General features: G+C 37.7%; 1 protein-coding gene across 1 annotated transcript; it reads right to left on the reverse strand.

Annotated features, from left to right (window-relative positions):
- Positions 1 to 565: 565 nt before the first annotated feature.
- Positions 566 to 31680, reverse strand: LOC583737 (GTP cyclohydrolase 1). The gene is made up of 6 exons (XM_783632.5): positions 31068 to 31680; positions 18318 to 18427; positions 14714 to 14769; positions 14239 to 14270; positions 13038 to 13122; positions 566 to 5466 (listed from the first exon to the last, which is right to left on the reverse strand). Exons 1-6 carry the CDS (start codon positions 31477 to 31479, stop codon positions 5340 to 5342), a joined length of 822 nt encoding a protein of 273 aa, XP_788725.3. The 5' UTR covers positions 31480 to 31680; the 3' UTR covers positions 566 to 5339.
- Positions 31681 to 72089: the final 40409 nt, after the last annotated feature.

Genomic DNA, 72089 nt, shown 5'->3' on the forward strand with positions numbered 1-72089 from the left:
AAGAAGAAGAAGAAGAAGAAGAGAAGAAGAAGAAGAAGAAGAAGAAGAAGAAGAAGAAGAAGAAGAAGAAGAAGAAGAAGAAGAAGAAGAAGAAGAAGAAGAAGAAGAAGAAGAAGAAGAGAAGAAGAAGAAGAAGAAGAAGAAGAAGAAGAAGAAGAAGAAGAAGAAGAAGAAGAAGAAGAAGAAGAAGAAGAAGAAGAAAGAAGAAGAAGAAGAAGAGAAGAAGAAGAAGAAGAAGAAGAAGAAGAAGAAGAACTGTGATGGTTCTGTATAAATAATAAAAAACAACCCAAGACTAAACCATTTTACATGGGGTTGTTCCTGAAATTGATGTTATCTTATATGACACTATTAAAAAGGATGATTTGGAAAGCATATAAATGCTTGGTAAAAGAGTTTGTGCATAATGTAAAATACATACAACTATAATGGTTCTGTATAAACAATAAAAACAACCCAAGACTAAACCATTGGCAGGGGGTGGTATTCTAAAAATGATGCTATCGTATTTGTTAGTAAAAGAGGTTCATCGTCATGACAAATGAAAAGCGGGACAAGTTCTTGGTTATGTCCACACAGAGCTGGCTGCATTCGTGTTAAGTAAAGAGGCATCTGTGCGCGTACCAATGATGAGTGTTCTTTCCGTGCAACTTCACTTTGTGATGACAGTGAACATAATTTTTTCTTAACAAAAGAAGATAGCATTGTTTTCAGAATATGGCCTATAAACAACAATGTATCACAAGCGGACGGTTTGAAACTAAATATATCAGCCAAACTTAAACCATATCTAGCACATTTTGCTGCATCTATACTCACGATAATGAAGTAATAATACAAATTAAAATAGTGAAAACCGTGAAGCACACATATAAAGTAAACAACCAAGGAACAACATAAGGTAGAAAACACATTTCAAATGGATTCAAATGAAGAACAGAATGAATACATATACAGTTAACAATTGAATTTTGTATACCCCTTGTAAATTTGATGGTTTTGTGTTTTTTGTAACTCGAGAATGAAAGTTGGACTGGTTGAATTAGGGTCTCCAATGAATGCAAATAGATGTCACATTCTCAAGAAACATATCTTGTGACAAATAAATTTTGTTCATACTTTCACAACAATTGGTAAGGGTTATAATAATTTAGTTGTTAACTGTATATGTAAATTAACATAAATTAACAGCATGATAATATATATATATGGTTTTAAATAACTTCTCCATGAACTGAAATACAGTTTCGGGTATAACATGCTATTACTCTCTAAACATTTTGAGAGATAAGTTATACAATACTTTTGTGACATTTTCATTTGAATAGAAAGCCAAATAAAGATTATACATTTTCTCTCTCAAATTTCTATGGGTCTCTTATACATTTTTTATGAGATTATATTAGTCAGGAATGATTTGAACTATGTAAGATACAATAACAACTCATCTGTTGTAAAAAAGTGCACTATTGAAATGGTTGCCTGACAAAGCAACACACTAAATACATTGTAAGAAATGAAAGAATCATTGGAACATATATGCATCATGATCTGCAAGTAGAATTGTTAATTCAAAATCATAATGTTAACTTTTCTATCATAATTTTAGCTTATGAAAAATTATACTCTAAAAGTAAACAAATGTACATGTTTGAATATATGTTTTGAAATTAAAAAAAAAAAAAAAGACAAAACAGCCTACAGTTATTGCATGTATAATGCTGACACAAAGCACACAATTCATGTTATGAAAACAAAAGGAATGTTACTACTGAATCCAATAGACCAGGAATTCTAGGGAATGTCACCAAGAATGAACATAAATAACTTGTTCAAATGATTATGCAATGCATGCTCCGGCAGGAGCTACTCTGCGGAAGTAAGATTCCTTGAATCTAACACTTACCCTAAACCTATAATCAGTTTGTCTACTTATCATTTGGTGCAATGACCATTTAGTCTAATAATCATTTAATCATCAAATGATGATTAGACCTTAAAACTGCACAAGTCATGTTGACCTTTTCAACTGTAAAGAGTCAGAATATTTGGTTAAAATATTTTTTGATAGAGTGTCTCAGTATTCGATTTGGAAATTAATCATTATTAATCAAAACATAAAATCATAATGATTCAATACACCTTAAAATCTCATAAGCAAGCTGTACCATGATCCATCACTATAATTATTCCTGAACTGAATTGAACAGTTGACGGAAGCCACTTCCCTGAACACATGATTGTAAACAATATTTAAAAAAACTAATATAATTATCACCACTATGACAAAAGAAACTTTTACTTTGAACTTACAGGGAATAAAACATACTTGTACATGGAAGTTATTACTCTCTTACAAATACAAACATCTACCACATGAACCAATTGTTTCTGAAAAACATAAAGAAGCACCAATAGTTCATGTAAAGTATTTTTACAACTTCTCACCGAGGAATGATCTAATCTACTTCAAAATTTACAATATATAATCTACAAAACCACACACTATTTTAACTATTAATAATGACATATAAAAATGGAGCTTATTATATCTTACTGCTCTTCAACTGCTCATTGCCATTGCCTTCTTAATTCTGTTTTTTTTTCCCACTGGCCACATCAGATCTATGATCACATTTTGGAAGAAATTTAATATAGTCTAAACCCAGTGAAAAATATTAGAACTTATTCTCATTGAGGTCTCACAATACCTCTTTTTGTGAAGAAACTGCATTTTTTCTGCTGCCCCCAAGAAGGCCATGACATGGTTTCTCATTGAAACATGTACTATTAAAAGGAACCTGTACATGAATACCACCTGCCTTTAGAGACCACTTTTCTTGTCTCCCTTGGGTGGTCTTTAAAGACAGGTCTCACTGTATTACCTTCAAATTGTTTTAATCACATTCAGTAAAAATTGATACTTTTGCACTCAAACTATACTTTTCATAAAGTCTTTTCTGTGTGCTCTGACCAATCGTTTATTACCTCAAGCTACTTATTAAAATCTAACCGATCTAAGTTGAAAGACCTTGCAATATGTTGCAGAATGTTCAATTCTTAATTTTATAATTAGGACAAAAATGAGGTAATAGCAAACACCTAGAATCCAACACCAAAAGCTAATGATTTTACAGACAAAATCAGAAGGTATTTAAACGAGTCATTGACTCGGTTCTTAATACTTCATTCCCAACAACTGACAAAGTAACATATTTTGCAAGACTAATAACAAATACCCCAAAGTCTTTGATTTCATTCATTATCTTGTACATTATGAGCACTCTTCCTTGGATTAAAAATGCAAATTGTGTTGGTTATCTTTACCTAATTCCTGTGACAATATGGACCCAAACACTATACCTCTAAGCAATTGTCACTGGAGAAATCATTGGGATTAATTTCCCTGACACCTGGCAATGATATAACAATTTTGCAAAACACAAAAATAATCCCAAAAGCCTTTGATTACATTGATTGTCTATGATTTAAAATTGTTGATCTGTTTGAATATGGCACACTTCAAGTTGAATACAGTCTTAATCAAGTTCACTGAGAATTTCAATTCCCAACAACCTGAAGTATTACATTAGGTGAATACTATCTAAAGAATACAGCAAACTTCATTAAATAATTTCCTTTAGAATTTAAATAGCTTGTTAAAAACATTCTGAACATAATTACAGCAATAAATATTAAAATAGATATTGTACATTATTCAGTAGTTAAAAATATTTTAATAAATATATCTATTTGTACTTGAACTTACATAATACCACAGCTAATATCTATTCAAAGTCAATCATAAATTACATCTACTACATGATTTTCTTTGAAACTGCAACTATGAAATACTCCTTACCGGGTAATTTTTTGCGGTAACCAAAATAAAGCTTGCCATGAACTTGAGCATTATTGGTTTTGATCATAATACAAGTCATTGAGTGAAAGTCTGACAGCAGCATTAACATCTACATGTATCTTACCACCTACCCACCACTTTCAATGTCACTGAATTTTGAATCATGATTGGCTGAAAAAATATATAATTTCTCTATGATCATTTTTCATGGCTACATAACTTTATAAATTTCTTCTCACCACCAATATCAACATCCACAAGTGCACATAAAAGTCAAGGTTGAATTCTCTGGTGTTTGAATGTCAAAGGAATTTTTTCAACTGATTCATTTCTAAACTTGACATCACATGTAATATCCAGTACTTTATAAAAAGGATTTTGAGAGCTACATTAAGAGGTATTTATAGGCACTGAGCTACAAAAGCAGTTTGTAATTAACCATGCCTCTTTTCTGTGCTCTTTAATTAAAGCCCCACTGCACTAATATAGCTACTTGCGCCCTCTATATAGCAAACAATGCCTAATCGGTGACCATTGGTCCCCCATGGTCCCCTTTTTCTCATGTTAATTGAGCGCTGATTTGATGAGATAACCGGGAGGTCTAATCCCTCCTGGCCTAACTAGTGCAGATAGGCTTTACGAATGCAATTAGCACACCATTCTATTAAAGTGAAGCTGTACAAAGATTCATTAGAATACAAAATGGCAATGAATTTCATAAAGAAGTCATATAAGATATTTTTTAACAATGACATTTTTGTGCATGGAAGCCTGAGATTACCGACAAGGTCTTACAAACGGGCTGAAGCAGGGTAAATTCAGTGTTTGGCGCTGGTGTGATCATCACATCATTGTCTAGCACAAAAATGTTTGGAACCAGCAACCTTGACCAGTATGACATCACACTGGAGTGGCTGACGGGTTTACAAGGTAACTCAGAATTTGCCTGTACCAGGGCTTATTCTCCTAAAGGCTAGTTATCAAATTGTATCTTATTACAACCCTTTGGTTCTCATAAATACATCCAACACTCAGTGATTGCCTTTTTAAAAATATAATTGCTGAATGATGGACATCCAGGATCATTATCTGATGGGTTTAATTCAGAGTAATCCTGGTCTTCTACCAGATAGTTATTACATCTGTATCCTAATTTTACCATTTTATTCCAATATAACCCATATTTTTTAAACTACAATGTATGTCAAATGGTCATCTCTGTTTATCTTTTTGCTGACTGATATACATCCGGGATCATCATTTTGGGCTTAATGTGCTAGTTATAAAATTTTACCCTTTTATTCTGATAACACCTACATTTTTAAAGCTACAACCGATTGCCAATGATCATCTTTGTTTATCTTATTGCTGACTGCTGTACATCTAAATCACCATCCAATGCCGTAATACTTCCTCTCCTTCCTCATCCTTCCTTCCTTCTCTTCCTCCTCCACCACATCTCCCCATCTCTCCATCATCATCCTCGTATGAGCTGCAGGAACTCGTCTCTCGTCTTGGGATCTTCTCGGAAGTCGCCGAGCATGCAGGACGTGATCGTCTTGCTGTTCAGCTTCTGGACGCCCCTCATCACCATGCACATGTGGCTGTGTGTGCGGAAGAAAAAAAGACAAGACATGACAAGAATTAAAGGCATTGTTTAACAATGTTAAATATGAGATGCATGGCCCTACATGTTTAAGTGTCTGTGATATAGTGTAATATTGAAGCCCTAAAAACATTGCACTTCAAAATGATCATGAAGTGCCTCAAAAAAGTAAAAAATCTTTGAGTGACCAGTTTTACCATACTCATTTTCCCCAATGGACTGTAATGTTACGAAAACTGTTCGGAAAACAAATTTTTTAATTTCCATTCCCAATCATAAATATCTTGATAATCAGACAGGCGATCGGCTTGTAAAAGACATGGGGTTCCTGACTGACCTAAAGGTTTAATTGAAACAAAAGCCAATCCCTTTAAAGGGAGATTGTCATCAGTTTTCATGAGTAGTAGGTCATAATTTACAGACACCAGAATTGGTGAATATACCATGTACAAGTCTCACACACAGCATACTCGTAGTCCCATAAAAAAATATCACAAAATTTCAGCAAACTGGACCAAGGACATTATTATCTTGATGTTCAGCTTGTGGGCCCTGTTTCATAAAACTCAATACCATGTACCAAGGTAACCATGGTACTTTTGTCCAAATTACCATCCACCATGGTAACCATGGTTATCATGGTACCAAAACAATGAAATAAATTGGGTCATTAAGCAATGTATTTCATTGTTTTGGTACCATGATAACCATGGTTACCATGGTGGATGGTAATTTGGACAAAAGTACCATGGTTACCATGGTACATTTTTGTAAGGGGCAATAACAAGTTATAAGCTACTGTTATAAGCTACTGTTATAAGCTACTGTTATAAGCTATTGTTATAAGCTACTGTTATAAGCTACTGAATCCTGGCATCTGATTGGCTGAGAACAAATTTGTCATAGAAATTTAGCAGTTGTTATAGATAACAAGTTTAATGAAACGGGCCCCTGTTCATGGTAAAGGTACATCAACAAATCTTCTATTTGGAGCCAGAAGGGCACTAACTCTGTGTAAGATAATAAGTTAACGTTCTTCTCACTCCAAACAGTCAAACGGTTGTATGAGTACACAAGCATGCATGCAGGAAGTTATGATCTTGCTCTCAGCTCCTATACACAACCCTCAATCAGACATGTGCCTATAAAGAACAAAAATACCACCCCTTAGACACCCCTTTCCTAGTACATCAGTTTGACAACTGCCACTGCCTTCCAATTGTGAAAGGTTAAACAGGGGCTCACTTGAAGTGTGTATCAGACACTCGGATGAAAAGTAGGGTAGTTGAGTGATTTAATCACTTGACTTGAAATACAAAGATTGACTGTAACAGTACAGCAAGCAGGAGAATGAGTATGGTAAGGAGTGAACAGGGTAAAAATTAATTTGAGAATATGTTTGAGTATGAGTTTGATGATATACAAGTAATTCTATTTCATAATGCTACAAAATACTGCTAATAATAAAATTGAGATAATGAAACATTACAGAATGGGAGTAAGCTCTATATATGTTTATCATTTGACAGTATGAGTATGAAGTATGAGATCTGTTCATCAGGATTTAAATAATGGCTTACTCAAGCAAAGGTATACAAACTTACAGGATGTATAAACTCAAACTCATACACCACAATAAAATGAATGTGGATATGATATGAGCGAGTATTGGTTTGAGTGCGAGTATTACAAATGAGCATGAAATGGGAGGAAGGGGGAGGGGGGGGGCGAAAAGGTGACAAGGTGAGCATTGATACGAGTATGAACAGGAATGAGTTTGGGAATAGGCAGTAAGCATGTAGGTACAACTATGAAAATGAGTTTGAACACAGACTCAAGCACTCGTATTCACTAATCCATTTTCTAATGAATCGTGCATGTCATAACACAAATAATGGCTACATCAAAAACTCATAACATGTACTCAATACTCAAATGATTTTTTTTTTCTTCTTCTAAAAGACATAACATAGAATTTGAAAGCTGAAATTAAGAACTACAACTCAAACTAACGCTAAAAACTAAAACTCAAAAAAATCCCTGATGGTGCTCACCTGAGATGACTGAGAGAAGAAAAGTGATAAAACTTGAGACCAAACGATGCTCCCCGGGCATCACACTCAGGTGAGCACAATAAGGGAAATAAGTATTAGTGATTAAGAATATTAAACAATCCAATGAGCACACTATCGCAAAATGTTACATAATACCCGGATCGTTGACCCGGTGTGCGCGCAAATTTGGTATCAAAAGATGCGCAAGACTCTAGGGAAAAAAGTCATGAAGTGGCATCGTCAAATATTTAAGTATTACAGTTTAAAATCGCGAAAAATAGAGGGGGGCGGCTAAATCAGCCCCCAGTCTTTTTAGGGTTAATGCCCATTACATGTGCACGCATCTGGCTCAAGCTACCTTCGTATTTTTGTCTGCCATAACAGCAGAAATATAGATCTACTGCAATGTCTGGCATGCTCGTGGAAATTCCCAAATTTCTGTATTGACAATAGGGGCCAGTTTATCAAAACCAACTTTGTGGACATCCCATTCGAGAAATGGCCCTCTGCATGCTATTGTAGTAAGCTATTTCTAACCCTCTGTACCATGATTTTTATATGGTGAGATATTTCACTTTCTCTGAAACCGCACCATACTTTGCGACTCTTATTTATTGCACATTTCAATTTTTTTTTACTTCCTCTCGTGGTACTTCTGCTGGTCCATGTTTCTTCTCTTTAGCGTTAGATGCAAAATATGATATAAATCTGATATTGAGTGCTCCTAAAAAAAATGACGTATTCAATTTCAATTTCAAATTTATTCATGTTTCCAACAAAACATTACAAATCAATCAAACAGTGCATTGTGCATGTAGTTTTGCGAAGTCACAATAGCAAATTGCAATTATTGATAAAGCCACAGTGCATACAAAAGGCTGTGGTTTCATGCACGGCTGCCTTCACTACTTTGCTTTTGGATTAACCGGTTGCCTACTGGAACCGGATGACCCCTATGTAAGGTGCCAGGTAAAAATGTCAGAGGAAAAAATGTCAGAGGAAAAAATGTCAGAGGTAAAATTGTCAGAGGAAAAAAATGTCAGAGGTAAAAATGTCAGAGGTAAAAATGTCAGAGGTAAAAATGTCAGAGGTAAAAATGTCAGTCGTAAAAATGTCAGAGGAAAAAATGTCAGAGGAAAAAATGTCAGAGGTAGAAATGTCAGAGGTAAAAATGTCAGAGGTAAAATTGTCAGAGGAAAAAAATGTCAGAGGTAAAAATGTCAGAGGTAAAAATGTCAGAGGTAAAAATGTCAGAGGAAAAAATGTCAGAGGAAAAAATGTCAGAGGTAGAAATGTCAGAGGTAAAAATGTCAGAGGTAAAAATGTCAGAGGTAAAAATGTCAGAGGAAAAAATGTCAGAGGAAAAAATGTCAGAGGAAAAAAATGTCAGAGGTAAAAATGTCAGAGGTAAAAATGTCAGAGGTAAAAATGTCAGAGGTAAAAATGTCAGTCGTAAAAATGTCAGAGGAAAAAATGTCAGTCGTAAAAATGTCAGAGGTACAAGCAAAAAAATTAGCAAAGTGTTTCGTACATGTGTCCTGAGGATAATACAATGTGGAAAATAGATTTTGAAATTTATTTTGTTGTGATCAGGCTTGCATATAATGAATGTCTAACATTTTTTGATATTTTGATTTGGTTTATGTGTTAATGTTTGTGAAACGGACCGGTTTGGCCGGTGGCAGCCTGCAACATAGCCCGTGTAACGTTCCAGAGACGAACAAAGTCCAAACGAAGAAATGAAAATTCTCGACAAAAGTCAAGTGTTAAAGTGAGTAGTGCATTTAGTACAAAATAGTTACATAATCCCGAGGAATCACGAAAAGTTACATATAAGGGCTGGGCGCCCCGAACTCTGCTAAAGCTTTAGCACCTAATGGCGGCAAAGGAAGTGGAGTAAGAATAAGAAAATCAAGAAGTCGCTCCGAAAAGTAAAAAGTCGCTCCGAAAACTAAAAACCCGCTCCAAAAAGTAAAAGACTGTCTCGATTCAGAAGCTCATCCCCATTTTAAACTCTCCGACAATTATAAATAACGATGTCATTTAAACCGAACCTCTGCAAAGCGCGCACTTCTCTAAAATGCGATGGTGCGATTGGCATTTAAAGATAAAGTTGAGTTCTGGTCTTGCGAAGTTGCATTGTGAAAGAAACGGTGTGGAAGCAATCAGAAAAGGTTGATCATCTAGCATAAACATGTAAGTATTGGTGTGTAGTGCAAGGTTTTGGAGTCATCAAAATGATAAAATATTTGGCTCAGTCTTGGTAAAGTAACAAGCACTGTACACAGAAAGATATTGATATGGGACTACACAAACATATGGCATACAAATCGGGCCTCATTTTAAAGCTGTTACTTGTCATATCTGGGATATGAAGTCATTTGAAATAGATTTTCAAGGAATATCTTTTTTCTTTGATGTTCTTCCACACTTGCATAATAAGAATGATAACAAACGCTCACATTATTGTTCACTTTTCCCCAGAACTCAACCTTCTCTTTAATTGATGTAACGTGGGCGGCTTTCTGCTTTGTATCGGAGTAACAAAGCTGCTTATTGATTTTTCCCAGACTATTATATACCGCAATAGTAATCGACAATATTTTATTGCAACGTGCGCACTTCGGGAATGTGATGGTGCAGTTAGCACTGATAACATGGCTTTCTGCTTTGTTTCAGCATGGACCCTACTTTCAGAGTATCAAAATACCAAGCCCACAAGAAAGTGGAATTGTCGGAAATATGCATTTATTGGAAATTACATATAATAGTAGTCATTGCCACGCAGTTGAAATGTCCAACAATCTTCAAAAGTGAAGGAGAAGTGGGGGGGGGGGGGGGGAGGTTCATAGATATCTGATCCTATTTTGTGGGCTGTACTGACTTTTCTTTTTATTTAATGATTACACCATGGAGCAACAACTCAGCCTATAAAACATGGCCAAACTTCTCGATTTTAGAAATCTTTCCCCCCCGGAAGTTTGCTCAGTGTACCAGTACCATTTGCTTATACAAAAGCATAATATACCGGTAAATAAATATTGAACTAGGCAGAATAATGGGACATGCATGGTTGCTACTCCGAGTTTCATGCCTTGCAAGCGATCATCAGACAAATTACTGATAGCATTCATCAAAGTACATGATTCCTCTACAACCTTGGTACAAATAAGCTCAAAATAAGAGCTATACAATACATGTATATCCGTCCTCCATTTATTACCACAATTACTTTACTGGGGCCTACAGCCTTACAAGCTTGCTTTCATGTAGGTCCCATCATATTTCTCTTAGTTAAATCACAAATTCATATTGACCACTTATCTTTGTTATTATTTGTTATTAAAATAAAAACAATTTTGTACTTCATTTGAAATAAATGTATGTTTATGAGAAATATGAAAATAAATGAAATGAAATGAAAAATAAGACTACAATACCTGAATACAATGCAATAAGAATACTCATGAGTAATTCCAATTGTATTTTTATTAGTTAAGTCTTTAGTCTTTTAGAGGTATTTGTACCAAGGTTGTAGGATAATCATGTACTTTTAAGAATGCTATCAGTTGCCTGATGACTGCTTGCAAGGCGCGAAACTCGGAGTAGAAACCATGTCCCATTAGTCTGCCTGCTCTGCCTAGGCATTGACCACTGTTCGGAAGGATATATAAAGCAAAGCATATATAAGAGGAAGGGGAGAGCAGCCGGGTCACCGTGCCCCAGAAGAAGAATACCCTCCCCCCCCCCCCCCCTCTTCCTTCGGCAATAATCGGGCAAAAAGTCACAATTTTGGGCCGAAAGGTAAATAAATTTAAACTGGGAAAGTGGAAAATAAAGCAGCGGTGAAATAACGACTGCAGAATATCCCTCGCTGTTCTTTTTCGATAAGCCTAATTAAATATATAACCGGGTGTAATTATAACAAGCTTGTCACATGCTTTTGTTTTTATTGTATACCTCTAACATTTATACCTCTGACATTTTTACCTCTGACATTTTTACCTCTGACATTTTTTCCTCTGACATTTTTACCTCTGACATTTTTTCCTCTGACATTTTTACCTCTGACATTTTTACCTCTGACATTTTTACCTCTGACATTTTTACCTCTGACATTTTTACCTCTGACATTTTTTCCTCTGACATTTTTACCTCTGACATTTTTACCTCTGACATTTTACCTCTGACATTTTTACCTCTGACATTTTTTCCTCTGACATTTTTACACCGAGCCGTCTTTTTAGGGTTAATGCCCATTACATGTGCATGCATCTGGCTCAAGCTACCTTCATACTTTTGTCTGCCATTATAGCAAAAATATAGATCTACTGCAATGTCTTGCATGCTCGTGGAAATTCCCCAACTTCTGTATTGACAACAGGGGCCAGTTTCTTGAAACCGTCATATTATAAGTCTATTAAACTTTGTGGACATCCCATTCTTAAAATGGCCCTCTGCATATTATTGTATTAAGCTATTTCTAACCCTCTGTACCATCATTTTAATTTGGTGAGACATTTCACTTTCTCTGAAACCGTACCATACTTTGCGACTCTTATTTATTGCACATTTCAATTTTTTTTTTTACTTCCTCTCGTGGTACTTCTGCTGGTCCATGTTTCTTCTCTTTAGTGTTAGATGCAAAATATGATATAAATCTGATATTGAGTGCTCCTAAATGACATATTCAATTTCAATTTCAAATTTATTCATGTTTCCAACAAAACATTACAAATCAATCAAACAGTGCAATGTGCGTGTAGTTTTGCGAAGTCACCATAGCAAATTGCAGTTATTGATAAAGCCACAGTGCATACAAAAGGCTGTGGTTTCATGCACGGCTGCCTTCACTACTTTGCTTTTGGATTAACCGGTTGCCTACTGGAACTGGATGACCCCTATGTAAACCCTATGGCAATCAGAGAATTTGGTAGTCAGCAGGTTTATACTGCTTCATTGCCTTCTAACGCTGTGCTCCAGTGCTTATACAGTACAAGAGAACCTTGTTGTACAACATTCGCTCCTGCAACAATTACTTTGTGGTAATTTCATACACTAATTGGAGTTCTACTTTCAACCATGGACCTAACACTATACCTAACCCTAACACTAAACCTAATCCAAACCCAATAGGCCACTCCAGATATACTATCTGCGTGTGGGCAGATAAACGTCATTTGTACATACTGTAAAACCCACAATTGCTGGATACATGTTCATGATAGTTGTGTAATCATTACTCATTTATGCAGCAGAGCTGGTACCTTCCATGATATTCAGTTGGAAGTACTATTTTTAAAGAGTGTAAACACAAAGCAATTATGAAGCACCTCCACCACTTTGGTAATAATCATTCCAAAATGCACAAAGTGAGATGTCTCCATGTTTAAAGAATCTGTGGATATTTTTGGGTCATTTGTACAAAAGCTACCTCCAAAGCGGCTTATACTTTTGACAACTTATAGCCTGGAGCAATCATCATCTGCTGGGGCAAATGTCTGAGAGAACTTACACGGCTTCAATGACTACTCCAACGCCAGCCGGAGCTATAGCTTCTGTCACAGCGAGGGCTATTTGTTTGGTCAATCTTTCTTGAACTGCAGGTGAAATAAAGAGCAGTTGAAGAAAAAAAATGGGCAATGATTAAAACAGATTTGAAATAATCAAATAAATCAGATTTCCCAATGAACATTTATGTCAGCTTTCACAGTCACCTAAAGAATGCAAAAGTAAACTGTAATAAGCATAATCATGATAATCATTTATCAAGTCTGCGTTTTCCCTCTTAGGCAGGGATTCCTGACTTTTGCACCATGATGTCACTCCCTCCCTTCGATTCTTCTTGGCTCAAAGAATCCTTCTTGTTTAAAGATGAAGTTGTGTTCTGGTCATGCGATTGCATTGTGAAAGAAACGGTGTGGAATCAACCAGAAATGGTTGATCATCTAGCATATAAGAATTTGTGTGTATTGCAAGGTTCTGGAATCATCAAAATGATAAGAAATTTGGCCAAGTCTTGGTAAAGTTACAAACACTGTACACAGAAAGATGTATATGGGACTACACGAACACGTGGCGTAAAAATCCTACCCCAGAGTTTTACGATGTTACATGACATATTTAGAATATGAAGGCATTTGAAGAGTCATGCTTTTCAGGGAACATGTCTTATCTGATGTTCTTCCACACTTGCTTCATAAGAATGATACCGCTCACAAATTATTTTTCACCTTTTCCCAGAACTCAACCTTCTCTTTAATACACCGACCTTACTGCTTTCTTTTTTCACCATGTGTTAAACATTAATTGCTCTACAAATTATTGAGTCACCTTTCCCAGAACTCAACCATCTCTTCAAAACATACCTAATCAAGGGGGTGTTTCACAAAGATTGAAAGTCGAACTTAAGTCTTAGTTGGACTTAAAAATTATGATGAGCCACTTGTAGCCTTAAGAAAAAACAAATTTAAGAGCAAAAATGTTAAGTAGTTTAGACTTTTTATAAATTCCACATCTACAACATGGAATCTCCTTGAAAAAACGAACTATGAATGATTTGAATCAACATGTTATGCCTTTTAAAATAACTGTTACAAATATTTTCAAAGATGTTTGCAGCTTTCCATAATTGTTAAGTCCAACTTAAAGATAAGTTCAACTAAGGATCTTTGTGAAACACCCCCTGGTCCATGTACCAATTGTAATAGGTTTACCTTGTAATCTCCTGCTGTAAATTTCAACCAGTCTGAAAAAGGAAATCAAGAAGAAATAAGTTAATTAAAAATGGAAATAATACCAAATATTGTCCAATCAATAACAAGGCGAATGGAGTAGAATTCTAGAACATTCTCATAATCTACATTGTCAATAATAGTGTTTCATGTACATTTTGCTTAGCCATAAGGTTTTTTTTTAAAAAAGAAATAAATAAAATAAAACTACAAGGTCAAAACAAGGAATAAAAGCTTCCTATTTTGTTACTTTACCAGTTATTTGACCTTAACAAAAATGTTTAAAAGGGCATTAAAATAGGAATTTAGGTAAAAGTTATTGTGTGAAGGAAAATTGCTGGACAAAAGTAGTACAGAACAACACCCTTCTGCCCAGGGCCATAAAGGTGTAAAGTCTGTGTTGAAGTATAGGAGTTAACGCCCTTCTGGCTCCAAACAGATCAAGTTTCTTTCTTACCTTGCAACTTTGCTGAGACCTAGTACTCGCTTATTTGGAAGATAACCAACAGATACCTTTAGATAGAGATGGAGATGGAGAGAGAGAGAGAGGGAGAGAAAGAGAGAGAGGGGGGTGGAGAGAAAATGAGAGAGGGGGGGGGGAATGAGAGAGAGAGAGAGAGAGAGAGAGAGAGAGAGAGAGAGAGAGAGAGATAGAGAGAGAAAAAAAATCATATACCGGTATTATCATAAATGTATTTTCAACAATTGCATTTATATGAAAATGGATATCCAGATTATCATTGTTATTATTATTATTATTATCGCTCATGAGATGAACACCTTGGACTTGACAAAAATGATGTTTCTGTGGGAATATGTTGGGGCAACCACTTGGGTATACATCATTAAAACAAAAATTAAACAGAGTTTTGTTGAGCACCCAGGGCTGGCATATTGTCACTCCTGGTGCTCCATTATCATTCTTACATCTGCAATTACAGCCCTCAAGCACTTTAAGGAATTGAATCCTTCCAGGTACCAACTAACCTCATCTGGGTGGAGTGTGGCAAATGTAGATTAATGTCTTGTCAAAGGACATTAGTGCTGCAACAGGGATTCGAACCCTGTACTTTAAGGTTCACAGTGCAGAGACCTACATGTATCCGCTGGACCACAACACCTCTTACAGAAATAGAATGGAAATGGTGTATTCCCCCTGATGTATTTTTCCCCCTCTGTGCTGTGGGTCTGTTCAACACACACTCTACAATTTGCCCCCTCACCCCCCCCCCCACCCCCCTCCCCCTCCGAAAATTATTAAACCTTCAAAGTATAACTTGTATAATTTCTGGATACACTACTGGCTATGAAAGAATGAAACCTGCAATTAGAAAACTATGATACATCTACATGTAAGAGAAAGAAAAGAGGCAAAATCTCATCAGGTTTAGCCACTTTTGCCACTTCGTTGTTAACCAAAATACATGTAGGGTATCCACAGAAATTCTTCGGATTGAGATTTGTAGTTAGGCGGTGTCAGGGACAAAAAAAGAATTTTGTTTTAAAATGGTACTGCACTCAAGGGCCTTTTTCTTGTTTAAGATGTATCATGTATCACTTGTCTGCCATGCTGAATTGCACTTGTAAATCAATGTATTATTGAATTAACTTCAATACAATTATAAATTAACATTAAGTGTAATCATGGATATACATTTAAATGGTAATATCCATCAACCTGGATAAACACTTTATGAGGGCTATAAAAGTAATGAGCCATCACATTTGTGGTCATTGAATTTCAAGAGGAAAATCGACACATGATAAACTGCTTCCAATCAAACTAATGAATTAATAATTACAGTTTTTTGCCTGGTGAATACATGCCTAAACTACAAGAAAGAGAGACAGATGTGTTTTCTGTGACACACTCTATAAAAAGTAGCAAAATTTCATAATTTTACCAAACTTCTCACATTTTTGTATCTAGCTTTAGAAATAATACAAACCCAGTACATTCATGCAGATCTGAAGGGACTACATTTAAAAGAAAGCCATACCACATACAAAGTGTAGACCAATTTTATTCATTTAAAGCTATTAAACCAAGATGAAGAAAAAAGGATAATCTATTGTAACAATTCCATAAATGAAGCTTGTTTGTAAATATCATATTTTCATCATTTTGCAATAAAACTCACATACAAGTGTTGAATACTGATAAACATTTTACCAGCAACATTTTCATGGCATATTTTAAAACAAAATTTGTTGTTGCAGTATCAATGCATGACTTGCATGTTCATTTGGTAGGTCTAGGCTGTACGTGGACTTCAAAATCATGCCACATAAAACAACTTCAGGGTGGAAATTTACAGAGAGGGTAGAAATAAGACTACTAGTACCCTGTAGTGGAGGCATTCAAATCCAGATTGTTTGCACTCCTAAAGTGGGCAAAGATATTAAATTCGGAAGGCTGGTCAATAAAAGTTATCAGAAAGGGTCAAAATTAAAAGCCACCGTTAGAGGCGAGTGCCAAGAGTGCATGAATCTCCATGATTTTGACGTTCCTTTTGACGTTCGTTTGCCAGGCGGAAGCGAATGTATTCCTGGGAAATTTAATCTCGGCAGTGGGCCCAGACATCCGTTGGTGGACGGTAAATGAAAGCTAACATCGGAAAAAAGGAATGTTTGCTCTTAATAACTGAGGAGAAATCGATAATAAAAACTCCGGGAATGCAGCTTCATTGTATAGATAATACCAGGCAAGGGGCATTGCACGATTTGGCGGGGGGAGGGGGGGGGGGGGGGGGGGAGGTGATACTGTCTCAATTCGACATTTTCTGTGTGCAAATATTTTATTTTTAAAGCACTGTCACTATACCATATTAGCTGAAGAACCCCCTTTCCCTTCCTTCTTTGGAGGAGGCTCTTTGGAGAAAAAAATCAGCAAACTTGAACTTGTTGGTAAATTTGGTCTGACACAACCCCCCCCCCCCCCCCCCTCCCCTCCCCAATTCAGATTGGCCACACTACAAGCCTGATGTCATGTAAATGTCAGAGGATTGATGAGTATGGCTACTTGAGAAGCAACAGGAGTAGAATGTGACTTATTAGTTCCGATGTGACCTTTTCTCAAAGTTTGCCCAGAAAGACTGAGAGATGGCAGCAGGAAACAAGCCAAACATCAAACAGTACTCTTTAAAAAAAGGGGCCCTTTGGGGAAAAAACTAAATTAGATGACATGGTCAGGAAAATGGTGTGGGCGGATGTAGCACAATTTTTGTTAAAGGGATCCGGTAACTTTGTCTTATAATCCTTGATTTAGCTCATGCTGCAATGATGATTATAAACCTTTAGGTCAGTCAGGAACTCCATGACTTTTACAAGCCAATCGCCTGTCTGATTATCAAGATATTAATGATTGGAATTACAAATTTTGAAAACCGTTCACCGGACGGTTTTCATAACACTACAGTCTATTGGGGAAAACGAGTATGGTAAAACCGGTCACTCAAAGATTTTTACTTTTTTGAGGCACTTCTTGATCATTTTGAAGCGCAATTTTTTTAGGGCTTCAATATTACACCATATCACAGACACTAGTAACATGTAGGACCGTGTATCTCAGATTTAACATTGTTAAACGATCCCTTTAATGAAAATGTATTGAATTTGGGCTCAAAATTTGAAAAGAATGACAAAAATTCCATTTTTTTTTGTACTGACTTTGCATAATTGAAGACCTCTCAGTCTCAATCAAACTGTTATTCATTACCAGGTGTGTGAAGCAGTAGTTTTTCTTTATTTTGTACAAGCACAAGAAAAAAACGTTTTGCAGTTATCAGAAAATGATATATTGCCAACAGAAAAATTATCCAGGTAGATGTCACTTCATTCGTTTTTATAATAGAATTTTGTTTTAGGGTCAAAATCTGACAATATTGTAAAAATTGGCAATTCAGAGATTTTGGACTAATTTTGATAATCTTTATAACCTGTCAATTAAAACGAACGTGAGCTCATCCATCAACAGTTTTATCATAATATTGTCTTTCTAAGTTTCTATCATGTTACATATCAGTCTGGTGTAAAGAAGACTCCTCCCTCATTATACTCACTTTTCCTATGAATGGCACAAGGTGGTGTTCACACAGAGAAAACATCTCGATATCTTTGACTACGACCATCTCGTCATGATCTTCGTCGAATATTGCATCATTTAGCACATCTGGAAAAGAGAAGAGATGTAGTCATTTAAACATGATTCAAGGGAATTAACTTATAACCTGTAAAACGTAGCTTAACTGGGTATTAAAGGTAATAAAAAGTTTTGGGGTCATGAATTTGGTTCAAATGAGCATATTGGAAGCATATGCAATCTCACAATGTTCAGTGATCATTGTCACAGTTGAAATTGAGTCTAAAGCTATGAACTTGTAAATAATAAACTCTTTATGTTGTATAGCGACCTCTCAAGGTCAAATATTATTTAAGCTATAAAACATTGTTCCTGACTAAAATTGACTGATTACAGTGTAGCTATTCCCGTATGGAAATTATATATGACAACTACATATTCTGAAATTTTCATGATCTCAACTACCATTGTACGGCCGTAGGCGCTATTTGAAATTTATCAAAATTTACCGGGAGCACCGGTAAATTTTTATATTCAATTTTTCTCGAAAGCAGAAGTGTTTTAGGAGCAGAATTTTCTAGTGCTTATAGTACATCCACAGGGGCATCCAAATATATCAAAATTGTAAAGAATCACTATCCACCCAATTTTCAAAATTTCCCAAAACTTTGTACTACCTTTAATCTTTTGCAAAACATCTGTATGCAGAACTTGATGCCGCCTAAAATATTCAGTTGCCCAATTTAGAAAACCTAATTTTGTAATTCTTCGTCGTACAATGTTCACAGGGCAATGGACTTTGACGCTATGTCAATTTTCAATCTCTGTTTTATTTGATACATGTACATGTACATCTTCAAAACAGTTGTTAAATAATGTTTAGACTTTTAGAGATTGTATAGTTATACAAAATTCTGTTAACTTGAACGAGGATAAATTTATTTGATCAGGAGCACAATACACTTGTATAAGCTAGGCCAAGATCAAATGGGTTTTTATCCCCATAAAGCCACAATATTCATACCACATGCATTTTATATCCATTTCAATATTTGTTTCAGCGACAGTAATCCAGTAAAAATTACAATTTGAGGTCACTTGTGAATTGCACTAATTACATTTCAAATTGATTTTCTCCTGTGTGAAAGGTTTTATTCTCTCAGTATAAGTAGTACTAGTAGCAGTAGAAGTAGTAGTAGAAGTAGTATTAGTAGTAGTAGAAGTAAAAGTAAAAGTAAAAGTAAAAGTAAAAGTAAAAGTAAAATTAGTAGTAGTAGTAGTAGTAGTAGTAGTAGTGGTAGAATTAGTAGTAGTAGTAGTAGTAGTATTAGTAGTATTAGTAGTAGTATTAGAAGTAGTAGTAGTAGTAGGAGAAGTAGAAGAAGTAGTAGTAGCAGATGTAGTAGTAGTAGTAGTAGTAGTAGTAGTAGTAGTAGTAGTAGTAGTAGTAGTTGAAGAAGTAGAAGTAGAAGTAGTAGTAGTAGTAGCAGTAGCACTAAATAGCACTAGCAGTTGTCAATGAAGACCAAATACATATCTGTACAATTTCCTGATTGAAACTGCCTTAAACCCGAAGTAAGCAAATTCATTCACTAAAATGAGACACATCACACATACCCCCCCCCCCATCCACTACAGTCTACATCACAAGCACCCCCCCCCCCCTCCAATGTCCCTTAAACGATAGCAAATGCATGCATCTGCTTCAAGACAATATGAATCAGTGCCTCGTTCAGATACACACAGAGTGCAGAGGTTCATTTGGGATTAATAAAGCCCCCAAACGAGCGGCAGGCCTGCGGCGCTACATCTTAAGTTCACCCGATTCATTTCAGACAAAATCAATATTAGCATCATTTTACTTGTTGATCACGCAGACCTTAGCACAAACATCGCGACGATGAGAGACTGGCAGGATTCTAACGATCCCGATGTACATGCCTTTCTTGACAGTTCTGGGTTAATATAAAGGTAGAAACTAAATCGTTGGCCAAATAAGGTGATGGCGGAACCAAAACGAGCCAAAAATAGTTTGGAAATCGGAGAGATGGTTAGAGTTTATTCTAAAAAGGTAGAGTACAGCATCACTGTCAATTCTATTCAAAAGCAAAGTTTCACCCATTAACTGCCGAGTTCTCTCAGACATTTCCATTAATACATTAATACAAGTGTATATCAACATTACCATTTCATCTGTCTGGGGCTAAAAGGGCATTAAAACTAATACAAATTTTTGGTATAGGCCATGAATATGGTTCAAATGAACATATTGGAAGCACACACGATCCTACAATATTCAATGATCGTTGTCGCGGTTAAAATCGAGTCTAAAGTGATGAAATTGTTAATAATAAACTCTTTATGTTGTATACATGTAGCTCCCTCTCAAGATCAAGATCTAAATTTAGCTTTAAAACAATGTTCTTGACTAAAATCGACCGATTGGCTAATGTCGTTTGGATATTATATATCACAACTGCAGATTCTGAGATTTTCATGGTCGCAGCTACCATTGGATGGCCGTATGGGCGCTATTTGAAATTTATTGAAATTTACAGGGGGCACCGGTAAATTTTGATATTCTATTTTTCTCAAAAGCAGAAGTGTTTTAAGGTCTAAATTTTCTAGTGCTTATAAAACATCCACAGGGGCATCCAAATATTTCAAAATTGTAAAGATGCACTATCCACCCAATTTTCAAAATTTCCCAAAACTTTGTATTACCTTTTTAATACATCAACATTACCATCTGTTGGAGCCAGAACGGCACTAATGTAAGTCTGTGTATTAAAATGATATGATTTAATGCCCCTCTAGCTCCACACTCCAGACAGATGATTTATCTACTTTAACCATTATCACATTCAATGCTTACAAAGGCAAAGATGTCCTTTGGCAAAAAGGAATTAATCTACCGGTAATTTTACATTTGCTACAGTACTGTACACTCAACCCAGGTGAGGTATTTGGGTACTGGAGTTTTCGTTGGCAAAAAAAATTCCTTGAATACAACAGGGCCTCATTATCAGGAGGGCGTTTCACAAAACTTGTCGTCAGTGACAAATGACAGTATTTGTTATAAGCTACTGAAATCCTTGCTTCTGATTGGTTATCTGCAGATTTGTCACTGATTTTTGTCATTTGTCATTGAAAAAAGGCTTTGTGAAACGGGTCCCTGGGCTAGCCATAAAAATGGCATGCAATAATCAACTTTTTACACAATTAATCAGACAAACGACATAAATGCTTAAACAGCCCATAACACTTGGGTGCCTTTCTATGGGACACTCCCACACAACTTGAATTCTTTAAAGAAAATAACCCAAAAATGAACGAGACAAGAAGTTAATTTCATTGCTCACAAAAAAGGGCATGACACAGGTCACTGGGCCATGCTTTCGTTTCCATGGCAATAGATGTCTGGCATGTGAAGTTCAGGTTGTCAACATGTAGATCACGAAAACCATGGTGGGAGAAGAGGAAACTGAACTCCATGAAATATTTGGGCTTTTGCCAATATCTGCAAATTCTGCATCTACGAAAAATAGATATACATGTAGGCTTGTAAGTTGTACATGTATTGTATCCCTGGTAGTTTTCACACATGAACTATAATTGGGGGGGGGGGGGGGCTATTTTATACATGTACATGTACATACTTTTATGGTATTTCCTAGCAAACCTGACCATTTTTCTTGCATTTTCTTACCAAAAAAAAAGAGGAAAATAGACCCCAAAAATAATTACGGCTTTGGGGACAAAATAGAAAGATGAAAAATATATTCAGAGTTGATTAATAGTCTAATAACACATTTGTTTCTGTTTTTTAACTATCTTGCAACTCCTTGTAGACCATTTTATTTCAACTAGGAATGACACATGCTCCTACAGTAACCGAGTTCCTTACTTCATGTACTGGTAGAATATTTTAAACAAGTACAAATGTACTCTTCTTTTTCTCCTGGCATTAAACTCCAACATGTCAGCATTTTTTCTTTTTGTAATTGAATTTTTCATGCCCATTCAGTTGTCAAGTGGAGACATACATGTATGAGGCCACCATCCTAGTCAAGCATCTCTTACAGTATGGTCGCGATCTCCTGCACTTTTTCAACAGATGGCATGGATAATACTTTCAATTGATAATAATATGTTATAAAAATATTAAGTTTGTTAATGTATATAAACATGTATTTTAATAATGTGTTGAAAGAAATTATTATTGCTGGTATATGTTGTATTAATATACCATACTTTTTTTAATATGTTCTTTGCTTTCCAGTTATTGTATTTGGAAAAATGCAGAAATAAAATAAAAATTTAAAATATTTCATTGGAATAATGTATACTTGGGGTATAATTTGTGGTGAATTTGTGAATAGGTTTGTGTGTCTGTGTCCAATCAGGAATTATAGATAATAATAATGTAATACCAGGGTAATGGAGTGTACTTCTCTTTGTGATGTCCATTTTTTCAATAATCACAATATCACTCTCATCTGTACTCTATATAAACGCAAATATTAAATTACTTTTTAAATGGGCAAGGGAGTGGACGTTTTTTTTCTTAAAAATGGTAAATTAACACTTTGAACATGCTTGATCCAACATTATAAAGGTTGAATAATATAGTATAGTATTGTTGGTCCTCTAAAGAAGAAGTTCCCCCCAACTCCAGAGTCATATATTTTGAAGAAACAAAATTTCAGTCATATTAAAGTGTTTAAAGATAAAGGTCATCCGATAGCATTGTGAAAGAAAAGGTGTGGAATGGATCAGAAACAGTTGATCGTGTAGCATGTAAGTATTGGTGTGCACTGCAAGGTTCTGGAGTCATCAAAATCATAATAAATTTGGCCGAGTCTTGGTAAAGTAACAAGCACTGTACACAGAAAGCTATGGAACAACACACATGGTGTCAGGGCTAGTACTACCTTGTCTTTCTATGCTCATTAATCAGCCAGTATACATGTTCTTCCAAAATTATTTGGCACATGTCATTTATTTGTAATCTTGAACATTCAGTGTAAGTTTCATTTGATTCTGTGAGAATTAATTTTCTTTTTTTTTTACCAGAACTGGAGTTTATCTTTAAACAAATGGGAAAGTTGCTGGTCACGACATCACTACAATTCAGCAAAATTGAAGTTTCCATACATTGTAAAGTGATTACAAATTTACAACTTTCACAACATTATAACTTTTTGTTGTTGTCCTATTTTTTTCTTCAAACTTTCATTTATTTGCTTCTCTGATTTTTCGGCTTTCTTTTAGAGTACGTCACTATGAAGGTTAGATTTCACTTGAAATTGAATAATGAAAAGCATGCTATGCCATGTATGTGCATTAGTTTTGAAGCACAATTTGAAGCACATTTGGAACAGACCAAGCACTTTTCGACCTCTTAAAAGACCATGCAGACCCCAGGGTTATGTGTTTGAATATATTGGCAGCTTTCTGGCAGCTTTCTCTCTCTTAGTAACTCTCTGCCCTGGTATGTTTTACCCCCAAACTCAGACGTCAGAGGTCTTTCATTTGCGATGATAATTTTTCAATCTCCATGCCGCCCGGGGCCAATTGAGAGAAGAAGAGCCCCCGCGCCACGCTATATTTACAGAGGTAACGATTTCGGAAACATATGCATGGCCAAGTCTGGAAGCTGGATAGTATTTCCATGGGTAACGTATGTGGGTGGATCCCTAAGGGTAACCATATTGCGCATGGTTCCGAGGTGGTAATTGGCAATACTTTGTCTGTTATGAAACAAGTATTTACTGTCACGAATCAGTTGCTGGGATGCTTGACAGGATGTGGATTTTGATTGGTTCTTTGGCAAGACGTTAATCTACATTTGCCACTCTCCACCCAGGTGTAAATGGGTACCTGATATGCTTGAGCGCTAGTTACTTTGGCAGCTCGGCTACGACCAGGGTAATATGTGTATTCGCATCAAATGTGTGTGTTTAGGCCCATACCATGTACCCATTTCTGTGCAGTGTACATGTTTATGGTCTTCATCGTTTTAATTCTACAGCTTCACAATAATATATGATTCTTAATTATTAAAGGCAGACTTTACTACAGTGTACTTCAGCCAGATGTCACTGTGACAAGTGGCTATCTCATTAACTCAGCTCTCATTTAACATAAGAAAAAGAGGATTATGGGGGACAAACAGGCACCGATTGGGGAAGTTTTCTATATAGAGGGAGCAAGTAGCTACAAGTTGGACAGTGTGCCTTTAATACATAAACATCATTTTCCAATTGCTTACAGACAGTTTCTTTCACAGTGCAATGATGCAAAACCAGGGGGGTGTTTCATAAAGCTGTTTGTAAAGTTACGCATGACTTTACGAACAACTTGAATATGAAGCGCCAGATAGGATGCCCAAAGTTTTTCCTGATGTATTAACAAAGTGTGACTATATTTCTAATAACCTCAATTAAATTATGGCAAAAAATATACTTTGCATTAAAAAATGTTTGTTAAAATAAGAATGTTAAGCTACATCTGACAGTTCAACTTTAGTTGATGCAGTTAAAAATGATTGAGCATCCCAATTGGCTTTTCATATTTACATGTAAGTCATTTGTAAAGTCATGCGTAACTTTACGAACAGCTTTATGAAACACCCCCCAGACCTCATTATCATCTGCACTGGATGGACTCCAAATTGATAGCATCTTTTATAAGCAGAGTCAGGTACGAAATTACCCTACTCCATTCATTGAGGAGGGGGGAGGGGTCTAAGAAGCTCTCACCATCTCAAGCAGTTGCTTGTCGGAACTATTCATAGCATCAGGCCTGCGCAGATCAAGGGCGTGTTCATGCTTCACTTTTTCTGGCCAGAATCAGGCATCTGTTACGCGTTTAGTTTAAAACACGGTTGCGTCCATGCTTACTTTTGTAGAATCACCGAAAAACGGCGATCACGATCGCCGATCGTAAACTCACAAAAAGATGCATTTACAATTTGTAAACACGTTTAAATGGGGTCAACGCACTGACCTCTAGTGGGTCTACATAGCATGCACAGTGAAGGTTTGCGAATCCAGCTGGAAGACCAATAAAGGCCACACACGGAGAATTGCCTCGATGAGCCAGAGAAGTAAGCATGAACAGTACACCGTGGAACTGTGATCACGATGAGCGTTTACGATGAGCGTTTCAGATCGCTCATTCTACCTTCAAAATTAAGCATGAACGCGCCCCAAGAGGACTGGGGTGGGAAGAAAGCACACATGACCCATGAAATATAGGTTGATCACATTGTGTAATGCATTGCTTGCCCCTCCCCCCCCCCCAAAAAAAAAACAAAACAAAACAAAACAAAACAAAACAACAACAACATGAAATTTTAAAAAACTAAAAAACTGTTGAATACTGATCCTGAAAACAAAATTCGCTGTAGTCTATAGGAAAAAAAAACATGTCATATCAAAACAAATCAACTTGTTTCCAAAACTGGAGGTTTAATGAAAAAATGTATTAATCATTCTCTAAGAAAAGTCACTTTTACCACTTTTACACAATCACAAGTAAACATTTTCAATGAGCAACTTTCTTGAGCTCATACAGTGTACACATATATTGTATAAGTTTAGCTTTCATCCATGATTACTTGATATGCAAATAATATGCAGGAGGTCATACATATGAAAATAACATACATACATGATACAATGTACTGTAACTCATTGTTTTATTACATTTTTTTCTGTTTTATCTCTACCACAAATAATAATAATTATCCTTGCTTATATAGCGCCTAACACTTACTTTGTCAGCTAAGTCTCTAAGTGCTCTACAATAATAATATCTGTATATGTTTGTTTCATTTTATCTCTTCATTTAGTCCTCTCTGCCCTTCCACAATCGTTCTCTTTCTCTTTCTCTATACTCTTCTCATTATTTATATTTCTCCCTCCTAGCTTCACATATATCGTCCTTGTTTTCACGAAGTGACGGTAGTGAGGAACATCGTAACGCAAAGTGAATGCAATTTTTTTTCACTACCGTCACTTTGTGAAAACAGCGACGATATGTTGTACCTCCTCTCTTTCTCTCTCTCCCTCTTCCTCAATCTGCACCCCTCTCTCTCTCTCTTTCAATCTACCTTCTCTCTCTCTCTCTCTCCCTTTAATATACAGTGTACATCTCTCAATCTCTCTCTCTCTCTCTTCCTGCCTCCCTTTCTCTAAGTCTCTCCATCTCTCTCTCCCTCTCTCTGTCGCTTCCTCCCTTCTTTCAATCTATGTTCAATCTCTCTCTCCCTCTCTCCCCCCACCTCTCTCTCTCTCTCTCTCGCCTCCCTCTCCCTCCTCCCCCTCCCCCTCTCTCTCTCTTTCTCTCTCTTTCAATCTGCCCTCTCTCTCTCTCTCTCAATCTCTCTCTCTCTCTCTCTCCCCCCCACCTCTCTCTCTCTCTCTCTCGCCTCCCCTCTCTCTCTCTCTCTCTCTCTCTTTCTCTCTCTTTCAATCTGCCCTCTCTCTCTCTCAATCTCTCTCTCTCCCCCCCCACCTCTCTCTCTCTCTCTCTCTCCCACCTCCCTCTCCCTCCTCCCCCTCCCTCCCTCTCTCTCTCTCTCTCTCTCTCTCATTTTCTCTCCCTCTTCATACGTCATGCTACAGGTCTCAGGCTTATATATTACAAGTAGGGTAGGGTACGCTTCAGTAATGAAACGTCGGTCAGCTTGATTGATTGCGCCGAGCTAAAAAATAAAACGGGGCAATTGTCACTCCACTTTCTGTGTAATCAACATTTGGCACTAATATCCTGTTGAGACCAATGGAAATTTACATGAAACATATACAGTGAAACCTGTATATGATTATGAAGAGCTCGGTTCTTAAAGGTACTACATCATTTTTATGAAAAAGTGGCCTCATACACTGACACTTCCAAAATGTTAAATACTCCCCCCCCCCCAAAAAAAAAGGCATTTAAGGTACTATAGCCATTCAAGTTATGGATTGTAACTTGCATACAGTATCAAGATGTTCGGTTTCAAAAAGTAGTACATCCAATTTAGGTTCCAAAAGATACTACATGTATATCCACAAAAATTTAAAAATCGTAACTTCATTAAAAAACGTTTGTGCAGACTGAGTTTGATTTTTTTAAAGAGTGGTTTTATACTTGTATCATAATCATACAATAGTATAATCAGCCAAAATATCATTCCAAACTGACATTGCTACATGTATTAAACTATGATAATTAAAAATTGTGTTCTACTCAGAACTTGGATCTACAGGTACACTGTACATGTATGGATGTAGTACCTTTTGGAACCAAGCTCTTCATATAAAGGGTGACAAGAAAAGGGGTTTCTATATTTAGGTGGTCTATATATTATACAGGTTCCTTCAGTACAGGTTTCCTTGGGATTGAGAAACAATCATTGAGGGAAACAAAAAATGTGGTCTTTATATTTGTACAGGTGGTTTCTAAGGTTGTGAAGCAAAATCAGCGTTTACAATAAGCAACACACTGTACAGTGTATTTAAATTAACAATGCACAGCGCATTTGTAAGAAATGTTGTATAAAGAAACCGTTTTAAAGAGGTCAGGTGACACGACAGCTGGCCCATTACCAGTGAGGGCTTACAGTAAGCACCACCCACTCAATATGTCTACGATATTTGTACAATACAATGTTTAGACTATAAAAGCAACAATGTACCTTTAAGGGCAAAATGACAATGCAGGAGAAAAAAAATGAAATAAAAAAGTAAAGTAATTACTTAGTTATTTATAATACCATCTTCATATTATAACTATTTATTCAACTTTACTTGTCTATTAAAGCTAACATTGGTTTTCATGGAGAAGAGAGAAAAGTAATAAAATAAAAATTCATTTGACTTGATTTGGACATTTACAGGTACATGTACATGTACAACAAATACATGCAAATAGAATAACTCCAGCAGACAAATCCAATTGTAATGAAAAGAGGTGGTTGAAATGGATACAGATAAAATTGCTCCCCACCCCTTTTTTCAAGTGGGGGGGGGGAGCATTGTTTTCATTGATTTTCTATACATCTGTCTACAACTTGGCTACAATTGGCCAAGCAATTCACATATCCTGGATTGATGCATTTCCTTTCTGGAAGTCAATCAAACCAATATGACTTCCTCCCATGTTTGAGTGCTTCTAAAATGTTTTCGATTTCCATTGGGAGATAAGTTATACCGTACATGCTGCGCTATTTCAAGTGAATATGTACCGTGCCACTGTGGTGTACGTGTACAAAATTTGCATTGCTCAGGTCCAGGATATATTTCTTTCTTTCTACTTTTGCTTTCCCTGCACGTACAGTTGTAAATCCTTTAAATACCTTTTTTCATCGATGTGAGCTTTCTACAGTAAAAGAATACGAAGGAGCAGTGCATGATTTAGTGCTATAGCAATTGAATACAAGAAGATGACAAGAAGGAAATCTCACTTTTAAGTGGCTCAAAAACTAAATATGTGTTATAAGTGTTGTGAATAATAGTAATAGAAAAAGAGAAGTTTAATCAGAAGTTACGAACACGAAAAATCATGGTTTAGGCTGCAGGAGTCATCCATGATAGTACAGTATGTTCATGTACATTGTACAGTATTGCAGATTTTGATCTAACGCATTGTGCTTACTGCTTAAAAGCTATCATAATCACTTAGCTGTGATAGGAGAGCTTGCAAGTACAAAAGAAGAAACCTTGATCACAGGGATCATTAGTTACTAACTATTATCTACACGTAGTGCATAAATGCTGAAGCAATTCTGTAGGCAATGATATTCTCAAAGGTCTCAACGATTGATTTTCTTCCATCCAACATTAATTTGGTTGAGAAAGGCTCATTAAGGTCCAAATTAAATCTTGCCACAGCTTGGCTCAAATTATGCGAACCTACAAGCAATTAATTGCTCCTTGTCAGAGCATGGAAGCTGTTTAACTACTTGTTTACTCAAGCGTGACATCTGTCTTGGAAACGGCTCATTAAATTCTGATCGTTCCTCCCTCCCTTTCTGGAGAAACCATTGAGAATTCAGTGGTGTTATAAGACAGGGACATACAGCCTTGACGGGCAATGGACCATTTTTGTAATGTAATCAAATTAAATGTAATGGATAAATCTTTGTTAAATGACATGTTACAAAATACAATTCATTTCATTCACCTGTTATAAATAAATGTATTTCAATAGTCAGGATATGAATTTCATACATTATTGGTGCTACATGATGTAGATAGGACAAACATTATTAAGCATCTGCAGTGCATGTAAAATGATTAAAGATTGAATAGGATCAATGCTCTACCATAGGGCACTAGTGCATTTATAAGATAAAGACCAGTTAATGTTCTGGTCATGCGATTGCATTGTGAAAGAAACTTTGCCGGAATCAATCAGAAAAGGTTGATCATCTAGCAGATAAGAATTGGTATGTACTGCAAGGTTCTTGAGTCATCAAAATGATAAGTAATTCAGCCCAGTCTTGGTAAAGTTACAAGCACTGTACACAGAAAGATGTAGTTGGGACTATGCGACACATGCGCGATATCTCTCCGGTCCAGATAGATATAATAATTTACCTAATATATCAATTAGTAGGCAGTTTCCCGGTGAAATTTGTGTCATCACATATTAGTCAAAACATATTCACATGATCGGTAATGAGAGCTTCCATTTCATTTTTTGAGAGGGGGGGGGGGGTCCAAAACTGGTCTATACCTTTAACCAGGATATCCTGTTTGAGAGACTACTGCTCTACCACTGAGCCATCATGTTTTTTTTTTAAAACCACCTCAATTACTGAGCCATCATGTTTTTTTTTTTAAACCACCTCAATTACACATACATGTACATCTCACATGATACATGTCCAAATCAAATTAATTCCTAGTTTTTCTTTCCCTCCTCCTGGCTCCAAGTTACATTTATAAGCCTGCATCAATTTCTTTCTTTTTTCTATAAGATGATTTTTTTTTTACTCAAACTGGAAAGCAAATATGAATCTGAAGAAATGTACACACTTGAGATAACAAAAAACAATAAAAATGCATTATCTTGATATGAGCCCCTGAGGTATGAAATGAAATTATATCACTTTTTATTTTATTTTAATTTATGGAATGGATTGCCCAGTAGTATTTTTATGGTTAGAAAATATATTGAATAATAAATAACATCACTATTATCATTCATCACCGTCATCGTCACCAACATCATCAACACCTTCACTGTCAAATTCAAGATTCATCATCATCCAGAGACGCCAAGTTCAAAGATCGGCAATGCGTGACATTTTCATGATTCGGCGCGCAAGCGCGCGTGCGAGGGTATAACACACGTAAAAGGTATAGCGGTTTTTCAAAGTCTAGCGCGTGCGTCGTGCGTAAGCATTTTCAGACGCTCGAAATGAGTGATGTCACGCCTAATGCGTGATACTTGGTAGCTCTGCATCATCATCACCATCATCAACATAAATCATGCAGATCATTAACTCAACTGATTATCATGTCAAATTATCAATCATTGTGCTTGACATTTGACAATAATTAATTTAATTATCACTGACACTGTCACCACCATCATCACAAATATGTGTGTCCACTTTTAAAACTTGCTCCGACCTTAGTTTTCTATTAATCTCCTAAAGACACCCCCCCCCCCCCTTCCTCTAAAAAATGGGAAAATTTAACAGTAAAATAATTTCAAAAAAAATACTTGCCTTCAATCTTTTCCTCATACCCCTTCGTGAAGAACATCATGGCTTTGGCGGCACGATCGGGCGTCTTTTTCAGCCCCTGACGGTTCGGATCCTCCCCGACGCCACGGATGATCGACCGGTAGGCAAGGGCTAGGCCGGGCAGCTGCTTATCTGAATCTTGCCTGTACAAACTAGCGTGGGAATCCGTGGTTTTCTTTAAGAGTTTTCGATTTTCTTCTTCTTTGGTCGGCACTTCTCCGTTCATCGTGAGATTTTCTCTCCCTGTAGAGTGGAAACTGCTGTCTTGGAGGGATAAACTGTGGGTTTTTGCGGCTAAGATATCGGCGTCGTCAGTCCTAGCAGGCGACGGAAGACCGTTCGGGAGGTGGGGGCAGTCACCGTTCGGAACGGAATCTGTGTGGTCAGCCGACATTTTTACTGAATTTCTGTCCGAAATCACCGTTTGTGATGGATTATTCTCTACCAACAGAAGTGACCGTTAACTGACTAGCTGGCACAGAGCTTGAACATTTAAAGACAATTCAGTGAGAGAGGAAATTAAAAGTAGACTGGAGCTTGAGCTAACAAGTGGTAGCCTCGAAATCTACAGTGCAGCGCAACTAATGAATGAATGAATTTTGTGTTCATGGGATCAGAGTATAGTAGCCGATTCATACGCAATGTGCGCCCTAGCGTTCCCGTTCAGCGGAGCGGCAGGTTCCGATGGCGCTGATTCTCGTATTTACAAAGAGTCAGCTGTAGAGGGAGTTCTAAAACGTTGATGATTCATCGGTATTGTCTACCACTACTACTAATCTGAAAATTACGAGTGACAACCCATGCTATATAGTGCAGGGACGCCGAGAAAATGATAAGCAATAATAAAATAATCAAATAGTGATTTTCATTGAGTGCTCTGCATTATATAAGAAATAACAATTGTCATTGTCATTAAATCCTAGATTTGTACAATCATATTATGATAGGAACGTCTGACATTTACTATGTAAGCCTCTTTTCTTTTTTTTTTTTTTTTTTTTTTGGGGGGGGGGGGGGGGACGGTGTTTAATGGAATAAGGTAGAGACAAAGAAGCAAAATTTCATTTTTCGGGTAATTTTCTAAGTACGATAGAATATTTTTCGCATATCCATCCAAAGAGCTAGTCAAGGCGCATGTATCCCATGCATCTATACTCCGCCCCCTCCCGGCAGTCCAAGCATATTCCCCACTGATCTCTAGATTTTTCCGTAGAGATCAGTGATATTCCCCCGCCTCTCGATCTGCCTTCCCTCCTCTCTCCCTCTCTCTCTCTCTCTCTCTCTCTCTCTCCCCCTCTCTCTATCTCTCTCTATCTCTATCTCTCTCTCTCTTTCTCTCTCTCTCTATCTCTCTCTCTCTCCCCCCCCCCTCTCTCTCTCTCTATATTATATATATATATATATATATATCTTTTTCTCTTTATCTCCAGGGGCGAATCTAGGGGGGTTCGGCGGTTTAACCCCCCCCCCCCTCCCCTCCCCCCTGGACGGCCAAGTGAAAAGGGGGAGGTGGGGAAAGAAAAAAAGTAAAACAGTAAAACGGCGCGATTTTTGGAAAATCCTGGATCTGTCACTTGGTCACCCCCCCCCCCCCTTTGACAAAAAGCTAGATCCGCCCCTGCTCTCTCTTTTTCTTTCCTCCCTTCCTCCCTCCCCTATCCCTCTATTCCCCTTCACCCTTCCCTCCCTCTGGATCCCTCTCCTACCCTTTTTTCTCCCCGCGCTCTCCCTCACCACCCCTCTTTCTCCTACTCTATTTCCCTCGATGGCTACATTAATCTAGTACCGATTTAATCTTTTTGAGTGCATGTAGTAATTGCCCGCAGATAGATCAACATCAAACAAATCAGCCAATCATTTATCTTTTCAACACGCTCATGACATCTGTATTATACAGCTCATTATGATAATGAGTGTCACATACATTACTACTCTAAGTAATTATATTTAACACACGCGCCATTTAACATAAAGGCAACCTATGTTGATGCCAATATAGACCCTGTTTTGAATATTACAGAATTAGTTGTTTTCTTAATACAATTTATTAATTTCATGGTGTTCATTTATTTATTTATTTATTAATTTCTTCGTTCATGAATTTTGTATTATTTAATTACTATTCTATAATATTAAAATAATTTATTAATCATCAATTATTTGTTAATTCATTCATTCAATCCATTTTTGTTTCACTACCCAACTATTTGACTAATGAATATTTGCATATTAATTTGTTTGCTTGCTTCGATTTCCTGTTTGTTTGTACAAGTTCACCAATACTATACTTCAGATACTATGTAATTTATTTACTTGTTTACCATAACATTAACTATTTGTACATACATTATTTAATTCTACAATACCATGATAATGGGTGACATGACAATAAAGTTCATAGTCATTGTCATACAGCAATACCGTTATTTTGGGTTTCAATATTTACACCAGTCCAAATTGCTACAAAAAAAAAATAGTACGTTCTGATATTTCAACACTAAACAAGAATCAACAAAAAATGTACAAATAATGTCACAAAAGTTAACCTCTGTAGATTTACACTAAAAAAACATCGAAATCACATTCTCAAATCAAGACCGTTCTTGTACGTGAGAGGTTGAGCTCTGTTTTACAACCCTAAAAACCCCTTGCTCTTGGTTCTCGAGATCGGACGTGTTCGATCCTAGCATCACTTGTCATCTAATTTCAAGAGTATATATATGCATACATTTTTTAGTCTGTGATCATACTTAAAAGATTACATTGACATGATATACTCATTCATTTTATTAAATTAGAACGACTGGAATTAAACTAACTTTCATAATCTTTTAATTTAAAGTGCTCATGTATACATTTTCTAGTCTGTGATCATACTTAAAAGATTACATTGACATAATATACTCATTCATTTTATTAAATTAGAACGACTGGAATTAAACTAACTTTCACAATCTTTTAGATTAAAGTGCTCATGTATACATTTTCTAGTCTGTGTTCATACGTTAAACATTACATTGACATGATATACTCAGTACTTGTATCAAATCAAAACGACTGGAATTAAACTAACTTTCACAATCTTTTAATTTAAGTGTTCATGTATACATTTTATAGTCTGTGTTCATACTTTAAACATTACATTGACATGATATACTCTTATTGTTTCAAATCAGAACGACTGGAATTAAACTAACTTTCACAATCCAGAACTACAAAATATTTCCCTTTTCCTTTTCACTAAATCACACTTCATTATTTTCACATAGTTTAATGGAAATCTCACAGCTTCATTTCTTAGACATTTTATATGCCAGCAAACAAATAATCAAGTGATATAATGTAAAATATTACGTTCAAAACGGTCACCGATAGTTGCAGCTAGAATTGAGAAAAACTAAGAACATCAGCCATTGCTACTATTAAAGCAGAACCCATCCGTCAACCTTTTGACCTCAAAAGAAGGTCAGCATTTTCTGCTCAAACAGAAAAACATTTTTTTTTAAATCAATAATGTCTGCAGAGCAGAACCAAACACTGTATACCTCTTGGCTTCAATATCGACTGTGCCCACACCAGTCCTATAGCTCTACACGTTTTGTACATAACCTGAAAAAGGTGCATAGTAATAATATTATAAGATGATGAAGTGGATCCTACACAAATGATTGGTTGAGAGCGTACACGTGGCCAGGCATTTATTTTGCCTAACACGATATTTTACTAATGACCGGTCATTAATAATTACTTATGGCCGGTCATTAGTAAAATCATGTTATAAAATATCATTTTATAAAACATCATCTTATAAAACAAATAATACAGAGCATTTTCTTCGGGCATTAGTGAAATTGCCCACACTCGGTACCTTCGAAACACTCCAAACACCCTCGGCTATCACCTAGGGCGTGTTAGACTGTTCCATGTACCTTGTGTTGGTAATTCTTACTAATGCCCTCACTGCTGTGTGTATCATTTGTATAATACTATTTATCTATAAAATACTGGGCCAGCACAATAATCCCTGGCGTAGCTGATTTAATTAACTCACCATAATCAGCACTAACTTACATGAACTTCATTCTTCAACAATTAACACTTATCTTTACGAACACACACACAAATAAACTATTAGTTATATATATATATATATATATATATATATATATATTATGTGAATTTTCGAAGTGACATGAGCATAGGAAATGCTTTGCCTTACATCATTTGTTTTCTAGTTTTTCTACTTTTTCTAATTTGTAAATACTCTGCATTCCTATTTTAGGGCTTATGTTATGGATATATCTTGAACAAATTTGATGAAAAATGTGATAGGGATCAAATAAATGAACCGACCCTTTACATAGAACCAGACCTACGATATCCGCAGCTTTCAAAACGCCAAGGAAGTCATTGCAAAGTTTGTGCTTCACAGTGATTTTTTTAAAATTCGCCACCATGCATTGGCCAACTCAGCAACAATTGTCAATAAATTGTTTATAAACATACATTTAAACAAGAGCTGTGATTTTCTATGGGAGAGGTTTTGCAGTATTCCGTATAATGTGCGAAAGAAAAAGTAAAACCCTGATGAATTTCACCTAAAGATAAAGTTGAGTTCTGGTCATGCAATTGCATTTTAAAAGAAACGGTGTGGAATTGATCAGAAAATGTCAATCATCTATCATATAGGTATCGGTGTGTACTGTCTAATACGAAAGATGAAAGTTGTGGTGTCCCACAAGGTTCTATTTTGGGCCCTCTTCTTTTTCTTATTTATATCATTGATTTCTGTACGTCTTCGGAGGTTTTATCTTTTACTCTTTTTGCAGACGACTCAAATCTTTTCTTTTCCCATAAGGACCCACATGTTTTGCTTTCTACCATCAACCAGGAATTAAAACATGTTTCAAATGGATCAAAGCCAATAAATTATCTCCCAACCTGCAAAAGACGAACTACATGCTCTTCAACAACATAATAAATGAACTTCCAGGCAATGTTCTTTTTTATTGTACCATCACACAAAGAGTTTTTAAATACTAAATTGCTTGGAATAACGATAGATGAAAAAAGCTTTCCTGGAAGGAACACGTAGATAATATTTGTAAAGTTATTTCAAGGAATATTGGCATTATAAACAAGGTCAAATTTTACTTTCCAACTCGTTTATTATTAAACCTGTATTCAACGTTAATCCTCCCACACTTAAACTACGGAATCATAGCTTGGGGCAATAGTGCGACTATCTTTTAAATATAATTTTATTACTCCAGAAAAAAAGCGCGGCGTGTTATATGTCATTCTGATTTTCGAGCGCACATAGATGCACTTTTTCACACACATAGTATCCTAAAGATAACAGATTTACACAGTTATAATCTGGGAATATTCGTGTATAATTTAAATAGAAATGAACTGCCAAATGTTTTTTTATTCAATGTTTACAAATAATGTCAATATTCATCATTATCCTACTCGGTCTGCCTAGCTTTTTCATCTACCAAAAACAAGAACTTTGCTCTCAAATAAATCATTTGTATTTTCAGGCTCAAAACTTAGGAACTCTCTTTCAGATCTAGTTAGAAATAACCCACATATTATAGTTTTAGTAGAGGGTTCAAAAAGAATTTAATACAAAAATACATGTCTCCTACAGGTTAAATTTCTCACATCTCCCCTGTTTCACACACTCTCTTTCTCTCTCTCTCTCTCTCTCTCTCTCCCTCTATCTTCTGTTATGTGCAGCTTTGTTTTTGTCTTGTTTTGTCCTGTCATGTCTTTTTTTTTTTTTTTGTGCTGTCATGTCTTGTTTATCTTGTCCTGTTATGAATTGTTTTGTCATGACTTGTCTTATCTTATTATGTCAGTTTCCTGTCCTTTGTGTCCCGTTTTGTCATTCTTTTCTTTTTGTATATTTTGATTATTTAGACACTTTAAAATGATTTATGAAAATAATGTTCATATTGTATTTATTCTTGGAAACCTACAAAAACAAGCTATGCTTTCCAGTAGGTTCCTATTTCATTTCATAATTTTGATCTTATCTTGCTTTGTCAACTATGTTCTTTATTGTGCAAACAATAAAATCAATCAATCAATTAAAATGATAACAAAATTGGCCGGTCTTGGTAAAGTTACAAACATTGTACACAGAAAGATGTATATATGACTACACAAACATGTGGCATAAAAATCCATCCCGATTTCTTTGCTGTTACATGCCATATTTAGAATATTAAGGCATTTGAAGAGACATGCTTTTCAGGGAACATTTTTTATCTGATGTTCTTCCACACTTGCATAATAACAATGATAACGATCACAAATAAGTTTTCACCTCTTCTCAGAACTCAAAATGAAAAGGTTAAATTCCAACGGCATTTGAAAGACAATACTTATTTAGAACTTCCCTCAAAACGAAAGGGCTTGAAAATGGCTTTTAGTGAGAAAATAACGACCATTAGTTGTTGAATTGACTTAAGTGATTGCAATCACCTAAGAAATAGTCTGATTTACAGACCCTTTTACCGAATGGTCGTACGTTTTGTGCCGCACAAAGATTCAATCAGTTTAATTTTAGCCATTACAAGTAGTAGGTTATTGATGGAGACAAATGCTCATGTACCTGTTACAGCTCATTTTATGTATGTTAAAGACAAAAAGATGTCAGTCAGTCAATCAATAGTGTCTGACAGGAGGTAAACAGGTTTCCTTGCATAATTTGAATACTAGGACACTAGCTGCTAAAGTTTAAATTTCACAGATAGAAAATACATGACATATTCATAATTCCTGCAAAGTTCTACAGAAGTTGATGTTGGCTGCAAAAGGGACATATTATCTTTGAGAAGAACAGTGCATACATTGCGTTAAATTAATATCGCATGGGCTAACTCTCCCACGGTGCGTCAAAGAACGCGCCAATATAAACATTACGCCTTATATGCAACGGACATCCATATTAGGGACTTTTAGATTTACACGACGAGAGCGTGGACTGCTGCGTGTGACAATTTGTTAAGGCACTGGGCCGTGCCCGGCAGTGCCTTAAAAGGACGTCACATTACCTTCAAAGGATGCCACACGTGGCGGACCACGTTCTTGTCGTGTAAATCTATCCCTATTACCTCTTTCAAGCTAAACTGACCTAGCCTTTTTTGTTAACACCGCTTATATCTGGTTTCTCAGGTATCGTGACGTTTTACTTTCCACAAACCTCTGACATTTCAAAAGGGAGAAGCCTTTTCATAAAAAAGATTGAGCAAGCACTTTCCATTCTATTGTGAATGAGAGGTCTGTTTTAATGCGATTCACCCATCAACATAATTATTTGCCTTTCCACTGCCGTAGTCTATTGTTCCCCAAGCTGAAGCGGCCATGAATGATGAACCGCCAATCATCATTTATTCATGTAAAGTTGAGTATTTGACTTTTACTACTCAATAATAAATTGCGGCGCCTCTAGAACAATTTGCATGGGGATGGGGGGGGGGGGCAAGTGTTGAACAATGCTTAAAATACATCCTTTCTCAGTTCTAACTAACTCCAGGAAGCTCCAACACCGGCGCCGCAGTCGTCGGAGCTTCAGTTAGCGTATCCTGGGGTTAGTAAAACAGCCGATTAGGAGTTATTATCTTTAAATCTGCGAAGGGAGTACTTACAATTTTGACTTCATAGGTTGCACGACTCCTCTGGGCATGACTCCAATCATGCGACGCCGGTGTTGGAGCTTCTTGGAGTTAATTTTTAACGAGAAAAGGTGTCACCATTTTAAAAAGATGCTTTATTTTGTCGGTACCCGATACACTATAAACTGCTCGAGTTTTGTCAGCGACGATTTGCCGAATTAAAACAATTCCGGATTAGGGAGAGGCTATATATTTCTGAAAAAGCCAAAAAACCACGAAAAGACGGATATATATATCGTGTGAGTCAAAAAAAAGTTTAAACTCCAAAAAATTGTAATTTACTTTAAAAGTCAGCTATGAACGAAAGGCTATCATACATCTTTCGAAAGAGTGTTATATCCCGAATCGTTTGGTATCATTTTGGGGTGGTATATATCCACGTTTGAATGAACAGGAGGCATTGCTTGCGAGAGTGCAAAAATCGACTTGGGCAAAAGTAGAGAGAGAGAGAATGAATTGAATGTATCAATTGAGATGAATTGCATATGCTTTTTGCAGAAGCAAAGTCACACATACACACACGCGCGCGCATACATGTTTTTTTTAATTTGATATTTGATATGTGGGGCATGATTAATTTTGTTAGGGATCAAAATAGATTATGTGATATCTGATTATTTTCCAGTGCCTTTTGGAGTTCCACAAGGTTCTCGGCTGGGTCCTTTGTTATTTACTCTGTATACTGTTAATCTCATTTCATATGTTCAAACGAATTTTCCCGAGATATCATGCCACTGCTATGCAGATGACACACAGCTTATGTATCATTAAGACTTGATGAACATGCTAAAGAGTGTGTGTGTCTCACTTCAAGAAACATGTATTGACTATTTGCATGGATGGATGTTGCAAAATAGGCGCATGCTTAATGATGGTAAAACTGAATTAATGATCATTGGCACATCTAAACAGACATCCAAAATCAACTTAAACAGTGTGTCGATTGGAGATTCTGTAATAGAACCATATGTTAATGCAAGAAATGTCGGAGTACAGGTCGATGCGCATGTGAATATGAGAGAACACATCGCAAATGGTCGTGAATCAGCATACTACATGATCTATAATCTCAGACGTATTCGTTAATATTTAGATAAGGACATTACGAAAGACATTGTTCATGCATTTATCCCCAATAAGTTAAACTATGGTAATGGTCTCCTGTATGGGATCCCTGACTCTCAAATAGTGAGATTGCAACGGGGTTCAAAACTTCCAAATTCACACGGATCACTTCAATTTTAAGAAATCTTCATTGGTTACCACTTACCAGTACGCAAGAGAATAACAATGGAAGTTACAAACTGATTCAGCCGAGGACGCAGGTTCGAAGCTGAGTCACGTCTTTCGGATGGTGACGTTTAAAGGTCGGTCCCCAGACGTAAATAATCAAATCTGATTGATACACGTCTGTAAAAACCCAATACAGGCACACACATTACTCATTGGCTACCACGTCCGATGCTAACGCAGTCCTATACGGTCAGCCTCCACCCATATGAACTGTTATATCGTGTACCACTTAAAGATGAAGTTGAGTTCTGGTCATGCGATTGCTTTGTGAAAAAAACGGTGTGGAATCAACCAGAAAAGGTTGATCATCTAGCATATAAGAATTTGTGTGTATTGCAAGGTTCTGGAATCATCAAAATGATAAGAAATTAAATTTGGCCAAGTCTTGGTAAAGTTACAAACACTGTACACAAAAAGATGTGTATGGGACTACACGAACACGTGGCGTAAAAATCCTACCCTCGAGTTTTACGATGTTACATGACATATTTAGATATATATGATAACACTCAAATTATTTGTCACCTCTTCCCAGAACTCAACCTTCTGTTTAATCTCTTCCCCATTTAGTGTAGTGCCAGTAGCGGAGAAATGACATCAGTGGTTTATTACTTGAAATTCCTTATACTCGTTGCACAACATGTGTCATTAGGGACTTTTAGATTTGCACGACGACAACGTGGATTGCTACGATCGACGCCCTTTTAATGCACTGCCTTGAAAGGACGTTACACGTAGCAGTCCACGCAAATCCAAAAGTCCCTATATTTGTGATGTACGACTGCGTCAGTGACGTGTGCGGTCTTTGACGCACCACTGAGATGTATTCATTTATTTATTTCATGTTATTTATTTGTTTATTTATTAACCATTTGTGGAACGGAACGCCCTTGTGAAGTGTGAGAGTGATATCAAAGAAAAGGTGAACGGATAAAGAGAAAAGCAAATATTGCGTTGTAATATTGCATTCATGGCATGTGGGCCAATTGCCTGTACTGTAGAGGCTTGTTTAGCAAAGGTCTATGGCGCTGGTTATACTAACCGAAATGACCCTTCGTGTGCTAGCAACGCGGGCATGAAACTACAATTTGTGAACACAAAATTATCTTGAGAGAATTTGAAATTAATTGGTTATCGTCGTCGACACAGTATTTTGCGGAATGTTTTCTTGAAATCACTTCGAGTTATTAAGTACACAAAAATATTGACAGTGCAATTACACGCTGCAATGGATTGTACAACTATGAAAACATTGTCGTTAAGCCGCTCCCCTGATGCTGACGCATAAGTCATTGCAATAGTACATGGCAGCCATGCGATCAGATAGCAACCGGTGACGATCAGTGGTGTACGAAGAGTGCGTAGGTTTTGCAGTATAGATCCATTCACGTTAGCGCGTACTTTCTGTATACCGTTGTTACGGCGTGCTAGAACCGGATTCCGAACGTGAGGTGGTTCTTGGTCTATTGGACCTTCCTGGTTTGCTCCCATTTTAACTTCATTAATGTCCTGGGTAGGCCCAAGGTCGACAGTAGGACAGACAGATTGAACTTCATCGTTGCGTGTTGAAAATCGAGCCACGACAATCTGCTGTGCTGAAATCTGCAGAAAGTGGCGCCTTGCTATGCGTACAATGTGAGCATACATGACCAAAAGTAGAATTGCCACCATCCATAGAAGAGCAAACAACGCTACCGTGTAAGGCAGAAAAAAAGGATCAGAAAAGTCTACTTGGCATAGACCTATACCTTCTTGAAACCTGATTATGTCGAATGATTCTTCTGAAATAGCAACACACAGTAGCACAGAGCCAACAGCGATAAATGTTGATAAAAAGATAGACGCGACCGCTTTCTTTCGGGTGACGAGGTTGTCATATAAGTAAGGTCGGGTGACCTGAAGGTAACGATCAACATTCAACAAGAAAATAATGAATGCACTCACAGGTGGAGCACAGGTTCCTAGAAATCCTGTCACTTTACAGAAAACAGCCCCGGAATCGCTAGAGACCCATTCATTATACCAGAAAAAGACTATACCGCTATTAAGCAACATGGTAGCGGTCATGAGGTCAGCAAGAGAGAGGGCGATGTAGAGGACTTGAGTTGCTTCGCCCATGGTTTCTTCTGGTATTTGAGGGATGACGACGAGGTTGAGGATGTTACCGATGATGCCCGAGACGGCCACAACTGTTATTATGACAAAGTCGACTATGTTGTAAATGAATTGTCCTATATCGGGATCAGCTTCGGTGTGATTGGCAGGGGTTGTCATCCATGCATCCATCTCTCCGCGATCTCGATCCAGCAACCTAAACACGATACAAATCAACCCCCAGTCTATTAATATTAAAAAAAAGAAAGGCGGTTGTGATTATAGTCAGTTCTTGACTGATTGCCATTACAACAAAAAAACAAAAATTAAATAGCAACGAAGTTGTCTCATTTTCCACTGCCTAATTTTAGGGTGGTCAAGCGTCTAGCTGCGGAGCACCATCAGTTTTAGGAAAGCAAGTGCCCCGGTCTCGCTTTGTCTACGCCCCTACATATAACTAACGTCGCTCCACGTGATGGAGGCCCGCTCGCGCTCGAACCTATGATCTATGTATCGAGTTTTCTAATCAACGATAAGGCAAAGCTGTAGTCGAAAAGCAAAAAGGAAATAAGCAGCAAAGATTGTTGCGAGCAGAAGATAATTTTCCAAGATAAATTTTGTATGTTTTAAGAATGTATGTTCAATTCAATTCAATTCAAATGAACATTTATTTTCTTCCATTCAATTTGACAACGTATTTATATAATAACATTTGATAATCTCTACCTCCATGGCCCTGGTTTAAAAAATATATACGATTTACTTGTTCTGTGTCATACGTATTTCCGCGCAAAATATATTTAAAAACACATCGACAAATCTTGTTTTATCTTCCTTTTTTTTTAAATATTTCGTCTCCTCCTTCTTTTCTCATTCTTCTTTTTCTTCTTCTTCTTCTTCTTCTTGTTATTCTCCTTCTTCGTTTTCTTCTCCTTTTTCTAACCCTTTTCCCACCTTAGAAAAGAAGGCAATAAAATATTTAAAAAAACATAGAGAATAATCTAACCGGTTTTAAAGATTACCTTGTAAAGAACTATCAATGTTGTTGCATATGTCGTTGTGGAGAAAACAAACATCCAGACTGACGTTCCAGAAGATGATATTCGAATAAAATCTAGTTGCGACCGAATAACTTAATCAAACGTGGTGATCAGCTATATTAAGTCGATGTTCTGGCATACTCTCCAACAGCATTTAAAATGATAGTCGAAATTGAAGGGAAAAAAATCGTTGAATCTTGATGGAGTGATTTTAATAGTGAGATAGATAAAATCTGATAATACCCAAACAATTCAGACGAGGACACTCTACTTGTCACTGCGACAATCAGGTAACTTGTGATTGATGATGTAAACACACTCCCCTAGCTAAGTGGAAAGTATTGTACATGCTGCGGATTGATTAAAGTTTAAAGCTAACTTTTCATTACAAAATGTGCAAGCCCATTTTTTATGAAGAGATTGTAAAAGCTAGAGTGGATGACGTCACAATGAAGTATAGTCTCGGGCAGCCAATCAAAACTCCACATCAAAAATTAATTGCATTTTCTTCTGGCGCAATCTGTCAAATTATGATGGTTTCTGCACTATGCTCAATAATTATTGAGAACGATTAAGCTAGATATCCATTTTGTCATGGTCATTATGGTAGGTAAGGGTATAATATATTTTATAATTGTATGATATGGTATTTCATTATGGTATGATGTATGATATAATGATATGATACGTGTGGAGGCGAATGAGGCAGTGGAGGAGGGGGGACATAGGGGGCTGCACGTACCCTCCCTCTCCCCCTTACCGAGCATTTTGAAATTTCCAGTATTTTGACACCTGTCGTGCTGTGTCATACCACTTGTAATATTTCGTGATAACAAGCAATTTAAGACCTGTGGTTTTCAGTTAATGAATACAATTGTGTAAGCAATTAATGTTCTCGGCGTGAGGAATGTTTGAGGCAATGGATTGGGAAAAATCAACTACGTAAAGTATTAGGTTGCCTCTATCATGTCCATCGGAATTGACCAACCTTTAATCATATCGTTCAACGGTAATTTAAGAAGAACGGTACTGTCACATGAGTGACCTTTGTTATTCTTTAAACTGCTCCTATATCAGAAAAGACAACAAAACACAAATATATAGAGGTATAATGATGTTTAATCTTCAGCCTTTAAATTGTGGCATTTAACATGAAATAATCTACAAATACATAACTCTAATATTGGGTAGCTTCCATCTAGTGAATACCTCACACCCCCGGGTCGCTTGACCTGTCTCTATACTTGGGCAGCTCAGCTCTGTAGTGTCTCTCTATCAGACTCCCTTCTTGACCATGGATGACGTACAGACAGGCCGAGATCGAGCTCCTTATTAGAGGGTCCAATACTTTTATATCGAAAACATGGCAGCTTGGGCTCCCATCTCGTCTCGACGTGGAAATCTCCCATGGAAAACATTTTAGCTGCCTTACTAAAATATAGCTCGTACATAACTTCTGCACTACTGAAATGCACGTATCATCGGCATACATTAATACCTTAGATTGCTTCACTGCAATTGGTAGGTCGTTCACGTATACAGCATTGGTCCTACGATAGTACCTTGCGGTATTCCCGATGTAAGTTTTTTAGTATTCGAACTTATACCATTCATTGTATTAAATTGCTTTCTCCCTATAAAATAACCTTCAAACCGTTTAGTAACTTTTTCAGACATTCTGATAAAACGTAACTTTTGCAGAAGGATGTTGTGATCAAAGCAGTAAAATGCTTTTTGTAAATCGAGCATAACAATTTCTGTTGTGACCCTTTGTCTATGTTATGAAATCAATCTTCTGTGATATTTAAAAGTGTAGTAGTAGTTGAGGATTTTTGCTGAAGACCTGACTGCTTATCACATAGTTAGTTGTTGTCATTTAAAAATGTATATATCTGCTTGAAACAATTTTTGCTATCACTTTTGCTAGTACTGGAACAACCAATATTGGTCTGTATTTGCTTTTTTCTTGTTTATCTCCCTCTTTATATATGGGAGTTACACGTGACATTTTCCATTAAAGCGGAACAATTACTTGAGTCAAGGACATATTTATTATATGACACATTGGTACGGCATTATATCGCATATTGGTTTGGCAATATGTGGGGAAATAATCTTCATAAACAATGCTGGGATCTCGTCTGGACCCGTAGCCTTTTTGACGGAAATGTCTTTTAATTCCTTTAAACCAGTGCTTTCGGAAACATCGGCAAAATTGAATTCGCCAGCGGAAACATCAGAACAATAATTTTTAAACGTCATATATCTGGAGAAGGATTTACGACTGCGTCAATGACGTGTACTGTCTTTGACGCACCATGATATTTATTAATTTATTTATTTCATTTTATTTATTTATTTATTAACCATTTGTGAGACGGAACCAGGCGCGGATCCAGGATTTCTTGGGGGGGGGGCCCACTTTTTTTTTTGGTCCGAAAAAAATCGTAACGACTCAGCCAGCCGCTAAATAAGGGGGGGGGGGGGGGGGGGGGGGGGAAGAGTACACTTTTTTTTTTTGGTCTCGAAATTTTAAAAATTGACATTTTGTTCCGTTGAGGTCACCTTTTTTAGGTCAGCCGTTGGCATTTTTTTTATTTATTTTTTTTAATTAAAAAAAAAAAAAAAAAAAAAAAAAAATCACAGAAAGGGGGGGGGGGGGGGGGTTGCTCCAAAATACACACATAAAAAACCGAAGGGGGGAGGGTCAACCCCCTAACCCCCTCCCCCCTTCCGTACGTGCCTACTCGTCTGAAAATAGTTTTTCCCCTCCCGCGCGAAGCGCGGAAGCTTTTACGTTTCATTAAATCATTAGAAAAAGAAGACGATTCGTTGTACAGTTTTTAACTCTTAATCCTCGTCATAATTCACCCCCCTCTCCCGCGCGAAGCGCGGAAGCTTTTACGTTTCATTAAATCATTAGAGAAAGATGACGATTCGTTGTACCGTTCTCGACTCTTAATCCTCATCTGAATTCAGTTTTTCCCTCCTCCCTCCCGCACGAAGCGCGGAAGCTTGTACGTTTCATTAAATCATTAGAGAAAGAAGACGATTCGTTGTACCGTTATGACTTTTAATCCTTGTCTAAATTCAGTTTCCCCCCTCTCACGCGAAGCGCGGAAGCTTGTACGTTTCATTAAATCATTAAAGAAAGAAGACGATTCGTTGTACCGTTCTCGACTCTTAATTCTTGTCTAAATCAAACCCCCCCCCCCCCCTTCCGCGCGAAGCGCGGAAGCTTCGACGTTTCATTAAATTATTATAGAAAGAAGACGATTCGTTGTACCGTTCCCGAAAATTATCCTCGTCTGAATTAAGTTCCCCCTGCCCTCCCCCGCGCGTGTTTTTTGTCTATTCCCTTTTCTTCCTACGTCCTCTTCCTTTACACTCCTCTCTTTTTTGGCCGGCGTTTATTGGGGGACCACCCCACCGCCCCCCTGGCTACGCGCCTGCTGTCAGATGAACATATGTTGATACCTTGTCCGCCCCGGAAGCTCAGGGATTTAAGGTTTTAATTTACGGTCAGATTAGCATTCAGGGGTCCGCCTTAGCGCCCTAGACGGGGTCCAGGGGGCAGAGCCCCGGAAGTTCAGGAGTTTAGGCATTTAATTACGGTCACATGAGCATTATTTTGATACCTAATTGTTACAATGGCAGGTCACTAATTGGCTTGGGGTTCAGGGGGCGGAGCCCCGGAATCTCAAGGGTTTTAGGCACTCAATTACGGTCAGATGAGCATTTTTGATACCTTATTATTTGTGACACTAGCAGGACACTATTCGGCGTGGGGTCCAGGGGGCAGAGCCCCCAGAAATCAGGGGTTTTAGGCATTAAATGACCGTCATAATATGAGCATCTAAGGGCCCGCCTTAGGGCCCTAGGTGGAATCCAGGGGGCAGAGCCCTTAGGATTTTAGGCATTAATTTTAATCATGGTCAGATGAGCATATTTTGATACCCCATTATAATGTGACACTGGCAGTTAACTATTTTTTTCTTTCTCGCTCTCTTTCTTTCTATTTCTCTTTAATACACCTTTTCAAAGAAAGTGTGGGGGAGGGGCTCGAGGATCCCGATCCCCGCCGTTCCGCGGGCCCTGATATGTAGGCATCTCAAGAAGCATTTTCTTGCCTGGCTGTAAATTTAGGAATTTGTTATTTTCCAACAAACGCATGAAGTGAGGAAAATTATCTCATTTCAGCATTATTTGTTAACCACCGTTATGGAATTATAAATAAACCACGTTTGAATTCTATTTCTCCAACCCCCCCCCCCTCCTCCCCTATCAGTATGCCAGTGCCCCCCCCCCGCCCCCTCCGATCTACACCTTGTTGGCGGGAAAATTGCAACTGATATCCCCCTTCTTTTCTTTTCTTCTTCCTATTTTGTCCTTCCCTTTATCTCCTCTTTATCTTTTTTCTTTCCCTTTCCTTCCTTCTCTTTTATTTTTTTTATTGGGGGGGGGGGGGGGGGGGGGGGAGGCAAGTCCCCCCCCCCCCGATCTCCTTCTTCCCTCTTTTCTTTTCTTCTTCCTCTTCTTTTTCCCCTTTCTTTCCTCTTTTCCTTCTTTTCCTTCTCTCTCTCTCTTTTTTTTTTTTTTTTTTTTTTTTTGCGGGGGGGGGGGCCAAGGCACGCTCGGCCCCCCCCCCCTGGATCCGCGCCTGGACGAAACACCCTTGTGTAAGAGGGATATCGAAGGAAAAGTGAATGGAAGACGAGAAAAGCAAATATTGAGTTGTAATATTGTATTAATGGCATGTTGGCCACTTGCCTGTAGAGGGCGCTGGTGACGAATGCAATTAAAATGACGCTTCGTGTGGAAGCAACGCGGACACGAAAATGAAATTTTTAGAGAATTTGAAATTAGTTGGTTATCGTCGTCGAAACAGTATTTTGCGGAACGCTTTCTTGAAATCACTTCGAGTTATCAAGTAAACAAAAATATTGACAATGCAATTACTCGCTGCCATGGAAGCAACAACTCTGAAAACAATGTCGTTGAGTCGCTTCCCCGATGCTGACGCGTAAGTCAGTGCAATAGTAAACGGTAGCCATGCGAGCAGAAAGCATCCGGTTATGATCAGTGGAGTACGGAGTGTGCGAAGGTTTTGCAGTATAGATCCATTCCGCTTAGCGCATACTTTCTGTATACCCTCATTACGACGTGCTCGAACCGGATTCCGAACGAAAGGTAGCGGTGGTACTTGGTCTATCGGATCTTCTTGGATTCCTCCCATTTTAACTTCGGTTATGTCCTGGGTAGACCCAAGGTCGACATTAGAACATACGGATTGAACTTCATCGTTGCGTGTTGAAAATCGAGCCACGACAATCTGCTGTGCTGAAATCTGCAGAAAATGGCGCCTTGCTATGCGTACAATGTCAGCATACATGATCAAAAGTAGAATTGCCACCATCCATATAAAAGAAAACAACGCTACCGTGTAAGGCAGAAAAGAAGGATCAGAAAAGTCTATCTGGCATAGTCCTATTACTTTTTGAAACCTGATTATGTCGAATGATTTTTCGGAAATAGCAACACACAGCAGCATAGTGCCAACAGCGATAATTGTTGCTAAAAAGACAGAAGCGACCGCTTTGTTTCGGGTGACGAGATTGTCATATAAGAAAGGTCGCGTGACCTGAATGTGACGATCAACATTCAACAAGAAAATACTGATTGCACTGACAGGTGGAGCACATGTTCCTAGAAATCCTGTCACTTTGCAAAACACAACCCCGGAATCGCTAGAGACCCATCCATTATAACGGGCAAAGAATATGCCGCTAAGCAACATAATAGCGGTCATGAGGTCAGCAAGAGAGAGGGCGCTGTAGAGGACTCGGGTCGCTTCGCCCATGTTTTCTTCAGGTATTTGAGGGATGACGACGAGGTTGAGGATGTTACCGATGATGCCGATGACGGCCACAACTGTTATCATGACGTACCCGACTATCTCGGCTATGAATTGTCCTATATCGGGATCAGCTTCGGTGTGATTGCCAGGGGTTGTCATCCATGCATCCATATTTCTACGATCTCGATCCTGCAACCTAAACGCAAAACAAATCAACCCAACATGCTATTAAAAAGCAATTGAGCCGTCTCATTTCCCTGCCAAATTTTAGGGGTGGTGCATCTAGCTGTGGAGCACCAGCATTTTTTGGGAAAGAAAGTGCCCCGTTCTCGCTTTGGCTACGCCCCTACTTATAACTAACGTTGCTCAACGTGAGGGGGGCCCGCTTTTTTCTTTGAAGAGCAAAAAGACACTCGAAAAACAACGAGGAAATAAGTAGCCAAGATTTTGTGAGCAGAAGAAGATAATTTCCAAGATGAATTATGTATGTTCTAAGAATTTATGTAATTATTTATCGTTCTTACTGTTTTTACAATTTATAAAATAGAATTAGATAATCTATACCTCCATGGCCATGGTTTTAAAAAAATTACGTGTTTTGTGTCATACCCGTACGGTGCAAAATCAATTTTTGAACAACTTATTTCGACACATCGACAACATTAATCTAGGTCTTTCTTTCTTTTCTTACTTCGTCTCCCTCTGCTTTTCTCATTCTTGTTCTTGTTATTCTCCTTCTTCGTTTTCTTCTTCTTTTTCTAACCCTTTTCCCACTTTGGAAAAGGAAGCAATAATTTAAAAATTAAAATTGAAAAAACAAAGAAAATTTGTATCTTACCGGCTCTAAAGCTTACCTTGTAAAGAACTATCAATGCTGTTGCATATGTCGTTGCGGAGAAAACATACACCCAGACTGACGTTCCTGAAGATGATATTCGAATAAAACCTAGTTGCGACCGAATAGCTTAATCAAACGTAGGTAGATTGCGGTGATCAGCTATATTAAGTCGATGTTATAACATACTCTCCAACAGCATTTAATGGCGAACGGAGTAAAAATGATAGTCGTTTTGAAATTGATGGAGTGATTTTAATCGTGAGAAAGATCAAATCTGATAACACCCGAACAATTCAGACGAAGGCACGCTACTTGTCACTGCGACAATCAGGTAACTTGTTATTGATGTTGTAAGCACCATCCCCTAGCTAAGTGGACAGTATTGTACGTGTTGCGGATTGATTAAGGTTAAAAGCTTACTTATCATAAAATAAATGTCCAAGCCCATTTTTATGAAGAGATTGTTAAAGATAGAGTGGATCAGGGAGGTCAAATGACGTCGCAATGAAGTATAGTCTCGGGAAACCCATCAAATCTCCACGTCGAAAATTAATGGCATTTTTGCTGGGGCAGTTCGTCAAAAATTGATGGTTTGTACACCACTCATGATAATTATTAAGAACAATTAACCTAGTTATACTGTGCGAATATCCATTTTGTCCTGGACATAATGGTACGGGAAGGTTATAATCATATGGCTCCGTTTAGTCTCATTTCACAACGCCCCCTATCGTCAGAGCATGATCAGAGCCAGCAGCTTAACATGTTAGCCTATGGACGTTTTTTTTTAAATCGTTAAAAATTCATTTTTTGTTTAAACGAAAAGCACATCCACCCCGACGTACGTTATCACTAGCTCTTTCATTGGAGCCCTTATGTCTCATTGACTTTTGAAAGTTCACCCAACGTAATTTTTCAAAATAGGTTGCAAGCTCGTCGTTGCCTATAATACACATGTGAAACAAGTCTAACTTTGGACTCAGTTTACCAAGCGATTTGAAGATTATAGGTCGAGCACACGAAACATAAAAAGCATGAAGTATCATAGATCACTTCTGCCTATTTCATTATGTCCATTTCATCCAACCCCCCACCGTAATTTTTCCATTTAGTAAAAGCAAACATTTTGCCGAGCTTAGCAAAAACATGAATATTCATGAACGGTCAGACAATACAGCCTTTTAGTACGTAACGTATAGTGAATGGGAATGGGCGATGATCCGTTCAGGAGGTAGAGGTCAGTGGATTGTGCTGGCAATGTTCACGCGAGCGAAAATGAGACAATCGGAGCAATATATGTTATAGTGGTATGGTGTATGTAATTTCATTATGGTATGATATATGATATAGTGGTATGATACATACATGTAAAGTCTAATGAGGAGGTGAAGGAGGAAGGGATATAGGGGGCTCCACCCCCACGCCCTCCCCCTTTCCGAGGATTTTGAAATGCCCAGTATTTTAACACTTGTTGTACTGTGTCATGCCACTTGTAATATTGCGTGATAACAAGCAATTTAAGACCTGTAGTTTCCAGTTAATGGAAAAATTCGTGTAAGCAATTAATGTTCTCGGCATGTGGAGTGTTTTAGGAAATGCAGCAATAAATTCAACTACGTAAAGTACTAGGTTTCCTCTATCCTGCACTTGCTACACTCCACCCAGGGGTTAAATGGGTACCTGGTAGGATGCGACCGTCATTGTTAGACAAACAGTTTTTGAGCGCCAAGTAACGCCTGGCTTGAATGCTCCCCAGGGAGTGGAGATTATGCACACAGTGTGTGCGGGCAAGTATTGAATCCAATGACCGGGGTAATAGTATATCTGTAAAGCGCTTAGAGACATTTTGTATTAAGCGCTATATAAAAGCGAAATATTATGACTATTATTACCATGTACATCGAAATTGACTGACCTTTAGTCATATACAGAGTGAGTCAGAAAAAAATGTCCCACTTTAAAAGTTGTATTGTTTGAAGTACATGTATGAATATTTAGTCATAGGTTTCATGACATGTCTTGACAGAGTTATCTTCCAAGTACATTTAGGTACCATTTTCATTTGAATCTCTGCATGCATGACTGAACATCAGACTTTCTTTACAAGACTGCCAGATCTCACTTGAGCTAAGTTGCTGGGTGAGGAATACAATAGTGTTTTGAACAAAGACAGCCGGACAGACAAACACACACACACACACTTTAAAAAAAAAAAATTTAAAGCAATTTTGTTTTATTTCTCCAAATGTGTAATTCAAACCATAACATACAATTGAATAAAATAAACATGTTCAATATTGATGCTTTTACATAAACATAATGAAACAAAAACTTATTTGCAGTATATATAACTTAGCAACAAAGTAAACGTATAAGTACCTAAACATAATATGTCAATTGTAAATGTTATTCACTTATATAAAAAAAAAACTTAAAACATATCTGGAGGTAATTTTACTGGAACAATCCTTCCCCCTCCCTGCCCCTCCTTCACACACACACCCCACCCACCCACCCACCCCCTACACACACACACACACACACACTACTCACTCAGTGGATGTCTGCTAACATTCTTAACTCTTAACTAAATAAGTTAACCAGGCCGCAAAATAGAGTTACACTTTTGACAGGCTCACGGTGGAGAAAAAAACAAATCTTTATTAATCTTAAGCTGCTCCCACTTTAAGAAATGTGATCCCAGCTTTCCCATTCTAATTGCGATTTTCTTTTCCTCATCCCTATACTCAAAAATGCTTTTTTTTTCATCTTTTGTAAAGTTGGTACTCGCCCCCCCCCCCCCCCCGATCTTGACATAAGTGTAACATACTTCACCATGAAAATGATAGTATTACAAATTTGTATTCTATATGAACTATACCTGCCAACCCAACAAATATATCTCGCCTTTCTAAATCTTTAATTTCATCTAACTAAAAAAAAGGTTGTATTAAAGTACACACACGCGCACACACACTCACACGCACACACACACGCACACGCACACGCACACACAACAAACATAGTGACAATTATTTCATAATTTCCCCCTTTTCTGATTATGCATTGATTTCTATCAAGATCGAATGTTTAAGTGGCATAACCCTGACAATCTTTCCCTTTAGTACACATTCATTACCACCATCATGTCATCATCATCATCATTGTCATCATCTTAATCTACATCATCATCAGTATCATCATCATGAAGCACAACATCTGCCAATAGGGACTTTTAGATTTGCGTGGACTGATACGTGTGACGTCCATTCAAGGCAGTGCATTAAAAGGACGTCGATCGTAGCAATCCCCATTGTCTTCGTGCGAATCTAAAAGTCCCTAATACGCACCAAGAGGACAGCGACCACTCAACTTTTCGTACGAGAAGAAAAATTCCCGACAAAAAGTACCAGTTTGGGTGGGCCTTGTCGGGAATGGGACGCTCATTCGTGTGCGTGTGCCTATGCGCGCGTGTGTGTGTGTGTGCGTGCGTGTGTGTGTCTGTCTCGCTGTCTTTGTTCAATGCAATGTTTTATTCCTTAGCCAGTAACTTGGCGCACGTGAGATCTGGCAGTCTTGTAAAGAATGTCTGATGCAGAGATTCAAATGAAAATGGTACCTAAATGTACTGGGAGGAACACTCTATCAAGACATATCATGAAACCCATGATAAAATATTCATACTTCAAACAATACAAATTTTAAAAAGTGGGACATGTTTTCTGACTCACTCTGTAGTTCAACGGCAATTTAAGAAGAACGGTACTTATCACGTGAGTGACGTTTTTTTAAAAATATTATTTAAACTGCTATCATATTAGAAACGACAACAAAACACAGATATATAAGAGGTATAATGAAGTTGAATCTTCAGCCTTCAATAGAAGGACGGAGTACTAAATTTGAAAATTTGTTTGATGCACTATTCCCAAAACAATCCCCATATAAAGTTTTTGATTTACACTGAATTCTGCCGGTAATTTAATATTTTGTAATAAATGTAAAACTGGTGCCTGGCTTCCGAAAGTCGCCGCAGTGGAAGCGCGGTTCGGAGCATGGAACTTCAAAGCCAAGTGGAATGTTACACATCCCATTGTTACGCTTTAGCAATCACGAATGCGTTTGAATAAATTACAAGAGTTTTGCCTCCTTTCTTTCACCTCCCTGCTTAAACAAATACATTTCTTTCTAGTCTGGAAAAAGAAATCCTTTCATGACAGATACAAACATTGCGTTGGCCAGTGGCGTACGCAGGATTTTTACAAGGGGGGGGGGGGGGGGGGGTTAACATTTTGAAATCGGGCCGAAAATTTCGCAACGACTCAGCCATGCCGCTGAATAAGCGGCGGAGGGGGGGGGGGGGGAGGGTAAGAGGACACTTTTTTTTTTTTTGTCTCGATATTTGAAAATTTGACATTTTGCTCCGTAGAGGGGGTGGTAAGGTCAATTTATTTAGGTCAGTCAGTGGCATAATTTTTTTTTTTAATTAAAAAAAAAAAAATCACAAAAGGGGGGGGGGGAGGGTTTGGTAAAAAATACACAAATAATACACATATAAAAAAAATCAAGGGGGGTTTAACCCCCAAACACCCCCCTGCGTACGCGCCTGGCGTTGACTTATTATCGCATGGGCTAATTGCGTGCCTTCAAGGGCTCGAAAAGAGCAGGTAATATTATGTTTGAAATACGTTAGTAGTCCTATCTAACTCTCACACGGTGCATCAATGAACGCAACAGTCGCTGACGCAATCCTACGTCAGTAAAATGACATCTCGTACAACGGACATTATAAGAGTTCATATTTCTCATTCAAGCTCAACTGAACTAGCCTCCTTTGTTAAGTCAGCTTCTATCAGGATTTTTTATTATTTTCATTTTATTTAGCAGAAAACACATATCAAAATACAGAATTGAAATAATTAATCAATAGAAAATCACACAAAAATACATGAACACTGGGTGCACCCGGCTGTGCTGCCAGGCCTTGGGCAAAGTTAACCGAAAAACTATAGACCGCAGACCGCCCTCACCTAAATTCCAACCAGATGCAACCAGTGTTGCAGATTTATGTGGCAAGGACAATTTAAGAGATACATGTACCACAATCAAATAATTAAAATATATCTAGACAAAGCCTACAAATTTTCCCAGGTGTTGAATCACACGCCGGAGACTCATGACCACACCAGTAGTAAAAAAGTGGCAAAATATGATCATTAGGGGAAAATTTTGTATCCGGAGTGTGATTCTACCCTCAAAAAACATTTATACCTATACATGTATTAAACATAAATTTCAATTTTCTATTTCAATTTATTTATTCAACCATAAAAAATACATATACAATAATAATTCATGAAAATATAAAAACATGGGGTTAGGAGCCCCTGAATACGTTTGAAAACAAACTTGTGATTGGGGCACCAACCATGACACATATATCGAGAAAATTAACAAAAACAACATTAACGGGAAAACGAATATATACATGTACAAGAAAAAAATTATAAAGACCTATATGAGGATAAGACATGTACAGCAAAGCACCAGCAAAGGACGCACACAGGACACGACGTCAAGCGACACTGCGTCCCTATATGCGCCCCCGCTGGCGCTTTGCAGTATTACAAAACATTTATATACAAGATATAAAAATATTAAAAAAAGAACAAGTGGAGCAAGTTATTCATTATTTAATTGAGCGTGGTTTTTGTACTGCAAGAACATTTCATTTTTCAAGAGTTTTTTGAAATTCATCAAGAGTTTTACTTAGTTAAATATCATTGTCTAGGTCATTCCATAACTTAATTCCATTACAACGTAAGGAATTTTGACTAATTGTAGTTTTGGGAAGAAATTGATGAAGATCTGCGTGTTGACGGGTGAAATATGAGTGATAGGAGGCATTTGTGCTAAAAAGATCATTACAAATATCTGACAAGTCATTCGTATGATAATGATACATAAAGATATAAGTAAACATAATTTAAAAAACATGCAAAATGTGACATTACACGAGGGATAATATTGCACAGACAAAATAAATGCATATATACGTGTAATTGATGGAAAATTGCATGAAAGTTGAAAGAACCAACTCAGTAGAGGTTAAAAATCACTGAATAGTGAATACATACATGTAGAAATGATGTAGGTGATGAAGGTCATTCAATACCCCATTGACCAAGTGAATAGTGAATTATTAATTTTAGGTGAAATCTATGGAACATATGTATTAACAATATATAAGTAAAAACTGCTTTTAGCATGTTGACAGGCCAGCTTAATATACATGTATAACTACAAAACATTCTTCTAATACTTATATTGCACTGCTAAGCTAAATATCTGAAATTTCATTATAGTATCGGAAATTTAAAGTAATGACTCAACTGAGAGGGAACATTCAAATTTAATGGGGCCTTTATAATTGCATTTTACTTAATTACCACTGACATAAATATAAATGTATATATAGATAAATACGATTAACTGGAATTAATACATAATTAAAATTCAGATAAATTACATAAATATATAAACCAATCATTGTCATATCAAACTCAAGGTGCATCAGAAGGTCAGAAGGTAGAGAGTCCCACAGCCTGGGAAACTCATGTGTTGCACTGAAATTCAGTCCATCGTTGCGTGTAAAGAGATGCCTGAATTTCAGGTCTTCCAAATGACGTGGGTTCATTACAACGAGAGAGTTCACAACATGGCATTCGATGTGTTTGAACAGGTCCTGATGGAGCCAGGAGTGGGTCAAAGTCGTTAGCTGGGTAACACATGACTTATGATGAACAAAACCATGTTAGAATGGAGTGAGGAGGCAATTCCATATTGTCAGAGATCGCATTTGAAATCAGAGACTCCATCAGCTTGATGACAATAGATGTTAACGTGACCGTGCGACAATTTGAAACAATTGATCTATCCCAAGCTTTGAACACTGGGACAATATTTGCAGATTTCCATCCTTCAGGTAGTGATCGTTGGCTGATCGAGTGACATATTAAAAAGACGTTGCATGGTAGGAGTTATCACATCCACTGATTTCTTGAGATTGGGAGTGATTAAATCAGGGCCAGGACTTTTCTTGTCCTGTAACTGCATGATGCCCATGTGAATGTCCTGAGTTGAAATCGAAATGGAATAGAGTTGATGTAGTGGATGATCTTATGTAACGTTTTACTTAATTCCCACCAACCTCTGACATTTCAAAAGGTAGATCTATTCATGAAAAATTCAGCGAGCAGTTTCCTGGAAATTAGGGACTTCTAGATTTGCATCAAATTGCCTTAAAAGGATGTCACATTTAGCAGTCCACGTTCTCGTCGTGCAAATCTAAAAGTCCCTATTATAAAATAGAGGTCTCTTAATCAACGCGGTTCACCCATCAACGTATTTGCTTTACCATTGTTGTATAGTCTATTGTTACCGACGCTGATTCGGCCAAGAGCGAAGAAACGCTAATCATCATCAATAATTCATGCAATTTGGAGCAGTTGACTTTAACTACTCAATAAGGAACTGCGGCGTTGTTGGAACAGTGAGTAGTGATGGGGGGGGGGGGGGGGGTAGTACCGTGGGGGACAGGTGTCGACCAAATGCTAACAATCCTTAAAATACATAATTTCCCATTTTTCCAATAAGCGGAGATATGACCATTAAAAAAATATGCTTTATTTTGTTGGTACCCGATACACCCTAAACTGCTGAAGAATAATTGTCAGCGACGAATTGCTGAATAAGGACAATTCCGGAGTCTTTTAAAACTTTTATTTCCCCCTAAAATCAGCGACCGTCACCCCCAAAAAACGGGAACGCGCATGAATCTCGCTGGTTTCTAGCTGGTGCAGTGCATGGTGTATACACGTTCACAAGACCAGGGTCTATAATGTCTAGTTAACGATAGCAGGATTTCGAAACTAGGGCAGAAGATGAGTGAGAGTTTGGAAATAATTTGATGATTTTAAGCATTTATATCCCATTTAAACAAACAAAATATAAACAAGTTTCTATCAAACGGTAAAAATAAAATTACTCGAAAGCCGACCGTAGATTTTAAGAGTTTTGGGTCAGTCGCAAAGGACAATGCAACATTTGTTTTTGTTTTTACGCCTTAAGCCCCTTTCTCACCGGATCTGCGTAGAGTTGCGTAGTGTTGCGTACCCTGTGCGTAGGCACCGCGTACCTACAGTGTATGCCATTGGCGTATGGTTGCGTAGGCCTGGTGTACACACAGAGAAAAAAAGAGGTTTAATTGACTCCCTATAGGGAGTAACTGCTTGTCGCATAATCGACACCCCTCAGGGAGAAAATTTAATCCCCAATGCAGGGAGTAATTTTTTAGTTAATAAGAAGGTGTAAATTTGCACCCCAAGGTTATGATTTTACTCCCTTTAAGGAGTGAAATTAGCACCCAATGGTGCTTAATTAACACCTTTCCATTTTCCATTTTCATGAAAAATTGTGGGCCGGTTGGAACAGCCTTATGTGAGAGTAATATTGAAGAAAAAGTGTATGTAAATATCGCGATATAATATTGCGTCAACGGCATGTGGACCAATTGCCTCAAGAGACTAGAGGGCTTGACTAACACAGGTCTATGGCGCTGGTTATTTGCAATTAAAATGATCGACGCTTCGTTTGCAAGCAACGCGGGCATAACAAAGAAATCTGTGAACACAAAATTATCTTGAGGAAATTTGAATCAATTTGTTATCGTCGTCGACACAGTATTTTGCGGAATATTTTCTTGAAATCACTTCGAGTTATCAAGTAAACAAAAATATTGACGGTGCAATTACCCGCTGCCATGGACTCAACAGCTCTGAAAACGATTCCGCTTAGCCGCTCCCCAGATGCTGATGCATAAGTCATTGCAATAGTTAACGGTAGCCAGGCGAGCAGGTAGCAGCCGGTGACGATCAGTGGAGTACGAAGTGTGCGTAGGTTTTGCAGTATAGATCCCCCATTCCGCTTAGCGCGTACTTTCTTTATACCTTTATTACGGCTTGCCCGAACTTTCGGTGGAGGTGGTTCTTGGTCTTTCGGACCTTCTTCGATTGCTCCCATTTTAACTTTAGTTGTGTCCTGGGTATGCCCAAGGTCGACTGCCACAGTAGAACAGACGGATTGAACTTTATCGTTGCGTGTTGAAAATCGAGCCACGACATTCTGCTGTGCGGAAATCTGCAGAAAATGGCGCCTTGCTATGCGTACAATGTCAGCATACATGACCAAAAGTACAATTGCCATCATCCATATAAAAGCAAAACACGCAACCGTGTAAGGAAGAAAAGACGGATCAGAAAAGTCTACTTGACATACTCCTATTACTTCGTGAAACCTAATTATGTCGAATGATTCTTCTGAAATAGCAACATACAGTAGCACAGAGCTAACGACGACAAATGTCGTTAAAAAGGCAGACGCGACCGCTTTCTTTCGGGTGACGAGATCGTCATATAAAAAAGGTCGGGTGACCTGAAGGTAACGATCAACATTCAACAAGAAAATACTGAATGCACTGACAGGCGGAGCACAGGTTCCTAGAAATCCTGTCACTTTGCAGAAAACAGCCCCAGAATCGGCGCTAGAGACCCATTCATTAAACCAGAAAAAGAATATAGCACTAAGCAACACACTAGCGGTCATGAGGTCAGCAAGAGAGAGGATAATGTAGAAGACTCGGGTCGCTCCGCCCATGTTTTCTTCTGGTATTTGAGGGATGACGACGAGGTTGAGGATGTTACCGATGATGCCGATGACGGCCACAACTGTTATCATGACGTACCCGACTATCTCGGCTATGAATTGTCCTATATCGCGATCAGCTTCGGTGTGATTGCCAGGGGTTGTCATCAATGCATCCATCTTTCCACGATCTCGATCCTGCAACCTAAACACAATACAAATCAACCAACAGGCTATTGAATAATAATTAAAATTGTCTCATTATCCCCTGCCAAATCTTAGGAGTGGCCGAGCGTCTAGCTGCGGAGCACCAGTATTTGTGGGAAAGCAAGTGACCCGGTCTCGCTTTGTCTACGCCCCTACATATCACTAACGTCGCTCCACGTAAGGGAGGCCCGCTCGGGCTCGCACCTATGATGTATGTATATAGTTTTCAAATCAACGATAAGTCAAAGCTGTAGTCGAACTGTCGAAGAGCAAAAAGACACTCGAAAAGCAACAGTGAAATAAGCAGCCAACATTGTTTCCAAGATGCATTTTGTATGTTTTTAAGAATTAATGAATTATTAATCGTTCTTATTGTTTTTATGGTTTACATAAAAACATTTGATAATCTCTTCCTACATGGCCCTGGTTAAAACATTTAAGAAAATTTCGAGTTCTGTGTCTTACCCGTTTCCGCGCAAAAAAAAATATATTACAAAACACATCAACATATCTTGTTCTTTCTACCTTTTTTATTTCGTCTCCTTCTTCTTTTCTCATTCTTCTTCTTCTTCTAATTCTTCTTCTTCTTCTTCTTCTTCTTCTTCTTCTTCTTGTTATTCTCCTTCTGTTGTTTTTTTCTTTCTTTTATTAACTCTTTCCCAAATTAGGAAAAGTAAGCAATAAAATTAAAATTAAAAAACAAACAGAATTTGTATCTAACCGGCTCTTAAGCTTACCTTGTAAAGAAATATCAATGTTGTTGCATATGTCGTTGCAGAGAAAACAAACATCCAGACTGACGTACGTTCCAAAAGATGATATTCGAATAAAATCTAGTTGCTAGCAAATGCAGGTAGTCTATACTCTCCAACAGCATTTAATGGCGCATGGAGTGATAATGATAGTCGATATATACACTTGAATAAAATCGTTGAATCTTGATGAAGTGACTTTATACGTCTGAGACAGATGATGCAGTGTGAGAATTGAAAGGGATTGGATAAATATGATAACAACCGACTAATTTAGACACTCTAATGTCAAGGCGACAAGTACCTAAAATAGGGACTTTTAGATTTGCGTGGACTGATACGTGTGACGCAGTGGCGGATCCAGCCGGCGGGAAGAGGAGGGGCCCAATCCGTGAGAAAATATTAGTTGCGACTCGTCCAATTTTTCAGGAAATATTTTGCGCCGACTCAGTCAGCCGGTGAATAAGTGGGAGGGGAGGGGGGGGGGGGGGGGGGGTTGGCCACTATTTTTTTTTTTTCACCTGATTCGTGAGAATTTTTTTTTTTTTTTTTATCCGTCAGCCCCCCGCCCCCGTGGATCTGCACCTACAGAGGATCCAGACGGCGTCAAGGGGGGGGGGGGTAGCCAAATCTTAACACAAAATTTAGTGCCGACTTAGCCGGCCGACGAATAAGCGGGGGGGGGGGCGCCTTTGTTTTTTGTTTAATAAAGGTTAACTTTACGTTATTATCCTATTTTTTTTTATCGTTTTGGGGGGCTAGGGGGGGTGGGGGGGGGCCGGGCCGGAATAATCGCTACGTGGATCCGCCCCTGGTGTGACGTACATTTGAGGCAGTGTATTAAAACGACGTCGATCGTAGCAATCCCCGTTGTTGTTCGGCAAATCTAAAAGTCCCTATGGTAAATGAGTTGTAAACACTCTTCATTAACTAATTAAAAAATATTGTACCTGGCTCATAGAAGGTATGAATTAGATGTTTCTTAATTAACGCGGTTCACCCATCAATGTCTTTTGTCTACCATTGTTGTCGACTATGGTTCACCAACGCCGATGCGGCAAGAGCGAAGAAACGCTAATAATCATTAATAATTCATGCAATTTAGAGCATCTGACTTTAACTACTCAATACGAAACTGCGGCGTTTTGGGAACATGATGAGTGGTGAAAGAGGGGGATGGGGGGTGGGGTGGAGGCAGGGGCGTACGCAGGATTTTTTCAAGGGGGGGGGGGGTTCAAAATCGGGCTCAAAATTTCGCAACCGACTCAGCTTTATTATTTTGCTCCCGAAAATTTGAAAATCGCGCCAGCCGAAAAGTCGCTCAGGGGGGGGGGGGGGGGGGGGGGGGGGGGGGGGGGGGGGGGGGGGGGGGGGGGTAAGAGGACACTTTTTTTTTTTTTGGTCTCGAAATTTGAAAAATTGACATTTTTCTTTGTTGGGGGGGGGGGGTAAGGTCACCTTTTTATGGTCAGCCATGGGCATATTTTTTTTTTTTTTTTAATTAAAAAAATACAAATACAAATTAAAAAATCCAAAGGGGGGAGGGGGTTTAGGGGGTGTTTTAGGGGGGTTTACACACATAAAAATACCAAAGGGGGGGGTCTTTGACGTATCGTATGAGGGTGAATCGTAGCCAATTGTAAATGCAAAGAGAACACTTCAACCAAAATAGCGCTGAACTAAGAGGACACTTTTTTTTTTTTTGGTCTCGAAATTTGAAAAATTGACATTTTTCTTTGTTGGGGGGGGGGGGGTAAGGTCACCTTTTTATGGTCAGCCATGGGCATATTTTTTTTTTTTTTTTAATTAAAAAAATACAAATACAAATTAAAAAATCCAAAGGGGGGAGGGGGTTTAGGGGGTGTTTTAGGGGGGTTTACACACATAAAAATACCAAAGGGGGGGGGTCTTTGACGTATCGTATGAGGGTGAATCGTAGCCAATTGTAAATGCAAAGAGAACACTTCAACCAAAATAGCGCTGAACTTTGTTGGGTTTTTAAAAAAAAAAAATGAATACTCCTTAACCTGTTGCGTTATAATATTGCAATAATGGCACGTAGGTCAGTTGCCTCGATCTAGTAGGCTTGTTTAATTATGAGAGAGCATACTGGTCTGCAAAGTGGCAGGAGCTGGCATGAAGTTCACTTCCTACACAAAATTACCATAAACATAAAAATCATGTTGATTCATCTGTGTCATTTATAACAATGTATCATTTTATTTTCTTCCAGCATATCAGACAACATTGTAATAGTGATGACATTACACGAACGTTTAGAAAAACGTATATTCTATGTTAGCAGGTCACATGACAAGTTTTGGAAGCGTATGAATTCAAGGGTCTGCTTATCTACACTCAATTTGTTTTGCTATAAAATCTACTTTAGGGCAATCGAAAACAGTATTTAGTTATACCAGTGAAAATTACGAATTATCAACTGGCGAAATGATACCGGAATTTCATCTCATTCTTCAACACGTATGTCACGTAGGGCTTAATACACAACGCACATTTTCTGTTTAGGCTCGCGTGCTGTTGCTAGGTGAGGCAGCCATTTAAAACAAACAATATGTATAATTTAAGAAACAAATACTTATACTTATACTAAATATTATTTACGTTAAATCCTATGTACATATCGAACTTGAAAAATAAGTAGTGTAAATTTTGAATAGTATATAATATGTGACCTACTAATCGAGTCGAAGTTGAATAGGCCCTGCATTTCTTCAATTGTGAGCCCGTTGTGCTAGCTACATCCACACTCATTGCGAAAACACTTTACAAGATGATCCAGTCGGTCTTATTCCCCGTTGGTTGGTGCACATTTCGTCTACCAATAAGGTCTAATAATCATTTGATGATCATTAGACCTTATGACTAAATGATTATTCGATCATATGGATAGTACACAAAATAGGCATTAGACACACTGGGAATTAGACCGACTGAAAATAAGCTAGATGAGCGATCGACTAATTGGGGAGTAGACTTATTGGAGATAAGACCAAATGACTATTAGCCTTAGTGTTCATTAGAAAAAAATGATACGTGGACGAAATGATAATTAGACCATGTAGATAGTAAACGGACTTAGGTGTAGACCTCAACTATGGGAAAAGACCAATCGGGTAAAAGACGAAGTGGGTGTATACATAGCTACAATAACCCATCTTATAAACATGTAAGAAGTTAATAAATTTCGATGGACTTTGTTGATTTGTTTTTCCATATCCAAAACACTCTGCATGCTGAGACCATTAATTGCTTCTAAAATGTTATCCCGACCATTTAATGAAAGCCACAAGTCTTAAATTGTTTGTTATCACGCAAAATTATAAGTGGTATGACACAGCACGACAGGCATCAAAATGCTGGAAATTTCAAAATGCTCGGTAAGGGGAAGGGGGTAGGGGTGCAGCCCCCCCCCTCCTCGATCCTCCATCGCCTCATTCGCCTCCACATGTATCGTACCATATATCATACATCTATGGGTGTCGATCCCGGGGGGATGGGGGATATACCCCCCCCCCCCACCCTCAATATTTTAGGTGGGGGGGGGTGGGATGGCCTGTACAATCATCCCCCCAATAATTCACCATAAAAAAAAAAGAGAAAATGAATGATGAGAGCCCGATAAGAGTAGTTTATTGTTATTACTCGCAAAGATGACCTTCAATATACACATTTTGTTATCTCATTTCCATCATACATATATATATATATATATATATATATATATATATATATATATAATATACGAAGTAAATGAGACAAGAATAAATTGAATTCTCGCTCAAACGGCTTCATCAGGAATTGATGAATGTATTCAATTTGTTCAATCAACAGCATGATAGATATGCAGTGAGACAAGAATAAATTGAATCAAACGGCTTCATCAGGAATTGATGAATGTATTCAATTTGTTCAATCAACAGCATGATAGATATGCAGTGCGCCAAATGCAAAGCCGCAGCGTTAAAAAGCAACGAGCTAAATTAAAGGTATAGTTGAGTTCTGTTGCAGAGGGCGCTACACAAAATATTTTTTTGTGAGATAATGAAAATGTGAGTGTCAACTTTGAAAGAACATTATATTAAAATGACAAAATCATCTTTGTTTGATCAAAATCGGTTCAGAGATGGCTGAAATATAACGATTTCTAATACTTGTGTACCACCACAAATTATAGTCTAGATCTATTTTGAAAAATTTGAAAAAACCGTTGAAAAAAAATGAAATTACGCCTTTTACGTAGTATTTCAGCCAATGCCGATGTTGGCTTTTTTGTTGGCATTCTCGTGTTGCTTATATTACCCACAATTAGCCGGCTCATCTATTGTTATTTTTAATTAAATCATTGATTTAATGGTCACCGTGTTTTTTTTTAAAGTGCAGCTGAATTGGTATGATTTGTCTAAATTTCACACATTTTGGGGTCTAAAATTACCTTCGTAGCAACTTTAGGTTCTAAACGGGCACTATAAATGTTATAGATAAGAATAAGAGCAATAACCATGCACTTTGAAGGCATTTGTGGTCTGAAAACAGAACTCAACTATCCCTTTAAGCGAAGCACAAAAGTAGCAATCTGCAATGCACATCAAACGATCCTGGACAGTGTAAACATAGATGAACTCTGTGACGAATTCGTGATGAGATCGGAGACAAGGAGAAAGATTTTCGGACATTAGTATGACTTATAAGATAGTTCACTAGTTGCTATGTTGTTTCCGTTCACCCTTTTTAAAATTCACGCCATTGTATCTTCTTCTTTTTTCACTCATTTTATTTCCTGACATTTCATAAAACATTTTCATTTTTTGAGAAAGATTATTATGTCACATCTTATGTTTGTTTTATTGAAAAGCTGATGTAGGCCTATGTCACTGGCGTACTGATAAAATTTCAATTTCATACATGTGATTTATAAATGTTCGTGATATCACATGATTTTCAACAAATATCGCGTTTCTCCATTTCTGTTGCAAACTGACACATTCCCAAATAGCCGGGAAGAGCATATATTTTGTATAGTTACTAATGGGCCTAATTAGTGGCCGATAACACTAACAGTAGTATACAATTCCTTTCCAGAAGCTATTGCGACAAGCACTGCCGGGAGATAACATGATACCCACCACTCGGGCGGTGCATGCGAACGAACGTTCCATACGTACATCATGTGGGGAAACTGAATTCAGACAAGGATTAATATAGAGAACATTACAACGAATCGTCTTCTTTCTCTAATAATTTAGTAAAACGGCAAAGCTTTCGCGCTTTGCGGGGGAGGGGGCGACTGAATTCAGACTAGGATTAAGACTTATAATTAAATGAAACGTCAAAGTACACGGTACAACGAATCGTCTCATTATTCTAATAATTTAAGGAAACGTGAAAGCTTCCGCGCTACGCGCGGGATGGGCGAAAATGATGTCAGACAAGGACATGATACAACGAATCGTCTTCTTTCTCTAATAATTTAATGAAACGTGAGAGCTTCCGCGCTTCGCGCGGGATGGGCGAAAATGAATTCAGACAAGGATTAAGAGTAATAATTTATAGAAATGCAAAGCTTCCGCGCGGGGAAACCAAATCCAGACAAGGACACGAGACAATCTTCTTCTTTCTCTAATAATTGAATGAAACTCCTTAGCTTCCGCGCTACGCGCGGAGGAAGGGGAACTCGATTCAAACAAGAATTAAGAGTCGAGAATGGTACATCGAATCGTCTTCTTTCTAATAATCTAATGAAACGTCAAAGCTTCCGCGCTTAGCGGGGGGCGTAAATTTTTTCCCACTTGAGCTCCGGACCCCAGTATGAACTTATTTGCATACAGCTAGTCATAGCTCATCTTGTCAATAACAAGCTTTACGCGTGCTAAAGATGCAAATAGGCGCAGCCATAGGCTTGCAAATGTTTTATTTCTGCTCCAGCATCTCTACCTTTAGCAAATTTATTACAGATCTACAAATATCAGCTTTTCAAATTGCTGTGAAAAAAACCGTTACTTAGCACTAAGTTACAGCAAAATTACTCTAGCAATCAAGGATAGACCTTTCTCGTCATCGAAGCCACTCATAGGTACTCATTTCCAAAGATCTTACGGATGAGAATTTATCATAGATCTATACACCTCTAAAAGGCTCTAATATAATATCAGCTTATGAAATTGCCGAGTAAAGTTATTACTTAGCGGCTAGATCTAAATTTAAATTATTCTATCAATCAATGATAGGCCTTATTGTCATCGAAGCCACTATAGGGACTCATTTCTAAAGAATTTATGGTTGAAAAATTTATTATAGATCTACACCTCTTAAGGGCTCTACTAATATCAGCTTAATAAATTGATGTGATGTTCTCAGGTAAGAATTCCTGCAATAAAAGAAGTAACAAATAAAGCTGACAAATAAAGAAATGAGTCCCTATAATATATAGTGGCTTCGATGACGAGAAAGGCATATCCTTGATTGCTAGAGTAATTTTAACTTAGTGCTAATTAACAGTAACAGTTTTTCACAGCAATTTCATAAGCTGATATTATTAGAGGTGTAGATCTGTAATAAATTTACTAAATGTAGATAGATGATATAGAGTAGAAAATAAACATTTGCAAGCCAATGCCTATGCACGCACTCCATGCTGATATAGGCAAGGCGCTGTGTGTACGTGTGTGTTGAGGCCCAGCTTCGCATCGTTTTGAATTTCGACTCTTTAGCACGCGTAAAGCTTGTTATTGACAAGATGAGCTCTGATTGGCTGTATGCAAATGAGTTCATACTGGGGGTCCGGAGCTCAAGTGGGAAAAAATTACGCTAGCGGGGGAGTCCTCTCTCCCCCCCCCCTTCCCCTCCCTGCACCCAACCGCCTAGCGAGCGCGCTCTGTAAGTGATTCGCACGCTTCGCGTGCTCACCACCGCCCCCCTAAAATGAAATCCTGGCTACGCACTTGGGGAGGGGGTGCAACCTGCCACACGCTTCTACCTTTTGGTTGCTTTGATTCATTGCCGAAAATATTTTGGCACCTTTCACCGCCTCCCGGCAGATGTTAGGGACCTTTTAGATCCATGACTTTTCATGAAATACTTCAAAGCTGTCTAAATATAATGTCAGCCTCTCCACATTTTATCCTTTGTTGTGACAAGAAATGTCATTAAATTTCATTTTTGATCAAAAGATATATTTTCTTTATGCCTATCTCGATCATATATTTTATCGCAGAAAACACATTTTTTCGTGCACACACATAATACATAAGTGTAGGTCTACTATTCAATTAACATTCAAAGAAGTTGATATTTTTGGTCATTCTGTCAGTCCGATCAGTGGTGAGTTTTGGAGAGTTAACATCACAATTTCTGACCGTATTGCCAATTTTTCTTAAAGATTCCACGATTTTCATGATTTTGAAAGATTCGTAACTTTCTTATTTGATGTCCGATTTTTCTCAAACTTTCACCGAATTGTGTCTCTAATTTTTCTGCTTCTATTAAAACCAATTTTATATTTGGGAGGACTACCCCTTTAAGAACCTCGTTACAAAGTACATCATTAACCCGTTGCGAATAAAAATGTTTTATGCATTACATTTAATTACAATACAAAAATTACCTATTTACGCACACAGTGTACACGTCTGTTTATCATTGGTTGGTTTCTGCTGCCAAGGCTATCATTCACCGTCGCACCCTGCTGGAAAGAACACACTCAGTCACAGTGTGATCCACACTGTGAATGAGTGTGAATGAGTGTGTTCTTTCCTTTTCCGGTTATCCACACTGTGAAACGAATCGACCACAATGTGAAAACGCCCCAATTTAACATTGTGGAGCACACTGTGATTCACAGTGTGATTCACACTGCGAATGAGTGTGAATGAGTGTGTTCTTTCCAGCAGAGCAATGGCGCATTGCATCAGTGTTTTCAGTTAATGGCCTAATATAACGATTGCTTTCATACTATGTAGCAACTGCGTCATCAATACTTTTGTGTACGCTTTTACTAGATGTGATTACAAGAAAACCCTTTTCAACATTGTGTGTCAAAGGCCTGACATCCATTTAAATCTTCAATGACATGAGTTACAAGAGGAAGGGGCTGGGCACAAGTTGATATGAAAAAAGAAAAGTAAGGTATTCATACATGTACAATGACTGTGTCCAAAACTGTTCATTATTTGCGTTTTTTCCCATTTAGATTAAATTTGCACTAAATTTGCGCTATTCCCTGCGCTGATCAAGGTTGTGAAGGAATCTAGCCCGTATGACAATGATAACACGCACTGTGTGCACTCTTCATTTTGAAATCATACATGATGCGTCAAAGACTGCATCAGTCGATGACGTAATCTTACGTCAGGCAACCACAGACGTTGCGATATTATATTTAAATAGAAAATAGGCAGGAATAAATTGCTAAATTTCCTATTAGTCGGATATAAAGCCGACTCGGTTTTAACAAAGTCGTACGGCTGGTGTGACGTCACCATGATTCTTAGCCGGTCTGGGCCAAGTTTCTTTGACGGCCCGCAAAATGGAAAAATAATATTACAATTTCAGAATATAGTCCATCTTTAAGTACACTGTTGCTCATAACGGTGGAATATTTTTTTTTATCCCAATTTATGGAATTATTTTAAAAATAATTTAAAAATACTAGATCTAGATAATAGTATACAGTCTCAGATTTTATTGAATAATAATTTGCCAATATGTGTTTTGCGTGACTGCTAAAACATGTATATTATGCTACTATGTTTATCAACTAGGGGACCTATGCCCTTAAGTCATAAATGACAGTAATGAGGATTAATGCCTCACAAAAGGGCACTAATATAGCACATCGACACGGTGTTGATCCTGGGGCCTCACAGTTACGAGGCCATTGCTTTGTCACTGAACCATGACTGTACTTAGCGGGGGCTAGGGTAGGGGGCAGTTTCCATAAATTAAAAAAAAACACAGAAAATGCAATAAATATTCAATAATTTATTGCATTTTACCCCGTCCCTAACATTAAAAAATCCTCTGGACGGCCATGCATTATGGCTCAATGCATGGGCACACAGAAGATTTTTTTATGTTGGGGACCGGGGTAGAATGCAATAAATTATTGAAAATTTATTGCATTTTCTGTTTTTTTTTTAATTTATGGAAACTGCCCCTACCCTAGCCCCTGCTACGTACAGTCATGGTTCAGTGACAAAGCAATGGCCTCATAACTGTGAGGCCCCAGGATCAACACCGTGTCGATGTGCTATATTAGTGCCCTTTTGTGAGGCATTAATCCTCATTACTGTCATTTATGACTTAAGGGCATAGGTCCCCTAGTTGATAAACATAGTAGCATAACAGACATGCTTTAGCAGTCACGCAAAACACATATTGGCAAATTATTATTCAATAAAATCTGAGACTGTATACTATTATCTAGATCTAGTATTTTTAAATTATTTTTAAAAAAATTCCATAAATTGGGATAAAACAAAATATTCCACCGTTATGAGCAACAGTGTACGTCTATGTTACAGTGAGAGTGATTTGTTTTCTTCAGTAGTCACTAGAGGGCGATATTCAATTAGATGACATCATTTGTGGACAACTCTCCATGCCTTTTGTACATCAAAATTCACAATTCTTTCGTTTCCTTCGTATTTATTTGTGTTCTTGATCCGACTTCATAACATGTGAATTAGAATATCATTTTACATTCTATACCTTGCTTTCAGAGGAGTACATTATCTTAATCACAAGAAAGAAGGAAAAACATGAAATTTGATGTACAAAAGGCATGGAGAGTTGTCCACAAATGATGTCATCAAATTCAATATCGCCCTCTAGTTACTAGTCATTTCAAAAAGCTGTATCTTCCTTATTCCTTGCCCGATTTTGTTCGAATTTTCACTGATTTTATTCAAATATCTTAAAGTGGCACGTTCCCGCCAGTGTAGTTATCGCTGCTCTAGTCATCGCCATCTTGGTTCCGAAGATCGACTTCTAATTTGCATACAGCTGTCAATCAAAGTACGCGCGGCCTGGCCTGCCTTCGCCAAGCCAGCTGATCGCTGACGATCGCGACGTCACGAAAGTAGGCGGAAACTGCGATTGGCATTACTTCGGCACATGTATGCGATAATCGGTATTGTCCGGGCATTCGGAACATGCCATCTGCGTAAGAGCCGTATTCTGTTGGTGTCAATAGGCAGCTAGCACCGTCCGCCAGCGGGTACGTATTTTGAACGCCCTCTGGAATACGGGGAACATGCCTCTTTAAACTTTACAATAAAAGTAACTTAATAGTATGAAGGCTTTAGTTCCCTTTAAACAAATTTCCCTATACTTTGCACTTTTCTGCACGTAGCGTTTTTACATTATTAAACAAATATCTCCTATTCTTGATTAGGTAACATTAATTTTTGACATGAAATTTATATCTGTTATATATCTTAACATAGCAAATAATCTGACAGAACTTTTTCCACATTCTTCACTGAAACCAAACCGCCAAATCTTCATGATCAGATTTTCTTGCATGGCATTTGAGATTTGGCGGACAGATAATGGACAGATAATTTGTGAATTCAAGCTCCATGATTGGCGATAATAATGCCTAATTTTGTCATATCATTGACTTAATTTCTATGTTGTGATATATCTGATCACCTGCCACATTATTTCATTATCTGAGTATTGAGCAATCTTGACCTCCGTAACACTGGCTTTGGGTGGTTTCAACTTTCAAGGATCGCAATCATTGTCTTGATCACCATGAAAACCATTGGCGGGAAGCGAAAATGTTAAATCAATAGAATACTTGCGAGTTACACACATGAATCCTCTTCATCAGGTAATCGGGTAACCTGACCCTTCTTCAATGAGATAGAATGTAGGTCACTTCTCCAATCTTTTTCCTCCACATGCATTCTATCGCTCTTTCTTTCATATACAACACGTCCACACTAGGCCTACCATCTCTCCCCTAACTCCATCTCTCTCTCAGTTCCTCCCCTCTCCCTACCTCTCGCTGTCTCTCTGTCTCTCTCTCTGTCTCCCTCTGTATCTCTCTCTCTGTCGCTCTCTCTCTCTCTCTCTCTCTCTCTATTTCTCCTCCCTCTCTCCTTTCTATATCATTCCGGAGATAATTAATATTCAGTTTAATTTATATCTGTATGTGATCACTGTCAGACAAATATGACTTTGATCGTCTATTCCTGCAATAGTTTAATCATTAGCCACGTTTGCTTAATACCCTTATACAAGAAATATGTCTCGTATTGAATTGCTTTATCCAGAGATTTAGACAAATAACCATCATTCACACTGTATCGTGATGTCATAAAGTCATTAATGTTCACACACAGTCTGTCACGATAAACACTACACTTCTATTTTTGTAACAGTTACAAGCAAATGTCAACAGTGGTAATTCAAATACGTTGATGGGTGAACCGCGACGGTGCGTCAAAGAACGCGCCAGTAATATTACGTCTCATAATGTTCAGCGGACATAACTTATTGTCGGAGT

Source organism: Strongylocentrotus purpuratus, unplaced genomic scaffold (genome assembly GCF_000002235.5).
Source record: "Strongylocentrotus purpuratus isolate Spur 01 unplaced genomic scaffold, Spur_5.0 spur5_scaffold_16, whole genome shotgun sequence".
NCBI lineage: Eukaryota > Metazoa > Echinodermata > Echinoidea > Camarodonta > Strongylocentrotidae > Strongylocentrotus > Strongylocentrotus purpuratus.

Coding starts and splice junctions, on each gene's coding strand:
- LOC583737 (XM_783632.5), bottom strand. CDS start 31,479: ATGTCGGCTGACCACACAGATTCCGTTCCGAACGGTGACTGCCCCCAC. Junction 14,770..18,317: donor TTGTGCCATTCATAGGAAAA/GTGAGTATAATG, acceptor CTCTATCTAAAG/GTATCTGTTGGTTATCTTCC. Junction 5,467..13,037: donor GGAGTAGTCATTGAAGCCGT/GTAAGTTCTCTC, acceptor CCGCACACACAG/CCACATGTGCATGGTGATGA.